Source organism: Corvus cornix, chromosome 2 (genome assembly GCF_000738735.6).
Source record: "Corvus cornix cornix isolate S_Up_H32 chromosome 2, ASM73873v5, whole genome shotgun sequence".
Lineage (NCBI taxonomy): Eukaryota > Metazoa > Chordata > Aves > Passeriformes > Corvidae > Corvus > Corvus cornix.
Window position 1 is genome coordinate 114,334,833 of NC_046333.1, and position 72,089 is coordinate 114,406,921.

Below are 72,089 nucleotides of genomic sequence, written 5' to 3' on the forward strand. Positions count from 1 at the left end.
CCTCTGTTTCAGTGAATCAGCACAACTCTGTCTTGCAGGTACTATGGGTTCCTTTTCCCAGGTTCAGGCTTCCTGGGAAGGACAGTCAACCTGCAAGCCCCACTCCATGCACTGGCACTCAGAATTTTCCTGTACCTCGAATCATTCAGTTCCAGGTATCTGTCAAAGGGACACAAAGATGACCAAGTGCAATGTAGAACTGCTTTTTCCCTCTACCATCATATTACAAATCAACATTTTTCCAGGTTCTTCCCCTCAGGTCCTCTTTTATGTGAGGTTGAAAAGCAGAGGAAAGGCAGTGACATGATCCAGGACTTCAGGACGGCTTTTGCTGCTATTCAGTCACCTTAAGACCAGCCTTTTTTTAAGTATCTTTGATCTTGTGCAGCTGTTAAAGTTGCTATAGCTTCGTGCTTATTTCTGACAAATAAGATACTGAATTTTGAACCAAAACATTCAAAAATATCTGCATATTCAATGAGGATTGAAGCCTTAAGAGAAAAAATTGCCCTGCAAATCACATATTTGAATGCCCAGAGAACCTGAAATCTTATTTTTCTGCTGGAATTTTCTGCTGGAATTTCCTTCTTACATCACATCACATCACATCACATCACATCACATCACATCACATCACATCATCATCACATCACATCATCACATCACATCACTGTGATCACATTGAAGCTGATAACACTTTGCACTTTCTCAGGCCTCAACCCAGGTGCCCAAACCTCCCACTTTAAGGAATGGAAAACTTTCCTCTGAGTTTCTGGGTCATGACACGGGGTTTTTTTGTATTTTATGTTGTTTGCTAACTTAGTCAGAATATAATGTAAATTCTGAAGCTGAGGTTTTCCAAATCTCATCAAAAACTAGAACATTTCTTAGTCATGTTGTAGAGTTTTAGTATTTAATTAATACTAAATAGTGATAATATAGCAGCTATATTATTTGGCTGAGGGACTTGAAATTTCAGTTGTTTGGAAGGAAGCGGAGAATTCCCATGCTTGTACTTTTCATCCGTAGAAAATAAGGAATTTCAGATGCATATAATTTTCACCAGATTTTAAACTATAATATAATCAAGAGTCTCTGCCACTACTGAATGTGCCACAAAATGCAGAGGTTAAGGAAGACCTTTTCTGCCACTAGTCCTGAGCTACATAAGTTGGGCAGAGACAGGCCTCATGTTTGTCTTCTCCTCTTTCTGGTATCCTGAAGAAAGGAATGCAACTTAAAATGCAAAGAGTTGGGGGGAAAAAAGAGATGGCATATGATGAGGGAGATCTTAATATTATCAGAGGGACAGAGAGTTACAAAAGCAGAAAGAGAATAAAAATGGCATTAAATTATTTAGAAGTAGAAAGCAAATATGTAGGTAGGAATTGTATGCTGTGTAAGTGAAAAGTCTATAGAGTAATCAGAAAAGTCTACAAGGTGCTTTCCAGAACCTGGAAATAAAGCCAGTGCTGCCAAAGTTACACATTGTGCCCACACATGGAAAGTTAATAATTTTTCCATTTACTTTGCTCTCCTTGCTTCCATCATAAGAGCCCACAAGAGGGCTTAGCAGCTTGGGCTTTCTGCTGGTGTGCCTGAACCTACTACTGGGCAGATGTGGAAGAGGCAGTGGTACTACAGGAAAATATGTGGCACAGATCACCACTGAAGTGTGTGTGGATGAGTAGGAGACAGCAGAGAGGCTGGGGTGATGGAGGAGCAGAAAAGTGCTAACAAGAGGAGGAAGCCCATGAAAACCTTGGGAACATGTAAAGGAAGATACAGTTGGGATCTTGGCATCCAGCTAAAAACAGTTTGAGGAATATTTTCAAAATTCATTTGATAAACTGCCTCTTGTTTGTAATCATAAAACATATTGAAGCTTTGGCTCCCAGCTTTGATCTGATCCCGTTCTGCCGTGTGCTTTTTGGGGTTATTTGTTCCTGAAGAAGTGCCATGTGATCTTTGTTACTTGCAGGTCTGAATATTGATTTCTGCTCATAGTGTGTTACTTCACGACAGTCTCGAATCCACCAACCCCTGCAAGACATTGATCACAAAATTCCTGGCCAACCACTTTGGTCTAAAGTTATCACTTAAGCTATCACGCCTGAACCCTGTGATGCTCTAACTTAGGCTTCTCTGGGTGAAAGGGCAGAGATGAAAGAATTCCAACTAACTTACTGTTCTAATCCTTCTTGAGCTCAGGACAAACATTTATTTTTACACCTCTCCTGTTACTTGACTGTGACTCCTTTTTATTAAGGAACCTTCCTTCTTTCACAATTCCAGCCTTCATCTGTTGGAAAACTACCAATTTTACTCAGAATTTTAAATTTTCTTTCTGCAAGCTTTGGAAAGCTCTTAGTAAAATCTGTAGAATGCAATAGAACAGAATCTGTCTGTATTTTAATTTATATACAAATATACTCTGCACCATCATTGTTACTATAAAATGCATTGTAATGAAATGGCTTTTGGGACTTGCTTCAGAAGAGATTGAAAATTTTCCAGAAGTGTCACAAATGTACTTGCATTTAGCCTGGGCTAAGTTCTGATTTTTTGTCAAAATATGAAAATCTTCATTTCACATCAATGAAATGGACAAGGAAAATAATAATATTTTATTTATCTCCCTCTAATAATAATAATAATTTTCCTTTAACTTTTATTTTAAATCAAGACTAACAGCTTTAAAACATTGATATTAAGATATTTAGGAAAGTGGGTCCTTGGTGAAAAGTGGTATAAGAGTAGATCAATATGAAAACACAGCCCAAAGTTCTCTAAGCCGGAGGCTGCAGAGGAGCTGACAAGGGTAACTCACTCATCAATTTGTTACTAAGGTTATTGCAAGACCTGGGTTTAACTCTTCCTGGTCTCAGGTTAGTTAGAAAGTATCTTGACTCTACAAAGACCATACCTTACTTAAGTTCTTGTGCAGAGCTACCTCCCTTCAGCAAAGTAATTCTTACTATTTGAATCACATATAATTTACTGTAACACAAGTTATTCTGCATTGGTTCAGAATGGATGGTAGAGCTATAAGGCAGAGCAGGAGCCTGAGCTGTTAGAGAAAGCACAGCCACTATTGTTGCTGGGCAGAAGAATACAAGCACGTGGTAAAATGCTGAATTCAGGTGACTCATTAAATTTTACTGCATTTTAATCTTTTCAGTGCCTAAGCTTACAGTGCCCCTTGCTGCCTAATTCCTTGGACTCCTACCTCTAATAGTAGCATGTCTGCAACTGTCAAGGTTTTCCTTGGATTGCAGGCTGAATTTTAGAGTTAGCACCTGGTTTTGAGATCAGCAGCTACAAAGGTATGTATACACAGACATATCATGGTCCTTCATGTTGTTTCTATCCTGCCTGCTTAAAGGAAGGAACACAGAGAGGAGGAGACCAGCGAGATTCCTAAAGGACCAGAGAGCCTGCGAGGCTACACCACAGGCAGCCAGCACTGTAGTGTCTGCTTTCACAATGCTGATCAAAGTGTGATAAAGTGTGTAGGTCACGGTCATGAGTACCTGAGAGCTGACTGTGGCATGAGAGTTGATGTTCTCCACTAGCAGCCACTGTTTGCTTTTCGCTGTTGACTCAGAGCTGAGATGTTGTCTCTTGTTACCAGCTCTACACGCGGAAAGTGCCAATGCCTTACGCTGATCATGCAAATATTTACTGGATCTTTGGACAACCAGCTGGATCAGTGCAAAGGAGACAATCAGAAAAGTGCATACAGACAGGTTACTATGGGGTCATGTCTAGGTTGCTACCAGCTTTTATATATTGTCACTGCATAAAAACAATAGGTGCCACAAGGAAGAGGTTAACCCTTTGGGATTTCATCTCTACTACAACTTCTGTAGGAATCAAGAGAAACCTGTGTTCTAGTTTCTCAATTGTTCAAAATAAGTGATGACTTTTTTGTATTAACTGAGCAATCATCTCCAAACATATGACTTTAAAGAATAATGAAGTTGTCATCCAGAATTATTCTTTTTTTATGTTGACGGATCACTGAGTATTTTAATATGATGGCATATGCAATAAAATAATTTATTAATGATTTTACCTCTTTTAAAATTGGTCAGTTTTTGATGACTGTATCAGCTTGGCTGAGAAACTTGAGATAATTTAATTGCTATTCTATTCTTTTAGAAGATATAAAAACTGTTTTAATCAAAACAAACTTTAAATAAGTTGCTATTTTGATTTCCTTTGAAACCTTTTCCTTCCGAATGCCACGTGACTTAAAAAATATGGTGTGACACTAAAGTATTCTTCACACTTTCTTGATTACAGAGCAGCTTGAAAATACCAATCCTAGAAATTCAAAATTAAAAAGAAAAGTAAACCTCCTATTTTTTAAACATTAAATGTAAGGCTAGTGACACTGTTTATTTTTGAGATCTGTCTCAGAATATGAATTGTCATTAAACTCAGGTGTAACAGTTTGAATTTTGGGGCTTTTGATACTTCACAGTATATGGACTATACCTCTTGTGGACAGGGTCATACTCAACACAGCCTTTCTGTAGATTCAGGTTAAGTGTAGAGCCTTAAATATAAAAGCACCTTTGCACTTACTCTTTAGAAAATGAAGCCTTGCTGCTATAGTGATTTTACTTAGTAAGGGCATAAAAATAACTTTACAAAAATAAAACAAAAATTAAAAAAAGTTGTGTTGCCAGTCAGAATTATTGCTGTATCAAATATTACTGCTATACCAATCAAATTAGTATTATTTAATAATAGGTTTTTGTAAAATATTTGTCTAAAATAAATACAGAAATGTAATTTGCCTATGAAATACTCATTATTTTATTATTAAAATTAAGCTATGAAGAAGTATTACATAGTATTCGAGAAATAATTTAGTGCTCACGTAAAAACAAGAATATATATATATTTAATGCTGGTATAGAAATCTGCTCCTAGTCTTACAGTAATTTCCATTGATATTGATAACTATCTCATATTTTTAAAAATGCAAATATCAGCATTTTTGCTATTTACCTGTAGCTACTGTTGTTCTATTTGCTACATTTCAAAAGAGCACTTAAGGACATACTTAATCCAGTATAGTGTGCATTTATGTATATGCCTAAGAGTATCTTAGAAGGTATAAGAGGTGTGCTCTTGGGGAAGTTGCTTGGGCTGTAAAATAAGGCTTCTCTGGAGCAAAGGTAGCAGATGTTGGTTGTGCTGTATTATATTTTCTGGTTGGTGAGGGGTTTTTTCACATAGATTTTATACAGGGAAATATTTTGTTAAACTTTTAATATCTTTGATTTGCCATTACTGAAATGCATAATTTAAAAATACATCCAGCACAATACTTGCTCTGGGACTTGCATGTTTTTTTCAAAGAATCTAACACCATCAGAGCAAATGGTGGGTGGGAACACACTGATGCCACATCCTTGAACTCCTTTGTGTGTTAAGAACAATGTCTGTTTCAAACAGAACATATATCTTAAATAAACCTGGTAGAATTAAAGGGGATAAAAATTAAGAAGACTGTAGAACTTGCCTGTTGAAATTAATCTTTTCTTCTGTGTGATGGGTGGCGGTGACAGTAATTTGCTGCTGTTTAAAAAGTGAGAGGAACGTAATGTGCGTTTTGGGGTACCAAAGTACGACTTTACCCAATAATCCTGTCATCAGCTCATTTATTGCTGGTGACTTTAAATAGTTCCCTGAGAGCCCAGCGCGAATACCAGAGCAAAGTGGAAAAAAAAAAAAAAAAAAAAAAAAAAAAAAAAAAAAAAAAAAAAAAAAGGAGAGAGGACTCGTAAAGAAGAAGTCATAAAGTCTGGAGCTCTCGCCAGATTTCCTTTGGAAGGTGAGGTGTGGCCGGGCTGTGCGCGGAGCTGCCGGAGGAGCGGCCGCCCTCCCCGCAGAGCCAGCCCCGGGCTGGCCGGGGGCCAGGCAGCCAGACGCCAGCTCCGGGCTCCCAGCGCTGGGAGAGGCCGCCCGGCCTCCCCATACAATGGCATTATCTGGGGCCAAGCAGCGCCGCAGAAACCCTCGGTGCTTCCTGTCCTCGGAGCCGCGGCACGGAGTGTCCGCTCGGCAGCGCTGGGTCGCCAGTCTCGCTGTATAAATGTCTAAAGCCACCTCTTTCCTGGGATTTACAGACACTGCATGCAGTAATGCATTGTATTTTTAGTCTCTGCTGTCATGATCGACAAGATCATGAGTCACGCAGGGAAAGAGAATAAATTTCTATTTCAGGTTCTAAAGCAGCAGCAGAATCTTCTAGTAAAAAGTATAGGAATTCTGTAATAATCTAACACTTCCTGGTAAAAAAAGTCAATTTTCATTAGGTCTAAAGGGACAATATTTAAAATCAATTCTTCTGTTTGGCTTAATTTTAATTACAGTAAGGATTTGAGAAATTTTAAGAATCGTTTAAAGTGAACTATCTTATGGGTTGGAAAGGCAGATGACCTACTGAAATATACCTCTTATTTTGCCTGTCATCTTTAAAAAAAAAAACCCTGAGAGCAAGTCCAATATTGTTTTTCATGCATGTTTCTGACTTGGTTTTGTCTTGTGCTCTTGAGATATATTATGTGCCCACTGGTGGTGAGAAATAATGTGATCCCAATTTCAGTAAGATGTTAATAAAGTATTAGCAACTGGGTTATTAATAGTTAATAAACATTTCCATTCATTTTAATGTAGAAAATTAGTATCTGTTCAGTATTAATGCATTTTAAAGACACAGTTGTTTCAGAAAATATAATTTATTATATATATACATGTGCGTGTGTGTCTGTGTCTGTACATGGCAAGAGTCTCCCAGTTTCATTTAAATTAGGTATGTGTCTGGCAAAGTATCTTCCTGATGGAATGAGGGAATAGGCACCATCAATAGTAGTTAAAAAGCTTAACTTGTTACTTTGATTTCTGTACAATAACTGAATCTCATGGTGGAAAGAAAGAAATATCTTTCGTGCTTACTAGTACTTAGTCTTAAATATTTCCTTACGTAAGCAAGGGCATGTCCATTATGTTAAGTGGAATATAGAAAGGGGATAATTCACGTCTCATGAAGTACAACAATTTTATTAAGACAGTAGCTGTAGTTTAGGTAAGGTCTATAATGTCGACACTGGGGTTGTGTAACTGTGAGATGATAAAGATATATAAGCTATAAGTTTTAAAATGTTTCCTTTTATTTCCGAAAAGAGGCCATTATATTCATCATTCTTACCAGTCAGGGTAGTGCATTCCTCATAAGATGACATGGTTTTGTCTACATAGTTTGACTCAGACGGCATTATTTGGAGGAGAGCAGTTTTGTGTTAACACAGGTAAGTTTACCAGATGACACCAAGGATCTCAGTTTGACATACCAAAGAAACAGAAAGGAATTTGTCATGTTTATACACTGCTTAATGGCCATTATATTTTTTATTTAATTCTTCTGTACTTTTCTTTGCACTTTTTATCTTAAAATGAATAAATTACTGTCTTTCTTCTATCTCAGGGAAGTTTTAATAGAATTTCAAGTGTAGAAGGTATCCTGATATCAGAAAAACAATTGCCATACAGTTAAATATATTTGCCATATAGTTATCACTTGATCACTGGCTAAATCCCTAATTCTGTTTACAGAAAAGAAGGTTGCAGTTGTTTTTCTATGCACTGGGGATATGCCAGTCCCTCCTTGTACTGATTCTGGTAGCTAAAACAATAGGATTCAGATTATTAATATCAACTTAATAGATATACAATAAAATGTGCACATAAGAGTTAAAGCAAGACCAAATTGAGGTACTGCTTGTTCTAAATTATGGTGAAAGTCCTGTGATGTTTTGTCAGTTATTTCAGTGTGACCTGCTAATGTGATCTTGCTCATTGCTTTCATGAATGGGGTTTTTTTACTAATTTTTCTACTGGACCCATAGTAAGACAAATATGATTTTTTTTTTTTAAGATTTTAAAAAGACAATTTGTCTTTAATTTTCCACAGTCCTGTTGGCTGAATTGGAATGAATAAAGTACAGAAAAATAGTTTCTTCATACATTTTAGTTTTGCAATTTCCTTGATATGGAAATGAAGCCCTTAAATTAATCAGGTGTCTTCACATGTATTACTTGTTTACTGAGAAGTCATTCTTGTGTCTGGATCTGCACATGTAACCCTCCCATCTGTACAAAGCTAACTGTACTTTTAGAGTCGTATGTGTGCCAATAAGATCAGGCCCTTCAGCTTGGTTTAAGTTAACTTTACTAACAAAAGGTAAAAAAAATGCCCACCATTTTCACACAAAAATTTTGTCAGGAACTTCTTTCACACACTGTTACTGATGGAATTGTAGCTTCTACACTATCTCCATCAGACCACTCAGTCCCCCATTGTCAAGTGCCAATTTGAATGTTAATTTTTTTGCAGGTTTCATTACAAAAATCAGAAGTGTTTATAGCTACCAGAATATTGGATATAAGTGAACATTTTCAGTAAAGAATTTGTCCATACCAAAATTCCATGTATTCTTATTTGTTTTCTGTAAAGTGTCTAAAATATAATCTGAATATCCACTGGAGAACAGTTCATGAAGTCACGTCTGTGGCTGCTTCTGGCTCACCAGGTAACACACAGCCCTTGTATGATTCTTTCCCTTATTTATGAAGTTTGGCATAATTTTGTTCTGATTTTCTTCAGTATGAAGACTTATGATGCTTCCTTTCTTATATGACGACTTAAAGAGAGCTTATTCACTGGTCAATGAAATTCTTCCCTCTTGCATTTCTGTCAGTGCACCCATCTCATCTATGCATAAACCCCAACTGTTGTTCTTTGGATCTTTGTTTTACTGTGTGATCACATGATATTTACAAGATCTATAGAAAAATACCTGTGTGGCATAAGGGGGAAATGGTACTTATCTGAATAATTAATGTACATTGATCAGATTACAGAAGCATGAATTTTAATTAAGGACAACTAGTTTTCTTTTGATCCATCTGCAGAGCCCATTTCAATACATGAATTTTATTTATGACTACATCTCTTTCTTCTGTCTATATATGTCTTTAGTCCTTTCTGAAGATGGCATGTTTTTTCATTTAAATGGACTGAAGCTTATTTTCATGTTGCTAGTTTGGGAACTGATAACACAGGATTCAGCCACTTCTTACCTGGAAGCTTAGTTAGTCCTAGTAGCTGATGTTGAAATTTGTGTTTTGGGATGTATTGATATCTGGCTTATGCTGTTTTAAACTGATCCTTGTCTGTCAACACAAGCCAAAATTACACTTTGATTGTCATGCAGATACATGTTGTGACTGCCTTTATCCCTGTATAATATTTACATACAATATTTTCTAATACATTTCAGTGCATTTTTTAGCTATTGGTTTAAAATATTTAGCTAGCAATAAAGGACAATCTGATCCATTAGATCTGACAGCTCCATATGATATGCTAAAACTGATCTGAGGTTTATGCAAGCTTAGTTTTTGCAGGATAAACAGATGTGGGGGAAAGGAATGGGGAGAAAAGGGTATGGAGGCATCAATGAAGACTTAAAACTCTGGACAGGGAAAATCATAATTTTGGATGGGAAGGATAAGGAATCAGCTCATATTTCAGAGAATGAGAATAAAGACATGCCTGAGAAAGTGGGTTTCAGGGGCTATTGAAGATATGGGTGGACTACAGACAGATATAAGTCTCTCTTGGTCTCATTCTGCTGAAACACAGGATCTTTACCTTTTTGACCACTTCATGACTTTTTGTTACAGTCTTCTATTGGCCCTGATTTCCTGGGCTGCTGGGAGGAATTAATAGAATAGATTCCTACTGTGAGGAAAAGGTAGTAATATTTTTGAATTATTACTTATATCTGCATTGCATGCACTTCAATAGCTGTTATAAAAGTGGTCAGACTTTGCATATCGCACCTGCATGTTGTCCTTGGTACAACAGCATACAGCATTGTGCTGTAAATTTTCACAAAGATTTCCACAGATGTGTTGAAATCACTGGTCATTAGAATCATAACTTCTGGTTTTAAAGGAAGAGCTTGTATAATACTGCTTGAGACCCTCCCTTGAAATATCAGATTTGTGTGATTGTCAGAACCTTTATAGACCTGAGAATTACTCACTCCTAAAGTAACATCAGGAAGGGATGACATCAGACATTACTATTTTCGGTCAGTTAGGAACTGAAAGATTTTAGTAAGAAATTGCAGGAATTAAAAATATATTTTTGGAAAAAATAGTTATGCAGTTCTTGTGAGATCCCATGACTACAAACAATTTAGTTTGTCAATTTTTGGGATGTTTTGATGTTTGTGAGGTCTCCTGTTTTCATGCTACTTCCCATATCCAGGTCAAGGACAAGAGTGAAAGGCAATCTTCATGTGACTGTTGAGATCACTTTGAGATGGTTCCTGTGCTTAACCAGTGTCTGACTAAGTTATTATCATAAACACATCACTATAAATTAAGATGAGAAAGAATGAGGGAATAAAGGGAAGAGGAAATGACTGAACTCAGATTTCTGAAAATGCTTCAATAAAACAAATCTCAGTGTATGGCGACAGAATTCTTGAAACTACTTTCAAATCTCTACTCCAAATTTATCTCTAGTGAAAATCTGAACTTGGTAGTGTCCTGTTATTTGTGAATTTGGCCACAAGCTTTAAACAAATCCATTTCATACCTCCACCCTTTCCTCTTAAATGTCCCTCCTTAAAATACACCACTTGCAAAAGGCTCATAATGTCCAGTTACCATGAAGGGATTTGTTTGTCAGTCTTGTAATTGATCTGTAAATACAGCACATGGTAAGATTAAAAATAAACCAGCATAGCACTTGACTATAATACTTAGTCATTTCCGATCAACTTTTCCGTAAACATATGTTTATTTTATGCTTTGCTTCTTGGACTGTGCATGCAAATACAATGTGTGTTGCAAAATTATTCTTAGAAGGATACTTAGATTATAAGATTTTGGGGACAGCAGTTTTGTCTCCATCTACTGCTTTATGAAGCACTAAATTGAAATTAATATTTACTGAAATTATTTGAAAGAATGGTAAAAAACTTTAAAAGCTACGCAAAAACTTTCAAAAATATTTGCTTTAAGAGAGTTTGGGTTTCTTGGTGGAAATATTGAAATGTGAGGCATTTTAGAGAGTCAGTTAAATGTGATACATTTGGGTACAACTGTCCTATGCCCATGCAAAGGACAGAACTGAGGTCCTTTAATGAAGGAACAGGGAATTTTCTTATCTGCCTAATGCTGTGCAGATTACATTAAAGAAAGGGTAACTGGGGTTTATGCCTGTGGTTGTATCACTGAAATACAACACACTGGGAATTATTCATGCCAAGGTTGTATAATAATTATATGGTTGTATAATTTAGGATATTTAAAGGTCTGGGAGTAGTTGTGGATACCACATCCCCTGGAAGTGTTCCAGTATAGGTTGCAGAGCTTTGGCCAACCTGGTCTAATGAAAGGTGTCCCTGCCTGTGGCAGGGAGCTAGGTGAGCTTTAAGGTCCCTTCCAACTTAAACCATTCTATGTTTCCCTGCTTCTTGGTACTTCCTAAATATGACTCCAGGCTGGTCTAGAAGTATGACAAATATGTTATTTAGCCAGGTGCTAAATGAAAATTAATCTCTTTTACTTTGAATGTATTCTGTCATTTTAAAAAGGACCTTCCAATTGTAATTGGTAAGCATACATTTTGAATTATTAAAGCTAGCTTTTCCTGTCTAGGTCTGCAAACCTGTAGAAGCTCAAGCTACTATCTGTTTGGACTGACAGTTGATACAGTTTTCAATATATTTTATCAATTGCTATTTTAAACTCTTTGTTTTGTAACTGAAAGCATTTCTGCAAACAATTGCAGAAAGTAAAAAAGTAACTCATAACTGCATATTTGGATAGAAAATTATACATTTGGGACTGTGCTGTACAAGGATTAATACATCACTCAAATGTGGAGAAGCATTATATGATTTGCATTGCAAATCTGTGCTTTGGCTGGATGATGAACATAGAGATTTGCTTCAATTTAATACAAGGAAAGTCTAGATAATCCAGTTACACTATACCAAGTTGGGGCCGTTTGTCCTGGAGAAGAGAAGGTTACGTGAAGGCCTCACAGCAACCTTCCAGTGTCTGAGGGGCCAGATAGGGACTCTTCATCAGGAGCTATACTGACAGGACGATGAGTGAGGGGTACAACCTGAAAGAAGGGAAATTTAGGTTAGATGCATGGAAAAAATATTTGCTGTGTGGGTGGTGAGAGACTGGAACAGGTTGCCCAGGAAGGTCGTGGATGCCCCATCCCAGGAAACACTTGAGATCAGGTTGGATAAGGCCCTGAGTACCCTGGTCTAGTGGAAGGTGTCCCTGCCCATGGCAGGGGGGGTGGGACTAGATGATCTTTAAGGTCCCTTCCAACCCCTTAACATTCTATGATTATGTCTTCAGTCTCACAGATATTTTCAGAACCTGAAATGGAGAGCAGGTGAGGAAAGGCAGTTCAGAGCTGAAGCTTCTAGGCCTCTGCTGTACATGCAAAACAGAGCATTTAAAATACTGCATTTCTGTGGGAAAGTATCTAAAAAGAGGGATATGTGTCATACTAGAGGGACATTTTATTCTTTAAGAATTACCACTTTCCACCTTTGTAAAATGTTAAATGTCAGATCTTGTTCAACTTTAGTGGAGTTTTTTATAAGGTAGCATTTTTTAATCAGTGTCAATAAGTGCTTGCTTCTGTAGCATTAGTGTAAGTAAATTACCAATGTTTACCCTAAAATTGGTTCTGTTAAGTGCCTTAAGAGTTTTAAATTAACAAACACTTATAAACACATTCAACTGCAGCTTTAGATTAGTAATGCCACAGATACATTTTCAGGTTCATTGTGTATGTTGTAACTACAACCCAAAAGCCTGTGTTTAGATAATGCTTACTACGCAATTGTTATCCCAGACTTCATTTTTCAAAATCAATAAATTAGTCACAAGCACAAAAGAATGAGTGCAAAACAGAAAAATTTGATAGAATTAAATGCACTGTTATTTTTTTAAAGGTCTAGATGGAAAAATAACATTTACATACTAATGGGAAATGTCTCTTGTTTCACACACAATGTCATGGATGCTTACAACCTGGAGGGAGAATAGTATTTTAATAAAACTTTTGCTATTAATAGTAAGTTAATCTCTTCTTACATTTCAGCTTTAAATAAGAATGCAGTAATAGGAAGCAATGAAAAATCCAACCAGCAAGTTTGAAGAGCTTGTAGAATTGAGGTGATGATGAGCCTTAGACAGATAAGAAAATTCAGCACAAGATCGAGACAGAGATGGACAAATGCCAAGATAAACCAGTAACATTATACAGAGATAATATATCACTTTTTTCGTAGATCTACACTTATTCACCTTGGGATACTCCCAATTATTTTTAGGACCTTACTCATTTCCTGGATGACAGATTAGAGATGTTACATTGTCGAGTCCTTGTGAAAGTTATGGAAAACCCCTGTGTCCTTCTGCTTTCTTTAATCTCCTAGAAAATAGCTCATGTCTGCAGACTTCTAGTCTGAGGTCAAGAATTGTCCAGCATTTGAAATCAAATTAAGTAGGTTTGTCCACCTAAGAGTCATAGTAAATGTACTAAAGACCTTGCACGAGAATAGGATTTCGAAAAGGCCATGCAGATACTCTTTGCTATTCTTAGTAAGCAAGGTGGTTGCATGTTTCAACTTTCACCTTTAAACCAGAAATTGTAATAGCTGACCTTGAGCAAGATAATGTCATTACCAAAAATACGTTATTGTACAACACCTTTATCTTTAACGTTGTTATTTACAGCTAGATTTGAAAAGGCAATTTCACTTTTAAACATGTTGCATCGTCTGCACCTCTATTTCTTCTCCGGAGCTAAAGGAAGTTTGACAAAGGAATTGAAATTTCTTTGTTTATATTTGGAAAGTAGATTTCTGTAAAAATATGAGTAAGAATCCAAAAGCAAAATGTCTTATTTTATTGAATAGATATGCAGCTTGAAACAATGATTTTGGAAGAAGAGTAGTGTTGATTAAGGAATATCTACTGAAAACATCAGTGCATTCTTAAAAGAAAAATCTCAGTCTGAATACAAAGTTTAGCCTTTTTATATGGAGACTCAGATGCCTACAGCACTGAACTGACAATTATTTTTTATAGCATTCATGCAAATCACTCAACAGCTTTTCAGAAGGATTTTGCTCAGTACCATTGAATGAAACAGCCTTCAGCACATCTATCCTGCATAGGTCAGATGCTGTTATTTTCTGTGGTTTGTAAAGTGCTAAGTATTTTATAGAAACTTACAGAGCTGGCAGTCTCACTCACTTTAGATGTGACAAAAAAGAAAGCAGTAAACAAAAGATGTTATGGGGAAGGAAAGTCAGAGGATGTGATTAAAAGATGTAGTAATGCAGGAATGCTTGACCTTGGCAGTGAAGTAATAAAAAAGTGCAAATCAAAACTCACATGTGCATGAAGATAATTTTATGTTTAAATTAGAAAGTGTCTTTAGACGAAGTCACAGGGAGTCTTTAGGGTTTATTTTAAAATAAAAGTCCTCACCTTGACCTTTTAATTGATTACTCTCCTGTATGAAAAATGGCATTTAAAAAAAAAAATCAAAAAGCTGCTTGACAGATGGAAGTCACTTATGTTCTTTGTGAAATAACAGACTGCAAAAGGGAGTGACAAACAGAGATATGTAGTACAATAAGGGAAAAGAAGATACTCCTACTTTACCTTTCCAGTAGCCTGCTGTAATTTGTCCCATAAAAACCAGATCTTACAGGACCTTTCTGCTCAGAAGTCACATTATAGTCACATGTACAGTTATTTTTAATAATTTTCAAAGCTCTCTCCCAGGGAAGGCTTTGGTTCTCCCCTGTGAATGGATAGTTGGAACAGAACTTTTCCCACTCATTATACAATGCCCCCAAGAAATTGACCTGTATCAACAGTGATGCAGATAAAAGATACTAGCATTTTATTATTTTAATGCTTATAGATAGCCTTCCTTTCATATGACACACTGAAAGTTTTTCTCTATGACATTCCTGTCAAAACATTTTACACTGTCAGAATGTTGCAAGCACTTCAGGGGTATGAAGGTTTTCTACTTATTCAGAAAGACTTTTGCTTGATTTTGTGAAAAATTCCCTTTTATATAATTTGCATTTTAGACTAACTTGTGGTCTGTTAAAGGTTAAGAAAAATGCAGTTCCTAAGAGTATTATTTTCCCCTTTTATGGATGAGCACCAGGCTTTAAGACATCAGTGTAAATAGAGTTTCCTGTTCCAGGGAAGTTTGGCTACTGCAGGAGCCCAAAGGTCCTCTGGGAAAAGCTTGATAGGAACTATGAGTTGAATGTGACCTGAGGCTCCAGGAACCAAAGAGCCAGAACTGAGGGAAACACATTTCACAGCCCTTTTGTGCAATCTTAAGTCCCACAAGCACTTCTGGGAAAGTAAACCCTTCATCATACACACAGCATTTTTTTCTAGATGAGTACTTATGCTAATGGCTTTTAGAAATCATTCTGTTATCTGTTACTTCTTTCCTTGAAGCTCCCTGCAACTTCAAAAAAAATCTGCAAATTTGCAGAAATGCTGAGAAGGAATAGGAATGCTAAAGGTTTCTCCATGGCTGGTAGGCATTGTTCAGGATCCAGTCCAAATGCAGTTTTGCATTCAACATTTTTAGTAATTTTCCGAAGAAATTAGGCTTGAATTCCTATATGAATTCTTTTCCATTAGAAATGCTAATTTATCAGAACTATGTGTTTGTTTATTCAGAACTCAGTGTGGCATTTTTTCCTTCTTCTTTGCTCACCTTCTCCCATTTACAGCAGAATTCGTGCATGTGAAGAAGGAAGGAGCAAAGCAAGCAGGGTGGGGGAGATGACTTACTGTGATGCAGAGCAACCAGCACACTTCTATGTTAACAAGGCTGCTTGTGTGAATATCACTTGACTGCATTTCTTTCTTCATCTGACTGAGTTTTAATTGGAACTCTGCCACAGATTTTCCAATATGACATGAAATGAATCATATGACCTTTAACCCTATATAATTTCAAAATGAGTAATAATAGTTGGTGGGTTTTTTTCTGTTTTGTTTTGTTTTGTTTCATTTTACTGGATGTGCTTTGGAAAACAAAGGCAATATCCCCTGTCTCTGAAAGTACTGCTGTAATGCAAATAATTGAAACATTAAAATAATTTGGAATACTTGATCACTCAATTGTTTATTTAATGTTTCCATTAATTTTCTTAGTACTGGTTTCTTTCATTTAGCACTATCGAAAATAATAGTTAAAAAATTAATTAACATTATTGAAAAACTCAGTATATATTTTGAAAAAATAAAAGCAGATAAATTACATTAATTGAAGGGATTGGAGTGAAGTAATATGTTCCAACTTTTCTTCATAACTGCTCTTTGTGTTGCAAGAAGCTGTCCTTTGTAAGTCTGGAGAATAACTTCAATAACTAGATATTAATTCTGTTAGATTACCTCAATTTTGTAATGCTGATATTAAACAATTCTCCTTTTTTGTGAAATTTAATTTAAAAAGGAGTGTTCTCTCTCGTTCTCCAAACTTTGCATATATTAGGCAGTTTGTCTATAGGGGTTATTCATGTGAAGAAAAACATTGGGTGTGTGCTTTCTGAAGACCTCAGTAAATCAACAAAGCTATACATAGTACAGTCTGATGTAGTTACCAGCTGATATTTCTGCAAAGACACTCCAAATGAGAGAGGAAATTCTGAACTTCCTTATTATTCCAACATGCTGAGCTTGCTAGTCAATAAAAGATTTCCAAGTTTTATTTAGTATATTGGTGGCATTTGGCTGGTTCCAGTGGCAGGTATCCTTTGTTTCCTAGTTTTTTTTAACTATTAACTTTTCGTTAGTGTTGCATTTCTGAAACACTCCATTTTTATTACATGAGGTATAGCAATCAGGCTATTTCCATTTAAGCATCCCAACTACATCCTCTTTTGCCTGTTAGCAGAAAGCAGTATTTTACATTATAGTTTCATGGAGAGTGTGTCTGTTTTGTGTATGGAATTTGGAGAACTCTGCTTTCAGGATCTTGTTTCATAAAAGAATATTGAATGTAGAAAGGGGCGTTAATCATAAATATCGCATAGCTTTGGATTTCTCTTTTCAAGCTTTCATTCATGTCATTCATGTCATCATAGTCAGCCAACTTCTGCAAACCTAGGCAATCCAAGGTGACAAATAATGAAAAAAAAAAGAAACAAACCAGGTTGATGGGAAAGAAATGTGGTTAGTAATTTAACAAAAAACTCTGTTGTATAACAGGGAATAAAACAGAAGCAAAATCAGAATACTCATGTTAATGGTTAGGAGGATCATACGATTAAATTTATCACCTTTGACTAGAATGGACATATATTTAAACAAAATAAATGTATCAGCCTATTTCTAACACAGAAGAAAGACACAATTGAGAAAAATAATGCACATGGATGTGGCTAAGATGTCATAGGAAAGCAACGGGCACAGAGTGATTAATAGATAGTGGAACAGACACTCAAAGAGACAGATCTAGTGGAAGACTGTCTCTTACCTGGAAGGAAGAGAATTGTTCTAAATCTGGTATTTAGCTCCCACCTCTGCTCTCTGGGGTGCAATTTTCAGCTCTGTGCTGGGGCAGGGTATCAGCAAATTCCCAGCTGTGTAACTGTCAGCCAAGCACATGTACATTTTTGCATCCTTTTTTTTCCTGCTTAGTAGATGTGACTCCATTTAAAAAGCAACCTTGTTTTGTTTAGGGCATAAAGGTGTTAACAACATCTTGAACTCAAATTAAGATTTTGAGATGACAGAGTCAGGATATATGAGAAGACATGGAATGGTATTCACGGAACTTTCCCTTCAAAAGTGCAAAGACAGTTTAGTTTTTCAGGCATGAAAACATCCTAGAATTGTTGTCATGGCAAAAATTAAAGCTCACTCTGTAAGTTAACTGTTAGATTCTTCTTGTTAACTTATCCAGTGAATAGTTCATTTTCATTTCCTTTTATTTTATTCCTTCTCAAATTTAAAAGCAAAACACTCCTTTTCAATTTTGTCAGACAGAAGAGCAGTTAGTACCTTTGTGGTATGTTTTGATGTTATTGATATAGGTGCTCCAAAACAAACAGCAAATTTCTGAAGTTGGAAGCTTTTCAGGATTCTGTGTATGCATTGCAATCCTGGATAAAGGCATGTTTGGCTAAATCTGCTTATCTTTTACACAGATAGCCTGGTTGGAATTGCTATACAGCATTGTTGCCAGGTATTTCTGAAGCAAGAATGTACATACATTGTTCATAAACTGTTTGGATTAAAATTCAGTAATCTTTCTCCTAAACAGTCCTAGAAAAAGTTCTTTATCAGAAAATCATACCAAACAATAAAGCTTGTCAGAGTTCAAGAAGGTAGCATTTGATCATGGGGGTCCAATTTAAAAGCTGTTTTTCATAACAATGTGTGTGTTAGAGTATAACATTTATTGAAGCAGAGCTGAAAGACTTCTGCAGAAGTGAGTCTTGACCTGTCAGGTTCCATGATACCTGCAGAAAATATATTCTGTTTGCATAACTCTGTGATTTCTACTCCTTAAACACAATTTTCTATGAACTTCTCCTGTATTAATGCCTAGTAGAAAATAAATCCTGTGGATTTTTTACTGTTCCATTTTCACACTATTTTTTATAAATCTGGTACCAAATATTTCATGTTGTTCTTGGTCATATACAGATTCTCCAGGGAAGGGGTGTTCGAGCAAAACAGACTATAAAATGAAACTGTCTGTACCCTACTCTGGGCCACCATGGTAATCCTACAGCTTGAGAGAAATTAGCCATGTCTTTTAAGAACTATCACTTAGAATTAATCTTCTACGTTTCATCATCTGGGACACTGAGCTCCCTTCACTCCTTCAAAGATGCAGTGTGTGTTTTCTTATTCCCATACTGGTGTAAAATAAACAAAATTCCATAAATGTACTATTTCAATGTCAATTTCATCTGTTTCAACAATAGCTGTTGTGTGCTTCAGATGTTCTTTGCAGTTAAAATCATCACTGGCTTGATTCCAAATATCTGAGGGTGGTAGGCTGAAATAAAATTCAAACATAGAGCCATAGGATTCGGCCAAAGCCATGTTTTTATGTGGCATTGATCTCTCTAGCAAGTGGAAAAAGCAATGATTGATGCTGTGAATGTATCTGAGTGTACCTGCCTAAGTACAACAGTGAGTTCTTAAAACTGTGACTATTACCAGAACTTTTTTTTTAGTTACTGCACTCACAAATTCTTGGAAGCATTCTTGGTGTGCTCTGGGTAAAAAAACAGACAAACAAAACACTTTATTTTTAGGAGAACTAAAAATTCTCCCTAGAAATTTCTATGCAGTAAATCAAGCTGGTATCCTTTCTAAATAGTCAACATCATCCTGAATGCCAATGTATTCTTCCATCATACTTACTCCTATTCATCCATCTTCTGCAATATATGACTTTTTCTAATTCACAATTATATCATCACAGGCCATTTTCTTTTCTTTGATTCCTCCAATTATGGGAAGCATGAGAAAGCTGACCTTCCCTTTCCTCACCCTCTTCATTGTACATCAGAAGCTGATATTTTTGTCTGCTGCAGTTCAGACAATGTCAAAGTGGAGGGGATCAAAAAAAAGAGAAAAAGAAAAACAATAACTAGGGCTGTCTGCCCATCCTTCCACTGTGAGAACAGGGAGGGCCTGAGGCAGTACTTTTCGTGGGACAGGATTTCACCAACACTTAGCAAATTTAAAAACTATTATTTTGATACCTCAGTAAATGGAGTGGTTTTGTGGGGGAGACTTTTAGAAGCACTTCTCAGTTATGCATTACTGTACAAAGAACTGGTGCCAGTGAAAGAAACCTTTTTGTTTTAAGTACAGATATGAATGCAAACAAGGCTTTGGCTACTAATACTCAGATTCACAAGCACAGTTTTAGAGTCCTATATTGAAAGGTTGGCTGATACATCTGGGCATATATTTTAGTGCTGTGAATTTCTCATTAATTGGGTTTCTGTAGTGTTATTTACTTTGTTAGATAGTGCTCTCTATTTGATGTCTGTGGTTGTTCATCTTGGAAAGAGGGATGAACTACTTGAGTAGAAAAATGGTACCAATTTCCCAAAATTTTCAATAACATGAAAACCAGTTTTACTGTTATTTTACCATTTGATGATAATTAGGCTTTTTGGGAGGTGTTGTGCCTGGAATGCTATATAATTGCATCTTTCATTGCTTTGCTGAGAATTTTTTTTAACTGTTCTAAAATGTGTGTCTAAAATGGTAGTTATACATTAAGGTATAAGGTAACTTCAAAGACAGTTTTAAGAAACACAGGGTTAAATTTTCTTTATCTCTGTCACAAAGTTTATTTCTTGATTCTGAAGGAATTAAATTGATAAATGCAGTGCTCAGGTAGCACCCTGTGACTTTTTAACCCGGGTTCAAAGCTTCTCTTGTGGTTCAGCTCCCTCAAAGAACCTTTGATGTTCTTACATTCGTTCACCCCTCATTTGCTATTGTCTTAAGTATTTACCTTCTGGAGTTTATTTAGGAAAGGTATTCTAAAATGCAGCAGTGTATCTTAAAGCAAAACTGTGGTAGGATAGAGATGCTTAGAGAGATGTTAATTGCCTGTGATCTGTCATGTACTTACATACGAATTGCAAGGTTTGTACTAAACATATATGATTCTAGATTATTAAATGGGAGGAAGAAAGCGTATGTTTCCTTGAAAGATATTTCTGTAATTTTCTCTTTGGGATGGTTTTCAAATTTTAATTTGAAAATTTGATTTTCAAATGATTTGATTTTAACTTTTTTAACTCCAACATTTGGGTTAGAAAGAAATCCCTGAAACTCATTTGAAAAAAAGGCTTTTCAGAATATATTTACTTTGTGTAGCCCTTATAATTTTAAATATTAGTTTTTCACAGCTTTCTGTGAGCAATTAGTGATATGTGTGTGCAAAAGATTTATTATGTTCCATTCACTGGAAATGCTAAATACCTCATGAGGCATTTGATATCAAAGCTGACTGGAACATCTCCCTTATCTTCATCACAAGGCTGACCAATGCGACTAATGTACGTTATGCATGAGGTGGAAAATTAAACTAGGAAGAAATAGCATGATCTGAGTGTGCAATGCAAAATCAGAATTGCACAGTTACGATGTTTTCTCAAGGGGAATACTGCCAAGAAGTTATTTGTTTGCATAATTCCTGGGTATAAGATCTACTTATTCTATTTTATTTTAGAAATGCTTTTTTACAACCCCTAAACAAACTAGGCTGTATTATTGAATTGAAATGCTAAAATGAAGATTTAAATATAAAATTAAGACAAAATATCAAGTTTTAATGTCAAAGATAAATATTAGAATAATTTTTCATTCCATTCAGAAAACTTAAGGCCAGAAGGAACTTCAGGGACTGACTAGTCTTCCCCTCACAGGTTGTCCAGGCAGGCTGTGGAGTCTTCATCCCGAACAACTGGCTCTAGGTGGCTCTACTTGAGCAGGAGAGTTGGACCAGATGACCTCCAGAGGTCCCATCCAGCCTCAACCATTCTGTGATTCTCTGACCTGAAGGAAAATCAGCTGTAGGTGTGCCATTTTTAACAGATTTGCCAACCTGATTTTAAAATGTATTTGATCTCTATTTATAAAAACTGGAATGCTTTATCCATAGGCAGCATATTGCAACACTTCCCTGTCTTCAGCTTCTTTGGAGCATTTTACTTATCATGGTAACTAAATTTTACTTATCATTGTAGCTAAATTTACTTATCATTGTAGCTAAATTTTTATTATTGCGGATTAAGTAATGATTTTCTGTCCTATCCTCAGTGGATATTAATCTCTACTGCATCAACTGTCTAGGGAGGTAAAAGCTCTTATTTTGTCTTTTTGAAGGTTGCTCACAGGCTGGAGAGAACATGCATAGCTACATAGCCCAGTGTGGTGGGTTTTTCACTTCCTTTCAGCAGCACAACATTCTTGACTGGTGTTTACCTGTCATCTACAATTACCCCTCAGGACTTTTTTCTTTATTACTGCTTCTTACTTTTATGTTCTTGATCTTTAATGTAGATTATTCCAGCCTTACTAAAACACCTTGCATTTGTTCATGTTGAGTTTCATCTTACTATGTTTGGGCCATTCATGTAAATTTCAAGATAATTTTAATTAGTCATGTTCTTGAAATTTCTTGAAGCCTCTCCTCACTTTCTAGAAGTTTGTAACTGTAATAAATAAATGCCCTCTTCAGTCAGCTTGGGAAAAAGTTTATTTTTACAACTGGTTGATCCAAATAAAAATTTAGTCTAGAAATCCTTCCATTTGATAGTGAACCACTGATAAAGAATCTCCGATTTTCGTTTTGCAAAAAAAATATGTATAAAAAATTTACTGTTGAAATTCTTCTCTGTGTGAGTTCTGCTACAGAGGAAAAAAGATATCTGTGAAACTTAGTGCAAACAATGTGTATCTCTAATGACTATACATATTTATAGAGGAGGGATTCAAAATTTCTATGCAAATTATATATAAAGGAACTTTTATATGTAGTTGTATGTAGTTGTTGCTTGGAGGGGGTATATCTGTAGTTTAGTAATTCACAACTGGAGTTACTTAAAAATACAAAATAAAAAAAAGCACCTTTTTTTTTCTCTTGGGGGTTCTTCCTATTTCTCTTTAACAAACTATTTCAAATCCCTTAGTTAAGAGCCTGAAATAAGGTAATATGAAGTCACTGTGTAAGCAAAACTGTAAAGAGCCAAAAGAAGTTATCTAAATTGGAATTTTACCCATACTTAGTCAACAGTACTTAGACAGCAGTAGAGTAACTATAAAAAGTTAGCTGACTATTCATTATTTGCTAGTTTGCTTTTCTTGTAATCAGAGATGTTGGTAGGCTTTTAAAATCAGTCTTCAGCTTGCCATTGTGCTTTTGTAGTGAAAATAATGGGAAAAAATAGCTACACTAGTACTGGTTATGGAGTCAAATGTAGTATAAAATAAATACTGGTTTATATCCTATAGTGTATATATGTAATATAATGCCAATTTTGTTTCATGTGCATTGTTTGCCACTTTGCAGTTTTCTAGCATCAATATGAAAAAAGGTGATTAAGCTTAAAAGAAAGGAGAGTTAAGCTGCAGTTCCAGAACAGCTCACAGGATGCACAGTAGAAGGGAAGGTTTGAGTTCCTCATGACTCAGTTTCTTTTGGACTATTGGTTGACCCTTTTCCCGAATGTAATCAACCTGTTACTGCTAATCCCTGACTAGGCACCCTACCAAAGACAAATCTGCCATGGACTCTGATTCTGCCAGAGTTTTAACAGGAATGTGGGAGAAAGGTAGCCTAAAACCAGTGTCTAAGTTCAGCATGGAACTGTGCTTAAAACTGGAGAAGGGAAAGGGAGGAGCACATGATCCATGGCCTCCTTCTGCTCTGTTGTGACTCTGGACAAGTTAGGTAGAGCATTTGTTTCTCCTGAATTCCCAAGGTCTGGAAAAGTGTTGACAATGCTGACATATCTTTGTAAAGCATTTGTTGGATGAAAAATAGTATTTAAATGCCCTTTGGAGTAAGATGATATTAAAAAAAAAAAAAAACTGGGTTAGAAATAAAAGGCATGAATTTTTTTTCAGAATGTCCTTAGTTACAAGGTAAGAGCAGTAGGCAGAGGACTGATAAACATCACTTTTAGCAGATCATCTAGTGTTTCAGCCACATAGGAATTCTCGAGGAGAGTTGTATCTCCTTAGTGTCTTGCCTTAGTTCTTAATACAATGACCATTTAAAATAATGTCCCATTTAACTTGTGACATAGAGTTGAAGCTGCAGCTGCTTCTGTGGTCTTGGTCTGCACAGTTCTAGACCCTTGAAAATCTTCTGAAATGGTAGCAGTCAGCTTCTTCCTTCCTGGATCATTCTTCTGTTATACGTGCAGTTATTCCATGGAACTAGGGTCTGGCCAGAGCTCCTCCTCTTAGGTTTACAAAAAAAAAAAGCATTTAAACATTTGGAATCAAGAACTTTAGGGTTTTAATAGTCTGTTGTTGTGGAATTTATAGAATTGATTTTGATTTGTTACTTTCTGGAGAACTGTCTTAATACTACTAACCTCAAAACCAGCCCTTCTTCTAAGATTCAAGCTGGTTATCCATTTTTTAATTACTTTACCAGACCAGTGGATAATAATTAGTTCTTGAAAGCAAATTTTCCCTAGTGAATGTAAAGCACCTGTAAAGCAGCTAGGAGAGATATATTGATTCTGGCTGGAAATTTAAAATGCAACCTTGAACACTTTGTGATCTTCCCAGTGATATGTCCAAATTACTTCTGGTGCCAAGCATTGTATTTAATCCACATTATTATTTAAATTCTTTCTGTTAAAATATATATAATTAATTATTTATTAAGTTCTATCACTAGTATTTGCAGAGCTGGTATCTCTATGAAATTTTGTCATACAGCTGTCTTTCTATTCACCTCTTTTTTCAGTATTGTAAGGTAGATTCTGACCTACAACTATATAAATAATGATTTTAATGCATGACTATTCTGTGCATGAAATCACAATACATGTATGTGAACCTATAAACTCTTGTTGTGTGGGTAAAATGAGCAATAATCTGTGCTTTGTGAAAGCAGCCAATAATCAGCAGTCTGTGTCCTTGTCTGTATAACAGAGGGGTTTGTTTTAATCCTAATTACGTATACATCTTGGACATCTGGATACTTCAGCATTACATTTGAAGTTTTTGTAAACTGTGCCATTGTAGCTATCTAAACACCCACTGCTTAGAGAACTATATTAAAATCCTCTTAGTGTTTTACTATAGCACTGTAAGAAAAAATACATGTCCTATACCTCTTCTCATCACTATGATTTTAATCCAATCAATTCAACATGTGAAAGTACAGGGAAAGCTGGGAAAGTATTTCTGCAAAGCCTGTGCAAGTAATCTTCTGCTTCTGTTTGAGACAGCATCTGAACATATATCACAATCCACCAGTTTTCAAATACAGATGTCTTAAATTTCTATTTTATTGAAAATCACTAGCAAAGGAAGAATGGTTTTGAGTACTTTTTCTCTTTGAATAATAATGCATGCTTACTAATCACTTACAGGTAGCTATGAGCAGTAGTATTTGGTTTTGCTTAAGGAAATTTTGAAACAGGAAATTTGAAATTTCTCATTGAGCCAATGAAACAAAAGGCTGTGGTTTACAAAGACATGCATAAAATCAGTAATCATACCACCAAAAGATCTGTAACTTAACTCTTTATTGTAAAAATTGCCTGTTGAATATATTTTCTTTTTGTGTGTGCTTAACAGTAAGAGCTTTCTTTTGAGACATAAACCCTGTATGCACCTGTCAAAGGGATTTCCCAGATTCCATACTCATTCCTGTATGTAACCGAGTAAGTGAATATCTTTATTTTATCTTCTTGTTTCAGTTTCAGATTAATTTGGTGCTGATGCAAAGTGAAATTCTGATAGGCTGGTGTCTAGCCAGTGCTGTGTTGGGGTTCAGTATCTATGAAGGACCAGTGAGTACTCATTAACATGGAACCCTTCCAAAGACAGGTGATAGAGCCAGCCTTAGTTCTGTAATCACATCTTTAAATAAAAATCAGTTGACCGTATTTCAGGATGTTTCTGAAGATACAGGCTGCAAAGAAAATTCTAAGAATTGGTTTTAAAAAAATTGGACAGCTGTTAATTAGCAGCATATGTACTACTATTACTTACCCAGATTAAATTTTTGTTGCTTAGATTTTGTTATTGAATTCATCTGACAAGTAGCAAAAAATGTGTGGCTGCACTATTGCAAAACTGAAAAGGAAATTTTAAAAGTGATTGCACTCACAGATATGCCTTCTATGGAAGGGAAATAGTCAATAGGTCTTGATTTTTACTTGTCAGTAGTTCGGGTCTGTGCTGTGGCATCTACTGACTGCTGGTTCACAGTATCTGAAAAGTGCTGAGGAAATGTATTAATCAGTGATTAAGAAACAAACATGAAGAACACAGAAGATACTAGAAGCAAAAGTAGTAACTTAATAATATTTCATTATATTGAAGGAAAAAAAAGGACAGATACCAGAAGGTATGAAACTGTAGGTAATCTTCTAGTGCCAGAAGCACATGCTTGCTGATGTAACTATGTCTTCACTAGCAAGATTTTCCTGTTTAGATCGGCAGCAGGGGAGTTATGCTGTTGAACAGATCCTGTGTTTCCAGGGCCAAAGATTAAAAAAAAATCAAAAACAAAAACCCAAAACAAAAAAACCAAACCACCTAGCTACACAAAACCCCCACTTTTACAACTCTGTCAGGTTCTGAAAGCTGCCAAGGGACCTCTGTATCATGCCCTGTTCCAAACATTGTGTGCACACACAGTCTGACCCTGGAAGGAGCTGCAGGTCCTTCCTGAGCAGGACATGTTCCAGTGTTAGCTATGAGCTCAGACTTAATTCTGTGCTTAGTTGAAATGCAAATTATATTACTTAAGTTTTTCCATTGGACTTTAAAGAATGTATGAGATACGCTAACATATTAGAAGGCTGGTTCTCCCCTTGAGGAAAGGTAAAGTGAGAAGGGTCTTTCTTTGAAATAATTTTATTTTTCTATTGAAAAAGCAATAGTTTTCTTGCAAGAATCTGTGTATTGATTTGTTTCTTAATCACTGATTAATACATTTTTCTCAGACACATCCCATTTGAAAGTCTAATGCAGTAACTTCTTCAATAAATAACATTTTGTGCTGCAGAAAGTACTAATCGAGCAGCTACAAAAACCCTTTACACTCTGTCCTTTCCTGCTCACAGTGTGTCAGTGTGGCTCCCTTACCTGGCAGCTACTCCTCCCAGCAGCTGAAGAGTTTTTAGCGGGGTAGTCCTGAGGTCCCAGCAGATCGACTGTACTACAAATGTTGGCTTTTGGGGAAAATGGGCTCCCTCTGGTGATTGGTGAGTGATTGTCAACTGAACTACCTTCGTGGTTTGGGTTGTCTTAGTTCAGATTTTATTTTCAAACGGTGCTCTCACGGTACTTGAGCACTCATGTGTGCTGACATATAATGTGTTCCTAGCAACTGTCAACACTAGTCATCCTTATTTCCTGGAGTGGCAGAGGGCTTGCAACATAAATCTTGCAACTTTTCACCAGCTGGGAGGGAAGGCTAGAAGATTGCTGCAAAGAGATGGCCATGGAAAGTTAGGTATTTCTGTTGTGTCAGACAATTTTGGTGTGCTTCAGTTCCAACTCTGGCCTTTGTGGTTGGTTAATATTTCTTAGGCATTTTTCCTTTTATCCTGTGCTGAGTGACTTACTACCTTTACTTTTTGCAGGACACTGATGTGAAGCAAAGAAGCATGAATGTGCTGTCCTTTTGTGGCAAGTGTATTTACACACATGTAAACCCAGAAATTAAAGCTTTACAGTAATCCACCTTGCTTCTTCAAACCTCTCCAGGCTTTAATGGTAGAGGTCTGTTGACACTGTGCACCTAGCTCTACACAAACTGTCTCCTAAACAAGACTTGACTAAATTTTAAAAACCTGAAAAGGCCGTTAAAGCAAGGTTTCTAAATTAAATGTTCATGCAACATTTACATATAGAACTCAGTTAAACAGGCATCCTATCTTAATGGAACAGGTAAACTGGAGATAGCTGGGTAGAAATCGTCTTAGATCTTGCAGGTTGTTTGCAGTAGGAGTGAGGATCTCTAGTCCTTGATCTAGCTACAGAGAAAGTTTATTGAAATTCCTGGTCTTCTTTTTTTAAGTTTTCCATTCTGTGTGATAACCGCTCTCTCATCCTTTCAGTAAATACCCTTCAAAGGGTGTTGTGAAGATAAAAAGGTGATGTTAAGGGGACAAAGCAGGAGGAAAGGGGACTTTCAGCCTTGGGTTTTATTCAAACAGAAATAGGCCAAGCAAGTGAAATAGGTGTGACTGCTGAACTGCAGCTAGGCAATTCTGGACATACTTCAAGCCCAGGTAATAATGACTGGATCAAAAAAACCACCCACCTGCATTGTTCAGCTTAGCTTGGAGGTTTGTGGAGCTTAGCTGCCATTTTTATGTTGTTATTCTTTGTGCCAGGCATGATCCCATGAGGAGCTGTTTCATTCTCTCTCACAGCTCAGTGGCAGTCAAAGGTGTTCAGAACTCTAAATATTAATTGTTCTAGGCAGAGAAATTGTAGATTTCATTGTGCCCAGTAGAGCAAGCATATGTGTGTCAGTGAAAGTACTGTGAGTGTGGTAGTGTTAGAAACATCATCAGATTGACTGCTTTGGATTTGGAAGATGTATAGATGTCTTTTTATTATAATCTGCAACTTCAAATTATATTTAAATGGAAACTAATCGGTATTTGAATTAATATTAATGAACTAATGTAAAAACAATGAACATGAAAATTAAAATTCACTTTATGCACAGGTACTCAAAGAAAACAAATATAAAACAAAACAGCTGTAGCTATCAAGAAATTAAACTAAACAATTTCTCAAACCTTCCAACTGCCTGATGAGGCTTTTTTTCTTTTTGTAGTTTATTTGATTAAATAAATGTCAAGTGTCATCTGTGCACTTCGCCACTGGATGTAATTGCAAAGATATGATGAAAATCCAGAGCATTTCCACTGAGCACATTTTAAAATTAAAACCTTAAACAATATCAAATTTTGTATTCCTATGTTTTATTTATAGAGAATACCCTTTCTGGTCAGGTAACAGAACAGCTATTTTAAAACAACATTAACATTGTTTCTAATTTCAGGGATTATTCATTTATTTTAAAATAAATGTATCATAATGTCCATTTTGGAAAAAGGTTTTATTCATCTTTAGTGTTGTTTCTTTCTGATCTAACCTGTTCATCACTGCTGATTTATCAGAACTGCAGATGGCAAGCTGTTGATGTTTGGATTTAGTCTTCATTTAGTATTTTTATTAGTACTTCTAACTTACTTCTGCAAAACAGCTAGCATAGGACTCTTTCCATATGCTAAAATCACAGATTATCTCTTCTGTGACCATGAGTAACTGGCATGTTGGAAGCAACTGCCCAGTCCCAAGCCCAGCTACTTTCTCATTTGTATAATAAAACACTTTTATTCTGGCTAACAACAACAAACTTCACCCTTTGAAATGACTGTAAAATATTGCTGCCTACTAAATACAGCAATGTATAGATATGTATTACAAGACTGCAATAGCATTATATACAGTGTAAAACCCACCTTCTAGAGAATATCTCTGACATTCATTCTTCTGGCCTTATTAAGGTATTCTAGGAGCTGAGTGATACCAGTGAAGCAATTATTTTCACTTCAGTGTAACTGGGGTCAGCTTTTTAATTCTACAGTTACATGACTTGTCTTTGACTAGTCCATCACTTTGATATCTAGTGTGTCAGAATAAATCTTACAGTAGAACAAGTTAGCAGTAGCTCCACTGACATAAAAGCAGCATAAATACAAACAGAGGCTGGGCCAAATTGCCTTGGCCAGATCAGATCCCTGAACTTTTGGAGTGGCTCCAGCATTGTATAAAGCATTCTTTTTTTTTTTTTTCCTTTTTTCCCCCCTTTTATTTAATAACTTGTATATACTTATCTATTAAAAGTAACAGGACTTCTGTTCTTGGAAATTCAGGTGTAGGGGAGTTCTAACTGACCCCAGCTACTGTACTGCTTCGTGGTCTTATGCAACTCGTTCTCAAACCAAAGGGCACTGAAACCAGAACGAAGTTGGGAACCCATGTAACCAAACTATTGAAATTTTGTTTTACAAAGGAATATGCAACAGGTCTGTAATATTAGTCTCATAATTGTTCTTTATATTAAAGGAGTATGTAAATTTATTAATATAAAGGGTGATGAGACTTAGGTCTAGATTATGCTGTTACCAGTTTGAGAAAAGTGTCCCTTCTATGCTTTCCTCATGAAAATAATGTTATTTCAGTGTCATTCAAACTTTGCTTGTGCCCACATATTGTCTATCTGGAAGAGGTACTACAGAAGTACCTAGCACTCGTGTCAGTTAAACATGCCGCTTCCCCGTGGCTCCCATACATTCGGGTTCTGCCTTCAGGCGGGGGCAGGGAAGGTGTTACAGTCGCGTTAGAGCCATGCCCAAGCAGTCCCGTCGGCGAGAGTTAACCCCTTCCTGGGAGAAGGCATGGTCCAGGCTCTCTCCTGCTCCGCAGGTCCTCCAGGACGTGTACCGTCAGAATTCAACATTAACGCTCGATAACTTCATTGAAGAGCCATTTCCTTCCGACTAGGAAGTTTTCCGACCGTCCTTCACTGCAGTGACATGGGCATGGTACATGGCACTACGTAGCTGAAAGAACGATGGATAGCAAGATGTGTGGATATGTGTAAAGGACGTATTTCTTAGCACCGAGAAGAAAGGATGAGAGAAATAGGGCGGTAGTCCACGGCTCTCCTTTCTCCTGTGCGTTCGCTAGATCCAGGGCTGAGTCTGCCCAAGGGGAAACACCGCAATCCCTGCACGATCCCGTAGGGGGTGTTTGGCCGCTGCAGAGCCCGGGGCCCCCGTGTAGATAAATGCATGACATTTCTCTCTAGCCGCTTTCAGACTTTCCCCTTCAACTCGGCATCCAGGGGCTGCGGAGGAGCGGCCCGTCCCGAGGGGGAGCCAGCGGGATCGCCGGGGAAAGGGCCGAGCGCGGCAGCAGCGGGTCCCAGCCTCGCCCCCGGCCGGCCGGGGCACATCGCCTGGCGGGGGGACCCCGCTCGTGTCCGCCGGGAGGCGAAAGCGCTCTTACCTCGGAATGGGAGTAGCGCACGTCCCGCTCCCCCCGCCGGACGCCCTTCAGTCCTAAATTGCGGGTACACCGTTGCTTAACACCCCCCAAAGCAGCCGCGCACAGATGCAGGGAGCTCCTTGTGCGAGGCCGCGCAGTCCCATAACCAATTTCCTGTCCCCAGGCCCGCGGCGATGGGACGTGATTCCAGCGAAGGGGCTCCGCTTCGGATACTGAGGGCAGTTGTGAGCCGCAAGCTTTCCGCAGGTCTGTGTGCATTTGCTGGAAAGCAGCTTGCAGATTAAAGTGAGGCAGGCGAAGCAGTAACTTTCTAGATGCTGGGGACCATTACTTTGCTGTAAAGTAATTAATGGTGTTTCCATAGTTAGAGTTTCTGAAAGGGACATTTTTCATTTTTGGGGTTTTGATTTTTTCCATTCGATAGTGGGTCCTTCCTGACCAGGGCTTTTGCAATACACTCAATTCCCTAACAGAAAGTCCCGAAAAATTTTCATTTGGGGAGATTTCTTGCACTATGCAGCGCTGTCGGGCTGGGCTGCTTTCATTTAGTGGTTTTGAACTGCTTTAAAGAGACAAAGTGTGCTGCCTTTAAATACACGTTTTTTAAAAAGGCTCTTGTCTTGGGAAACTGCTCGATTTGCAGGAAACCCTCCGGATGTTTGCTGCTTTTCATGTGGCATTTGTGGTCGGCTCTGATAACGCTGGGAGCACCACTTCCAACACCGCATTCTGTAATGGACCTGAAATAGAAACACATCTCTCGCCGGAGGATCCCCACTCCGCGCCCCCGCGCTGTGTACCGGCGGGTTTAAAAGGTCAATAAATCAGAAGGATGAACTCTCGGTGGCATTGTTAGGTTGGGAAAGTTAACGAATGACCCCAGGAGTCGTGCGACCACGAAGGTTTCAGGAATGTCAGAAGAAGCTCCCTATTAAACGCTGCGGGGAAGTGAGGTCTAAGCACAGAGCGCGACTGGACTGAGGAGCAGCGCCGTGCTGTGTGTTTTAAAGTTACAATTCGAAAATGCCTACACAGTCAAAACAAAAAGCTAGAAAAGAAGTGAGACAATCTGTCTATGACGCCAGGGGCACAGGAAGGGTCACAAACTGCCAACATTTTCTGTACAAACCAGGGAGCTTTTACTTTCTCGGCTTAGATTCAAAACACACCTTTCTTTCTTTGATCCCAGATCAGTGAGCTGTAGAAACGGTTTCAACAAATCTCCCGAATAAAGTCAACTACAGTTGCTTAGTTTATTACCTCATGTTCATTATATAGAAAAACATTTTCTTTTCTGCTGAAAGTGGCAGCCCTAAAAAATTGCTGTAAGCTTCATTTGCAAGCAATCCCTCTACTCGCTGAACTTTTTCAGTACAAGCCCCTGCGGGATTTGTTCCCTTGGCTCACGAAAATGTTTCTGCTAACTAGAGTGAAAGGGAAACTTTGGCGTTTTAACAAGATCAACTGGTTAAAAAAAAGGTAATACTCTCTCCTACGGCTTAAACTCCTTAGTTGGTTAGGCTTGCCCGAGCCAGTAATGAGGCGCGAGCTGGGATCTGCTCTGGGAACCACTGGAAAAGGACCCGCTCCCTCAGAGCAGAGCGTTGTTACCTACTTGGGTTTTGTTTTGCTTGGAAGTCATGTTGCTTATTCCCTCAGTTGAGTATTCTGTTATCTGCAGGGGAAAATACACACGCTTTCCTCCTGCATGAGTTTTCTTTAAACACTATTCGGATTCTGCTTAATTCAGAATTTTCTCTGGGTATCGGCCGTGCGTCGGTGCGTGACCCTTCTCAGCACAGCTGGCCTGGGATTGAGAGCTCTGAGTCCCGGCACGTCGGGTCGGCAAGTGTCACAACCTCAGCCATAAAACTAAAGTCATTAGTACACCAGCCTTAGCCAGGTACGGCCTAAGGTAGTGTCCCAAATGCGCTGGACTAAAAACGAATGAAAAAGCACTTTATTCCTGACTAGTGTTGCTGGTTATCGCCGGTTCTGGGCTGACGGTCGGCTTTGCAAGCGCAGTGTCCCAGTTAATTTATTTTACAATCAATTCTACGTGCATAATACTTTTGCAAGAATGGTGTTATTATATACTAGTATGAGATTAATTTAAACATACATATGTGTGGGAATCACTGTTTTCACCTCTGCTGCTTTTTACGGCATGTAATATATGGAGAAAAAACAGGGCTGTTTGAATCGCTGCCTCTCTTTTTGTTCTAGAGCGAGTGTTTGAACGGGGGAAAAGAAAATTAAAACTTTCTGATTTGTTTTAGGCAGGTATCAGTCTTTTGGTAACAGTTTAGACTCCTTGCAATAGGGATAAATACGCTATACCATAGTGCTGGAAACATACAGCTTGTTTATAATCTCTAAAAAACAGAAGGGAGCAGAAAGCTAAATGTAAAAATGACTCGAAAATGTCTTCGCCGGTGTTAGTGCCTGGCAGCTCCTGTCCGCTTCTGCGATCTTCTTCTTTTTAGGATATCTGGCTGTCAAGTGTAAAGGAGCAGGCTTTACGTTGTGCGAAACAGGAAATTCAGTATCAGAATATGCTAATGGTGATTCTGGCTCCATTCATTTAATTTCAGCGAGAATTCTTACAATATTGGTTTATTTGATCAAAGTGGCTACCGAAACAACGGTGTCGTTAACAAAATAAACCCCTTTGATCCTCAGTTTAAAGCTGAGCAGTTTCTCAAATAGGCATTGATGCATTTAATAGCACACCACATAACAATGCAAATATTAACCAAAGCGTCCGTGAAAATGCCGTATTCTACATTAGTTTGCATGCCAAAGGAGACCATAAATGGTACTGAGATAGAATATCTGATTATTCTGAAGTAATGGACATTTTTCAAACCTCTGTTTGTATTTACAGTTTATTCATTTGGGCAAATCAGAGAAACCCTGATAACGCAATGCAATAAGCAATACGTACTGCAAAATTCAACTTAATAACAACTACATACAATAAGTATTTACTCTTTTTGACAGGCACTGTCTGCTTTATTAGGAAGTATGAAAAAGTGGGATACGTTATATATCATAGGCTTTACTCCGGGTTCAGTATCCTACTGTCTCACGAGGTTCGAACCATCTCTCATGGGTTTACAAGGGGAAATATGCTCAGGGAGCACTACAGGGTAAGAAGCTGAAGTGTAAGGCACGTATGACTTGTCTTGTTATATAGCCAAGCTACATCCCAGATCTGCCTGCAGAAGAAGTCGCTTGTGCCTCTCAGAGTATTACAGGGTATCTCGGCACAACTCTAAATACTCTGTCCCTTTCCGCTCTTTCGTATCTGCTTCCGCTCAAGGATGTCCATCAGCGCACGGCCTCGGTGGGCCGGTCGGTCTGTGCTGCCCTTGCGGAGGGCAGGGCTGAAGGGCAGTCGGTCCCCCGGGCCACACCCGGCACGGGTCCCGCGGGGGCGGGGGCAGCGCTGGCCGCGGCGGAGCCCGCGATGCGCTCAGGTGCCGGGCCCCGCCGCGCCGGGAGGAGCCGCGGGGGCCGCCCCGCAGGGCAGCGCCGCGGGAGCCACGGCCGCCGTCCGACTGCGCGCCCGCCCCCGCCGCCCCATTGGCCGCGCCGCGGCTCAAATAGGGTCGGGCCGGGCGCCGGCTCCGGCAGCAGCGAGCGGGGTCCGAGCGCCGAGTGTGTGCCGTGGGCTGGCCGCAGCTGCCGGCTTTGGCGGCGGTCGGCAGCGCGTCCCGAGCGGACCCGACGCGAGATGAGCAGCCCCGATGCGGGCTACGCCAGCAGCGACGACCAGGTGCAGGGGCGGTGCTCGCTGCCCATCATGATGCCGGCCATGTGCCCGTGGGCAGAGTCGCTGAGCCCGCTGGGCGAGGCGAAGGCGAAGGGCGGCGCGGCGGCGTCGGGGCCGTCGGGCGGCCGGAGCAAGGGCGAGGCGCGGATCCGGCGTCCCATGAACGCCTTCATGGTGTGGGCGAAGGACGAGCGCAAGCGGCTGGCGCAGCAGAACCCGGACCTGCACAACGCCGAGCTCAGCAAGATGCTGGGTGAGCGCGGGCGGGCGGGCGAGCGCGGGGTCCCGGCGAGCGGCGTGTCCCGTCGGGCGGATCCGCGAGAGCGAGGAGCCCGGCCGGGCGTCAGGGTGCGGGGCGGGGAGCGGGGGGATCCGTGGTCTGTCGGGCCGGGGGTTCGGGCGGTCGCGTCTGAGGGCGAGCGAGGATCGCGCACACGCGGGCGGGGCCGGGGAGTCCGGGCCGCGGGCGGGGGCGGCGTCGGTGTTGTGGGGAGCGGGCGCGGGTGCGCATCGGCGAGCGGGCGGTCTGACGATGTCGGTGGGTGCAGGTAAATCGTGGAAGGCGCTGTCGCTGGCGGAGAAGCGTCCGTTCGTGGAGGAGGCGGAGCGGCTGCGGGTACAGCACATGCAGGACCACCCGAACTACAAGTACCGGCCGCGGCGGCGGAAGCAGGTGAAGCGCCTGAAGCGGGTGGAGAGCGGCTTCCTGCAGCACGGCCTGGCGGAGGCGGCGGCGGGGCCCGGGCTGGGCAGCGAAGTCGCCGGCGGCGGCGGCGGCGGTGGCGGCGGCAGGATGTGCGTGGAGGGCCTGGGACTGCCGTACGGCGAGCAGGGCTACGCGGCGGCGGGCGCGGGCCACTACCGGGACTGTCCGCCGCTGGGCGCGGCGTTCGACGGCTACAGCCTGCCGACGCCGGACCCGTCGCCGCTGGACGCGGCGGAGAGCGAGGCGCCCTTCTTTGCGGCGGGGCTGCACGAGGAGTGCGCGCTGGTGCCCTACGGCTACGGCCCGCACCCGGCGGCTGCCGAGTACCCGGCGGCTGCCGAGTACCCGGCGGCGTCCGAGAGCCCGTCGGGCGCGTCGCTGCGGCGGCACCTGCCGCCCGGGGAGGCGCTGGGCGCGGGCGGGTCGCTGCAGGCGCTGCTGGGCTGCCCGGCGCCGCTGCACGCGTACTACGGGCAGGTGTGCCAGCCGCCGGGCCCGGGGCGCGGCCCGCTGCCGCCGCCGGGGGCCGTGGGGCAGCCGTCACCGCCGCCCGAGACGGCGCCGTGCCGGGAGCAGCTGGAGCGGCTGCCGCCGGAGGAGCTGCTGGGCGAGGTGGACCGCACGGAGTTCGAACAGTACCTGCGCTTCGCCTGCAAGCCCGAGCTGGGGCTGCCCTTCGGCGGCCACGACGCCGCGGCCGCGCTGTCGTCGCCCGAGGGCGCGGGTCCCATCTCGTCGGCCGTGTCGGACGCCAGCAGCGCCGTCTACTACTGTGGCTACCCCGACTTGTGAGGGGCTCGCTGGGGCCCGGCACGGACACTGGCAGGGAGGCGCCCGGCCCCGCTCCTATTTATGTAATTTATTTGGATCTTGAGAACTGACAGGGTATCCGTGACCTGCTCGAGGTTTAAAAGGTGATGTGCCCTCTCGCTGTCTAGGTGGGGCCGGTCTTACCATCACTGTCCGACAGTGACATGTAAAACTGTTCCTGCTGTGGAATCATGATACTAGTGGCACATGGAGAATATAATTTCTGAGATCTTGTTAGAGATCCGTATGCTTTTGTATGTTTTACAGAGTGCTGGGTTTTATATGATGGATTTGTACAGAATAATTTTGCACTTTTACAATAAAGGGAAAATAATAAAACTGGTCTCTGATAACTCCTCCAAGAGGTCTTATTGTCCTTTGATTGTTACTGCCTTTTAAACTACTTTTGCAAGTGTCCCTTGTACTAAGCCTTGAGTCCTCTCACACTTTCGGTAGTCATAGTCTTCCTATGTCTCTCCTGCTCCAATTTTAAAGCAAAGCCTTCAGTAAATTCAGAAAATTTTAAGCCTTCTATAACTGCCTACTCTAGGCTCCTGGTTTATTTTTTTTGTTCACTTTACTCCTTTACTGGTGCTTTCTTATAGAGTTGATTAATATGACTAAATTAAAAAAAAAAAAAACACATTTTATGTTTGAAGTGTAAAAAGTCTATACGAAAGCGCCTGCTGAAACACGTTGGGGTTTGTTCTGTTTTTAATGGAAGCATGGACACACTGATGCCATTTAGAACAGCGCCTGTTTGGAATGGCCGGATGAGCGCTGGTTCAAGCACCTCCTGGGAGAGAACATCTTTCGTGCCCTGTAGCTGCTCTGCTGTGCGGGGCGGGGGTGGCGGTGGGAGTGTATATCAGACCTCCTCTGCCGAGAACGAGAGCTGTAAATCAGGATTTAAAGTAGGTGAAAAATTACGACACGAGCCTCCAACGGGAGAGGCCGGCCGGGAGCGGCCCACTCGGCATCCTGTCACGGCGGCACCTTCATCCCTGCTTCCCAGAATCTTACCTCCTCTCTCCTAAAGAAGTCCCTTGGTCTAAGTCATCGTGTCTGTAGGTAGAAATATCTTTGTGCTTGAGAAATGTGCACCCTGCAATTAAACTTGGGAGGGGAAAAGCCATTTTCATTTAGATTTTAGTACTAAGTCCGGCTGTGGGATGGGACTGATAAATTAATTACGTCTATCGTTTACATCGGGGGGAGGAGGTAACAGTCATCTGGGTCGTTTGCTTCCTAAGATAAAGCTGTGAAGCTGAGTCCCGGGGAGGAGGGAACAGGGGCCGAAGTGGCAGACTTGCCCACTGATTAACCTGTCTTCCACGAGGACGGGAAATTAAATTGGGTCCGTTTTCAAATTACAATTAAAGAGACTTACGTTTGTACCTGTGAAAGATAAAATAGATGCAAACTGCCTCAATCAGTGAGATTTGAGCACAGCTTCGCTGGCAAAAAATTGACTTAGTAATTGTGTACTATTAGTGAGTCTTGAATTAAGAGGCATCCAGACCCTTAATATTTCATAAAATAGTCTACCCTCTAGCTTCTTAATCTTCCCATTTTACTTTTCAAACAGTCTTCAGTTGTCAGAAATATACCTAAAATATCCATCCTGTCACTCTTTTCACTCCTCTCCAAAACGTACACGACAAAAATGATGTAATTCTGAAAGAGGGATACTTCAGAGCAAGGGCATAATATGTTTCCTTGATACCTTAATTTGGAAAGAAATAGTACATGTTCAAAACAGAGATACATAAATGTAGTAAATAAATGTGCAAGAGAGGTGGTTTCATATTTGACTGAGTTTTCCTTTTATTATGATATTTAAACCTACAGGATTAAAATAATGTTGTCCTTTTCTCACATGTTAGCAGCTTTCTGTGGGAAAATCACTTTGGCTGGTTTTCTAAATAAATCATCAATAAGCTTTTCTTAACTGCAGTCACATTTTCCATTTTCTTTTAGATGCAGGTTTTGGTCCCCACCTCTGTCCTTCAGCCCAACTTGTCAGACAGCTGAAGCCTGAAGCAGACTTGAAACTGTAAGTGGCTCATAATGAAGGTTGAAAACATTCTACTTTTTTTTTTTTTTAATATATATATATATATATATGATACCGGAAGTGAATTACACTAAATTGAAATAAATATACCAGTTTTGGTAAGAGGGTTGGCTAGCACAACAGTCCAACACACCACAAGAGTGTGCCAACCTGTGTGTGGTGAAGATGTGGCAGATCTTCCAGCAACCCTTTTCACAGAACTTTTGCAGACTCAGATCTAAGAAGCGGTAATCGCCTGCATTTAGTCAGATGTGTAGCTCTTTTTGTAGCCCTTCCCTACGAGAAGAACTGTCTAAAACTTCTTTAAAATGTCTGAAACACGGCAGATTTATGCACTGACAATATACATGAAGCAAAATTTTCTGAAGCTCGCTCCAAGACCTAGTTTCCTTAAAGCGTCTTGACTTTCTGATTCTAAATGGCAGACACCCAAATCTGTCCTGTAGCCCTTTTGAAAGCATTAAACCTTCCTCACATTCCATGACTGCCTATGACAATAGGCACATTAAAAGAAGAACCCCAAACTGATTAATTTTTTTTTCGCAAGTGGTTTCCGCGCCAAGGTTCTCGCTGTCAGGCGGTGAAGGCAGTTGCTACGTGCACCGGGGAGCTGAGGAGAAAGAAGGCTGCAACTGTGTGCCACAGACCGAGGTGCCTCCTGGATCCCTCGCTCTCCCGCACTCTTCGGTCAGAGTCGGGGTCTGCCACTGCCACTCCGATCCCGGCACTGCACCCACGGCAATACGCTCCCTGGAAACCGCGGTTCTGGTTTACTCCAAAAAGTAAACCACAAAGATAGGGTGGCACCTGCAAACCCTCTCTAACCTTACCAAAACTCATTCTCCAGTTAAACAACGGCATTACCCGGGCAGCGCCTTCCGGCCCCTTCCTACAGGATTGGTGAGTGCTCTCTGAAGTTCACGGAGATCACCTATGCCCCAAAGCCCTAAAGATATTCAGCTCTTTGTCTTTTGTTTGGTTTTGGGGGTTTTTTGTCCCTCTGTTATTACTTCGCAATAAATCTGTAGTTACGTTTCGATTTTTCTTAACACAGTCAAGTCCCTTACGTTGGTGTCACGCTGCAGCTGGTAGAGCTTGGTTTGTCGTTTTTGTTTTCGGGTTTTTTTTCGGGGTGGGTTTGTTTGTTTGTGCGGAGTTTTTTTGGTTGGTGGTTTGGTTGTTTTTTCTATTTTTTTTTTTTTTGTTTGTTTCGGTTGGTTGGGGGTTTTTTGTGGGTTTTTTTGTTGTTGTTTTGGTGGTCTGTCTGTGCATGTGTGTATTTATGTATGTGTGTTCTCTCTCTTGCTTGAGTATATGGATAGAAAAGTAAGTGGGCCTAATGTGGAAAAAAGAGATTTCAGGACAAGGTACTGAATTAAAGCCAGCTCAAGGTTTGTCCATACAGAGCAGGTGGCAGGAAAGCCAGGAAGTGAGAATAACAACACACTGGGTAATGCAGAGGAGATGGAAATGTCACAAAGCAGTGGTTTTGTGCTCTGAAACCCTCAACATTAACTTAGCAGATTTCTGCCCATTTCTGTAGCTGTGTGCTTTTTCAGCTACAAAGACAGTAATCGCTAGAAGACATTAGCAGCAATATTGCTGAAGAATTTCTCCTTGTATACAAATTTAGCTTATGTGGCAACCCTATTCTTGTTCTGTAATAAATCCTCTCCCAGTGGCCCCTGAGAAGGACGGCAGAAGCCGCTGACAACTGTTAGCATGCCAGCACGGGATCAGGAGCTGGCCATCCACAGCCCGGGCACAGCTGGCACGGGCGGCAGGGACAGGCCGTTCGCACCTTGTGACAAGCGACATTAATGTGCATCGGGTGGCTGACTGCACTTACTGCTGCACCGAGTGACCAGCGCGATGGACAGAACTGTGAAACCCAGTAATTACACACCCACGTTTCCTTAACGTTAAGCAGTCGAGTAATGTGTTGACTAATTAAATTCCTGCGAGATCAGAGTTCAGTCGCTCTCTTCAGATTTCCGTCTACAAAAGTAGGAATTTCTTTCACCTTCTCTGTGTTTGGACAGAGGCTCTTAAATACGGCAGCTGTCTGTGTGTCTAAGAGAGTACGCTGATCAGCAAGGTTTCTCTCAGACTGCTATATTTTAGTGTTTTAAGTGTATGATTTTACCCTGAATAATTTACTCAGAAGGTCTGCCACATAAGGAGATTTCATCTAAGATATGAATCTTGTCCCAGAGCAAATGCTACGTAATTCCCTTTGTTCCTGCTGACACCAGACTTCTCTTTACTTTGGATGCTGCAAAATCTATCCTCGGTTTTGTCCGTTGCGCTAGGAAAAACCTCAACATGCAAACCTTCTAAAGAAAAAAAAGAAAATGATTGCACTTTTTACACTGTAAAATGACAGGTTACGAACGCGTTTGCAGATAAAGGGGTAGGTTATTTGTTTCCCTTCCCTGCTTCGAGCGTTGCAAACCCACCCAGACGTCGCTGCTGTTAACACTAACCCATGATCTGTTTGGATTCTGGATTACAGGGTCCCATAGATGCTTGTGGCGTCCCAAGGCTGAAGATCGGGTGGCATTACATGCTTGTGTTTATTTCTGGAACTCGTTTCAAAGCCGCTTTTTTTTTTTTGCTACTCGGAAGTCACTCGTACTAGGGGGAGCTGCTGATGGCTATGGGTCGGTAGAGCTGCTTTAGGGGACGAGCCCGACAAACTCACGCTGTCAGGTTGTTACGTGGTGTGACTGAATGAATTAGGTGATGCAGTTCTTGTTGCTGCGTGATTCTGCTCGTCGGCCGGTGCTTTGACCTGGTCAGCTGTGAATTGCCCCGTTTCGTGTCTGCTGAAGAAAACCTACGGCAAACTCGGGAGGTCGGGTGTCTCCTGCCCCAACGTTCGGTACTCATCTCCCCAGCGTGCTCCGGGCAGGGACAGCGGGCACCAGTCACCGGGTTAACCGGGCTGGTACAGGAGGCGCAGCCCGCGGGTGGAGCATCCCAACCCGCCGCCCTTAGCGCCCGCCTGGCAGCCTCTGGAATGGGAAAGTCCGTGGTGGTCCCTCTGTAGCGCTGCCAAACAACGAGAACGGACAGTGCAGCGCGGGGCACGGAGGGCTGAAACAACGGGAGGGGGCCACCGTGCAGGCGGCCGGGAAGGGCAGCAGTGCGGCTCGAGGCCTGAAGACAGCCCGCTAAAAGCAATGCACACTAGTAAGACAGGTCCAGTCGCCCCTGTCCTTGAGGATGCCAACATGTTCTAAAATAAACCTACTCCAAGTTAACTAGCTGCCTAGTTTTTATCCTAGGGAAATTTAAAATACGTGTCCAAGGAATACAAGTGATCTTTTATATTGTGTGTATGTTTGCGTGTCAAAAAACAGAGCAGAGAAGCTATTCTGTGCTGCGATAGGACACCGGAAAAGAGCTTTAAACTAAAAGAGGGTCCTTTTATATCAGATAGAGGGAAGCAGGGTTACAATGAGGATGGTAAAACGCTGGAACAGGTTGCCCGGAGAAGTTGTGGACGCCCTATCCTTGGAAGTGTTCAAGGCCAGGTTGGAGAGGGCTGTGAGCAACCTGGTCTAGTGGAAGGTCTCCCCGTCCATGGCAGGGGGGTTGGAATTAGATGATCTTTAAGGTCCCTTCCAACCCAAACTAGCCTGTGATTACTTCCTGCAGTTTAAAGGGTTTATATATATATTCATTAACTTCTGTCCGAAAGAAATTATTTCAGACTTAGTCTGACATCATTACCATTACCAATGGATTGTTTGCCAAATAAGTATTCTGCCCCCCGAAACTTTCCCAGCTTGCAGGCATTTACATTCTCTTTTCCGGGTTTCAGACCTGTGTGAATAAGAAGGACTCAAACTAACTCGCGTTAGTGTTGCTCTCTGCAAAGAACTAACACAGAATTATATAGTCTCGACTTCAAGCAAAACATGAACACGGAGGTACCAGGAAAGAAACTGTACGATGACTTAAATAATTCCTATGTCCGTCGCTGGAGAGAAAACGGAGGTTCTCCGACGGCAGGAATCTATCGAGAGTGCTCCGGCTCCTGCTCCCCACCCGGGAGTTATCGCAATGCCTGGAGGGAGCCCAGCCCGGCCGCCCCACATACCTGGCGGAGATAGGCTGTCGTGGAAAAGCGCGCCTTATTGGAGGGGGAAAAAAGGGCGTTAATGACCAGCAAACTTAATTAATGAGGGCAGGATTTATTCAGAGGTGGTTTTTTTTCGCCTGCAACTTCACGCCTTTTCTATTCAAATGAGATGTGATCTCATGTATCAAGGTACAGATGTGCCTTTCAGCTTGTCCAGTTACGCTGGAGCATAAAAATGCGCCAAGAAACACATCCCAGGTCATGCCAAGGTTTGCAAATCGCGCGACTACTCGTTTATGGGCAAACTTTCTCTGCATTCATCCTGCATGAAATATGGCATTGATAACACATCTTCCGAGGTACGCGCTGAAAAATAGGGTTGGTGGTACTATCGAAAATATGATCGAATATTAAAAAGCCGAAATTGAAAGAATTATTACAGTTGATGAGAACGTCCCATTTTTCATGCCATCATACGATGGCAGTAGGACAGTTGTAAAAATATTAAAACCACCTCAAACCAAACACCTATTTTGAAAAAAACCCAAACAGTGTTGTCTTTACAGCTTTTCTGTATATTCCGATAAACTGAGGGTGGGCTTAATTTTGAACGCGCCGTGATTTAACGAAACCAACTTGCCACGTGGCAAAGCACAGAGAGCTGACGGCAAGAAGATCCTGCGAGACAGCGACACTGACAGCCAGACGGGAAAAAAATCTCTCTCTGTATGCGGTGCTGGCCCACCATAGCTAGGAGCGCGAATACAGCGAGGATTCCCGAGCCGTTCCCTCGGGGTAGTCGGTTACGGAGGGAAGGGGGCAGAGCAGGAGCATCAGGGGCTCGGACCTGCTCAGTTAGCACGACAGGGTAAGAAGCTGAAGTGGGAAGCACAGATGATGACTTGTCTTGTTATATAGCCAAGCTACATCCCAGATCTGCCTGCAGAAGAAGTCGCTTGTGCCTCTCAGAGTATTACAGGGTATCTCGGCACAACTCTAAATACTCTGTCCCTTTCCGCTCTTTCGTATCTGCTCCGCTCAAGGATGTCCATCAGCGCACGGCCTCGGTGGGCCGGTCGGTCTGTGCTGCCCTTGCGGAGGGCAGGGCTGAAGGGCAGTCGGTCCCCCGGGCCACACCCGGCACGGGTCCCGCGGGGGCGGGGGCAGCGCTGGCCGCGGCGGAGCCCGCGATGCGCTCAGGTGCCGGGCCCCGCCGCGCCGGGAGGAGCCGCGGGGGCCGCCCCGCAGGGCAGCGCCGCGGGAGCCACGGCCGCCGTCCGACTGCGCGCCCGCCCCCGCCGCCCCATTGGCCGCGCCGCGGCTCAAATAGGGTCGGGCCGGGCGCCGGCTCCGGCAGCAGCGAGCGGGGTCCGAGCGCCGAGTGTGTGCCGTGGGCTGGCCGCAGCTGCCGGCTTTGGCGGCGGTCGGCAGCGCGTCCCGAGCGGACCCGACGCGAGATGAGCAGCCCCGATGCGGGCTACGCCAGCAGCGACGACCAGGTGCAGGGGCGGTGCTCGCTGCCCATCATGATGCCGGCCATGTGCCCGTGGGCAGAGTCGCTGAGCCCGCTGGGCGAGGCGAAGGCGAAGGGCGGCGCGGCGGCGTCGGGGCCGTCGGGCGGCCAGAGCAAGGGCGAGGCGCGGATCCGGCGTCCCATGAACGCCTTCATGGTGTGGGCGAAGGACGAGCGCAAGCGGCTGGCGCAGCAGAACCCGGACCTGCACAACGCCGAGCTCAGCAAGATGCTGGGTGAGCGCGGGCGGGCGGGCGAGCGCGGGGTCCCGGCGAGCGGCGTGTCCCGTCGGGCGGATCCGCGAGAGCGAGGAGCCCGGCCGGGCGTCAGGGTGCGGGGCGGGGAGCGGGGGGATCCGTGGTCTGTCGGGCCGGGGGTTCGGGCGGTCGCGTCTGAGGGCGAGCGAGGATCGCGCACACGCGGGCGGGGCCGGGGAGTCCGGGCCGCGGGCGGGGGCGGCGTCGGTGTTGTGGGGAGCGGGCGCGGGTGCGCATCGGCGAGCGGGCGGTCTGACGATGTCGGTGGGTGCAGGTAAATCGTGGAAGGCGCTGTCGCTGGCGGAGAAGCGTCCGTTCGTGGAGGAGGCGGAGCGGCTGCGGGTACAGCACATGCAGGACCACCCGAACTACAAGTACCGGCCGCGGCGGCGGAAGCAGGTGAAGCGCCTGAAGCGGGTGGAGAGCGGCTTCCTGCAGCACGGCCTGGCGGAGGCGGCGCGGGGCCCGGGCTGGGCAGCGAAGTCGCCGGCGACGGCGGCGGCGGTGGCGGCGGCAGGATGTGCGTGGAGGGCCTGGGACTGCCGTACGGCGAGCAGGGCTACGCGGCGGCGGGCGCGGGCCACTACCGGGACTGTCCGCCGCTGGGCGCGGCGTCGACGGCTACAGCCTGCCGACGCCGGACCCGTCGCCGCTGGACGCGGCGGAGAGCGAGGCGCCCTTCTTTGCGGCGGGGCTGCACGAGGAGTGCGCGCTGGTGCCCTACGGCTACGGCCCGCACCCGGCGGCTGCCGAGTACCCGGCGGCTGCCGAGTACCCGGCGGCGTCCGAGAGCCCGTCGGGCGCGTCGCTGCGGCGGCACCTGCCGCCCGGGGAGGCGCTGGCGCGGGCGGGTCGCTGCAGGCGCTGCTGGGCTGCCCGGCGCCGCTGCACGCGTACTACGGGCAGGTGTGCCAGCCGCCGGGCCCGGGGCGCGGCCCGCTGCCGCCGCCGGGGGCCGTGGGGCAGCCGTCACCGCCGCCCGAGACGGCGCCGTGCCGGGAGCAGCTGGAGCGGCTGCCGCCGGAGGAGCTGCTGGGCGAGGTGGACCGCACGGAGTTCGAACAGTACCTGCGCTTCGCCTGCAAGCCCGAGCTGGGGCTGCCCTTCGGCGGCCACGACGCCGCGGCCGCGCTGTCGTCGCCCGAGGGCGCGGGTCCCATCTCGTCGGCCGTGTCGGACGCCAGCAGCGCCGTCTACTACTGCGGCTACCCCGACTTGTGAGGGGCTCGCTGGGGCCCGGCACGGACACTGGCAGGGAGGCGCCCGGCCCCGCTCCTATTTATGTAATTTATTTGGATCTTCTCGGGACAGTTTCACAAACTTTGTCTGGGCGGAAATATGCTACTATCCTGATTATCCTGCAGGCTCCAGGTCTGGTTCGAACTGTTTTTCTGCTGGTGTTAACGGAATGTTTACATTTTTTTTCTTACCTTCATGCGTGTCATTACTGTTATTTTTGCAACATCAGCCCTCTTACTCGTTTGCCCAGAACCTGTTTCTTATGTGTTTTTAACTAGATCTGGGGTTTTTTTTTTGTATTTCCAGAAAATAAATGAATGTACAGCTGTTTCTGTCATTCTTCTTTGCCACGTGGCCCTTGGGGCTAACTAATCTGCAGTTAAATCTGTCATGCCCTAGGTCGATGCTTCCCGAATGCAAATACGATATGATTCTTTCACCATCGCAATGGCTCTAAAACGGCCTCCAGGACCAAAGATGTTTTTTCCCAGGTGTGGCTGTATTCTTGTCACATAGCTGAATGGCCAGATCTCTGCTGTTGGTTTATCTCTTGGAGTACAGAACATTTGACTGTACTTGTGTGTGATTTGTAGGTTTTTTTCCTTCTGATTTGAATGCCAACTGCATTTGCATTAATGCATTGGGGAAAAAACTCCAGTCTCTGCAGCAAAGGAAGCTAGGTAAGTTTGAGATACTAATTTTAAAGTGTGCCTGGAAATCCATTGGTTTTGGAAAGTTGAAGATGAGAAGGTGACTTTGTACATCGTGATTTCTGTCTGAACCAAAGGATTCACAGAAAGGATTGAAGCTGTATGTAGGAATTATATTATTTTCTGCCACCTACCTTCAAGTCTATCCATGCCATTTAGTACCGTGGGGTTCATGCTCAAGTTTATATTAGTGAGGAGAAAAAACAGTGCAGTCCAAGTGCTCATCTCGGTTACTATCAATCAACTGCTGGAATTAATTGACCATTAAAATGGGGGGTTTTAGCATGTTCACCTCTACTGCTCTGTTGTGACATTTCTGCCACTGCAAGAGTGCAACTACATCATGACTCTTCTGATGTTTGGAAGATGCTGGCTCGAGTCAACTTACAGTAATTTTAGTAGAGATTTTCAGATATTTTAATTTGCAAGCAGCAGTTCACAAGTGATTAGCAATAACAAATATTTTTGGGTAAGTGTACTTTATCCTGCATTGGTTTATTAGACTACTAATTAGTTGTGGGTGGAGAAATCTTGCAAAAAATCCGTTTGTGCAATTTATGCTTGGTTTTATAAAAATGAGTGACCATTTTTTAAACACATTATGGACACAGAGATAGCTGTATTTTCAAACGACTCTGGTCAAAACATGGGATCAGACAATGTTTTATTTATTAATTCAGAAAGTTAGTTTTATGTAGGTGACAAGAAAGACTGATTATGTTCACTGCCTCCAGTTTTTTAACAGCAAGTAAATGAAATACTGAAAAAATCACTTGAAATTGCATTGTCTCAGTGTTGTAACATCTTTTTTCCCCTCTCAACTTTACAATGAGAAAAGTCTGAAAGCCAGTGTCTGATATTAAGGGTGTTGGGTGCGGGGTGGGAAATAAGACTGCATATATATCACTGTTTTAAAAAGTCACTTTATTATAATATGTTGGTCTGGATAGAAATATTTGACATGTTGTAGGCTAGTAGAGGTCTAACAACAGTAAAAATTGTCTCCAGATGTCTCCTAGATGACCTGCCCTGCTGATCACCATCATGATAATCATACTCCTTCAGTTATGGACTGCTAAAACTGTAGGAGGGGCTCTTTCTCATACTGTTGCAGAAATGTTCAGAAAAACCCCCTCAGAATAATAGCAAAGACAAACTAGGTCCTTTGAATAGGTGTTTAGATATTTTGAAAAAGTATTAATTTTGTTTTATTACCTTTTTTTTTGCATATTGATTCACTAGATATATCCTAAGACACTTTTTTTTCTTATAGTACAGTGGTATAGCCTTAGTACCTATCTGAATTCCCTTATAAAGTCCTCCAGTAAAAGAAAACTAAGGAAGGGAAGTAAGCTTAATTTAAGAAGTTCCAAAGTAAGGTTAAACGAATTCCAGGCTTGAGGTTACCAGTGCATCTCTAATTAACCTCTAGTGAATAATGTTATGATATCAGTATTAATTATAAATGATACATGCATTTCCTATGGCACTCCAATGCAGTCAACCCATATCTTACACAAAAGTCATACACGAAGTTTGAAACCAAAATGCTCCCTAGTTATAGCAGTTACACCACTTTGTCCTTCCCAGCTTCTAATTCCCAAATCAAATTCCCCTTGGCTTGTGGCTGACTATCTAATACTGACTTCTACTTAGAACTTTGTCCATCATCTGCATGAAATGAAGCAGCAAAGGGGGAATCCCTCACCAAATAACAGCATCTAATCCTCATCTGCTGTGTGAGCCTGTAGTCTAATCTGCTGCAAGGTGAAGGAACAAACATTCAGTGTTTTTTGAGATGATAGTGTAGGAAAACAAAATGATTCTGGGGCTGTGGAATAATTGGTTCTATTCCCAGAATGACATCTGTTACTTTGCCTCTGTATTTTCTGTACCTTTCCTTTGGCTATAGTCTCCTTCTATTGCGCTCTGTCTGGTTTGATCCTTTTATTACTCACATAAGCCTTTTTCCTTTTCTGTAACAGGCTAACCACTCCCACCTGGTTTGTCTATTCTTTCCATTCTCAAAATACCAAGCTTTTCCACTTTGCCTGAAATCTACCTCTATTCTCTCCCTTTCCTTGGTGGCTTGTTGTTTTTTTTTTTTTTTTTTTTGACCCCCGTTTCTTTCATGTTCTTAGTTGCTCACTTTCTTTGTCCTTATCTGTGCTTCTCAGTGTGTCCTGATTGTTTCAGTCCCAGATGTACCCTTTTTTCTACCTCCTTGCAACCTTCCATCTTTTTTCTTTTTTTCTTCTTTCCTCCCTGCGTTGGCTCCTGCTGTTAGCCTGTGATGTAGCTTCATCTTTCTAAGCTGTTTCTCCTGCCTTCCTGCTTCACATTTCATGGTTTAGTGCCCCTCATGGTTTTTAGAGTTCCTAGCCTCTTAGAGTTCTGACTGTAGACCTTGGGCAGCTTTCCATGGAGGACGATGGCAATCACAACTCTGATACTGAGGGAATGCTAAATAGCAAAATTAAAACTGCAAAAGGGTCCCAAAATTTATTTAATATGATTGAAAGAACATATTTTCTCTACCTTTGTTTTCAGGAATATCTGACCAGTTTTAGCTGAAACTCATGTACTCTGCTGGAGCCAGCTGGGATGAAAAATTTGTGGTCCAAACGTTGCTAAAGCTGTAGAAAGCTGACTTCATGTTCTTGAAATGGGAAGTCTGAGATGATTTTAGTTGCAGGCACCTGTATCATGTTCAGAATTATCTAATTATCTTCAGAATTATAGTTCTCAAATGCATTTCAGTACTAATTTAGAAATTGGAAAAATCATTTAAATTATGTATTGGTTCAAGCATAAACCAAGTATTTTTCAGAAAATCCTACACAGGAATGTTCAAATTTGTCTTATATTCTAGGGCCACACTAAGCACTTTCTCAGCTGTGCGAAAGGTTTTTGGCAGCTTCCCTTGTGTGCAGTGGGTACCAGGCTGGTTTGTGTGGCTCCCTGGCTCCTTGTGTCTGGGGCTTGTCTGTGCAGCTCCTGGTTTGATGCTGATGTGGAAGTGTGGGCGGTGCAGGCTGCAGTATTCCTCACTCTGATTCACTGTTGTTTTCCTGGAGCTGCTGCATGAGGAGTTTATGGGCTGATAAATGGTGCACATGTTAATCGCTGGTGGATCTCGGCTATCCCAATCCACTCAGGTTATCAGAGCAGTTTCTGGAACTCTTAAAGGGACTGGTTTCTTCTGCCATGATAAATCAAGGGTCATCATGTAGCCAAGGCCACCAGTCTGGTAAGATGGAAATCAGGGTGTGGAGACTCTTAGGTATTTTAATAATATTAATATAAAATATTTTTCTTCAGTTCCTTAGAGCTGTTCTGCAGAGACTACATTTCTTTGATTAGTTTTCCAAATTAATATGGTGAAAGCAATAATGTTCCCTTTGCAGATATTATTAAAACTATTGATTGGTTTATTAAAATTCTTAGTTTTTCTTAAATGAATATGGATTTAGAAGAGGAATATATTAAATATTTTAGCAATCATTACATTTATGGCTGTATATGCGGTGATTACCACATTAATATAAATTGATATATAGATTTTAAATTTTGTGTTATTGCAGTGTAAAATGGAGAAGACTAGGATAGTTAATGGAGCAGAAAAAAATGTAACTATGGCACCATAGTCCTAAATAATGTCTAATTTATATTTCATGTTAGGTAAATTAAAAGTAAGCACTTTTTCTTACCCCAATGATTTAAAAATGTATTTAATTAAATGGGCACATGGTCATATGGAGATGAGATTTCTCATGAGGTTTCTAAATGTCCAGGTAGTATGTTGTGTTTTGTATAGTTTGAGATTAAATGTAGTTCTAAGGTGTCTCTCTTAGATTTAATTCAAGCATTAATATAATTTATGTATCTCTACAAATTGAAATTGCCACAGCTCTTAAAATATACTAATGATATAAGTTTTGAACTTTTGAGGTAAAGAAACTGAAACACCCAAAGGTCATTGTATATGTCACCTGACACCTGATAAAACTGAAACATTACTCATGATGTCATGATCCCTTCAAAAGAATCTCAAAATGAAGAGAATGAGGAAAAATACACAACATTTTGAAGCAAATGTAGAAATGCCATTTGAGATATCAGTAAATATCTGAGACTTGGTGCAGTCTCCAGAAATTTCATAATTAAATAAATTGCAAATTTGTTTCCAGCTGTTCTCAGACTCTTTCAGAGCATTTGTTTCAGGTATGTTTTTCACCTACAGTGGAGCAGTAACAAGCAAAGTAAAAATGCTTGAGCTACTGAGGCTCTTTTATTATGGCTGTGTTTTCTCACTATTAAATAATTCATTTTTACATCATAGCTGTATTGTGATACAAATTAATTCCAGGTACCTGACATTGAAAAATGCTGAAGTAAGGTTTTAGAAATAAAGTTCTTCATTGAAATAAATCTTTACTTTGTTTAAAGAAGGATACCAGCATCTTCTGCATTTTCATAAGCAACAGTTCAGAGAAAGTAAATTTCCATCCTTTTCCTTATCAGAGAGAACTAATTTCATGGAGTATTCCATAGAGTTATCAGGGGAATATAGTTATTGTTCACATTGAGGGTGGCCTCTCCATTTACCCACAGAGAATATATTTAGGTACCAGCAAGACTTGGGTTCTTTCCAAGGCATTGTGGGATTACTTTATGGTGTCTGATTTACTTTAAAGCTTCTTGTTATTGCCATTTAGAGACAAAATTTATCCTGCACACATCCTGTTTAAAACAAAAATTTGTTCCCTGTTGAACAAAGATAAAGAATATTTGAATGTTTTTCTGGGTAAAGGTTGTGTTCAAATTAACTGGAAAGGTGACCCAATATTTGTGAATTCATGGACCTGAATGCTTTGATACCATACAAATTCTGGTTTCAAATGCACAGACTAGTGTTACTGGGGAATAGCTAAGGTACAGTCAGGTTATGTAGTCTTGGTTTTTTTTGTTTTATGCTTTCAATATTTTAATGAGAAGTACCACTCCTCTAAGTTACTGTGATCTAGACTACATGTGATTCCTTGATTTACATATCTTGTCTTTCTATATGTCAGCCTATGATAATTTTTTCTGTCCAAAATCAACAATGAAAACGGCTTTCCCTGAGCAAGGTGAAGCAGATTTGCCTTCAGAAGACTGCAATATGTATAAATTTCTCATACTTTTGAATTGGGTATGATGACTGAAAGTGTATTACTGCAAAAACACTCACTAGTACTGATACGAGAACCTTGAGTCACAGTATCCTGGGTTTCCTTTAAGAAGAATGGGCTCAATTCACCACTGATTTGGAGTTACAGCTTAAACCTGTAGTGTGCTATTTAATGCATGGAAAACTTGCTAGAATTTGCCAAGATACAAGTGCTGTTGCTTCTGTTCTCAGACAGAATGACCTAAGTTATTTCACTACAATTATTATTGCAGAGCAGAATATTAGAGAAGGTCAAACCTGAGGCAAAAAAAAAACCAAACAAAAAAAGAAAAGATCTATTTTGCTATTCCTGATTAGTCAGAGTAATGTCTCAGGGAATAACCCACTGGTTTGTACCTACTCATATATAGTCTGGAAATCCCCACAGGAGATATGAAAAATAACAAGGCTGTTATTTTGTTGCTGCATATTAAAATGACTGCAAGAGAACATCTTCTCCTTCAACCAGTTCTTAACATCCTGCAAGGAATCTTAGAGAGACAGGTGTTTCATTCATGAGTCTGATTTCCAGTTTCAGCCCTTAAAGCCTGCTTTACTAACTTCCCAGCAAGTGTAGCATCATTTATACTCTGTATCATTAATGTGGGGGATAGCTACCTGGATCCGGATGGGTTTATTGTACTCAGGGGTGGGTGTATTTATGTAAGTAAGCTTAGGTAATCACTTGTCTGTTCAGTATAGTCTGTTCTGTAGTCATTTACAGGCTGTTCTAGCTGGGAGAGGCAGAAAACCAGGCTTTGTCTTTCAAAACTTACAAAAAACCTCATCCAGATGAATTTAGTCTCAGGACAGACATTTTCCCAAAACAGTCTGTCACTCAGTGAACCACTTTCTTTAGAAATTTGAGAACCTTCACAAGATGTCAAGCAAAAGATCTAAATAAATTTTTTTTTCAATGAAATCAAACTCAGAGCAACACTTCTAAAAGCAGAAAACAGTTGCTTTGAAAATCCTGTGTCAGGGTAAAGCCCTGACTGACAAATCTGAGGTTTTTACTCCATCGTCTTCCAAGGTGCCAAAGGCAGCAACACTGATTTTTTTGGTTTTAGTCCAGTTTGCTCTGACAGTAATGTTCATGGAACCCTCTGGTTAAAGTACCAGAACAGCAACATGGCAGCACCTTATAACTTTTCTAGAGTGAAAATTGCTGTTACTAATTTGGCTTCATACTTTGCTCATTTTAAACATGTGGAGTAGAGTTCACAATTATCTATTCTATTTTTTCATAAAAAAAAAAAAAACCAAAGGTGCGCAATGAAGCCTGAATAGCTGCTTTCCCTCAGGAAGCTTCATGCTGAGAAGTGTAGTTAGGTTGATGCAAAGAACAGCCATGCTGCCTACCTTCAGGGGAAGTCTCACCAGGGAACATGACCACTAGATGGCTGAGAAAGTATAAATAACACTTGACAACAATTTGTAGTAGCATAATCTTAATTTATGTAGAAGAAGATTATGATTTAAGTTAGATTTTATAATTAAGATTATGATTTATTAGATTTCTTTATGGAAAAAATTGTAATGCGTTTTATACAGTCTCTATTCAGGATCAAAGAGAAAATTGCTTGCTTGTATTTATAGATAATTATTTAGTTTTAGCAGAATTTTAAAAAATTGGTGTCACAGATACCTGAAACCTTTTAGGGGTAAGCTGGAAATTAATTCTCTTGCGTTCCTAGCAACCTTAATGCTTCTGCCAGACAGGATGAGGTGTTTAGATTGACCTGGAATACATGAAGTAATTCGAAGTGACTACTTATAGCTATCAAAATATATATACTCATATATTATATGAGTAATTCAGTCAATAAGAACTTACTGCTGTAGAGAAGCCACCCACAGCAGCAGCACAACATAACATGTTCAGGCTTGTTCTGTTGCCTGACAACCTTGACATAATTGTGCTATTTCCTCTATTTGTCTAACAGTCCCTGGCTACAACTCACATCCTTGGGCAAGATTTTTCATTTCACTGTTCCCAAATGGCCTTCATGTAATTTGCTGTGCACACATGACTGCAGTATTGCAGAAATAACTACACAAATTCTCAGTTTCAGCAGGACAGTTAGCTGCCCTTCATCATCCATAATCCATTTGTTTATTGTTCTTTAGTTTTCTGTAATACTTAGCTTTTCACTTTACACTGCTAAGAATTTATTGTATGTAGGAGAAATATTGGTTGCTTGTATTCTCCTTTGGTTGTAATCTGCTAAGGGCAAGTGTGGCTGGAAGTGCACATAAGATTAGAATTTTCCCCAAATTGAAATGTTAGAAATTCTTGTGATTCCTTCTGCTGTGTAACCTGCACTGTTCCTCACCTCTGCAACCTGGAAACTAAGCAGTCCCCTCTTCCTCAGCGAAAGATTGGTTTTCTTCACTGCTGTGTTTCCTGTATTAGTCACTTTTCCCTTCAGAACCTCCAGAACACTTTGCCAGTTGCAGTTGGCAGTGACAAGTAAGTCCCCTTTCATTTTTGTTTGCAGCTTTGACAAGTTTACCACTCGGGTCTGTAGCAGTGGTGCTGCCATTACAGCACTCCTTTGTGGGTTAGAGTCTGGAACACGATGTGGATGATCTGTAACCATAACTTATGCATTTCCCAAAGTTATTAGGGAACCTTTTTAATATTCTGGATCTTTTTCTCTCAATATGAATGTTTTTATATTTTATTGAGGTTAGAGGTCTGAAAGAAAACCCAACCGACTTTTCCTATGGTCTCCTATCTCACGTAAGTTTGTAATCCCATAGAGAAAACCTTATCAAGCAGTCTTTATAGGCAAGTATGTATTGTGGTATGTACTAATCTTTTCAGATATTTTTTCAGACTTTCTATTAATATTTATTCATGGTTTAGAGAATCCTTACCTCTGGTAGGGATAAAATAACTGTAAATCTCAAAATAAGAGGCAGAATTTTTAAACATTTTATAGCTAGCTGACAATAAGATTGTCTTTAAGTTTGTTGTTGAATTTACATCAGCAATAAGGCCACAGCATATTCCTGACTTTTGGAAAAGTTTGTAATCATTCTGGTGTTCTATGTTCTCATCTGCAGCCTGAGAAATAATCTCTCAAGGTTTACAATATATTTTTAATCAGTGGATTTTATGACTCCAATACCTTCCAGATAATGCTATACTTCTCTAAACTTGAGGGCCTGACACAATCTGAAATGTCCTAGGGGCATTCAGGACAATAACACAAGGCTGGCAGACATCACACAGGACATGCTGAAGACCTGCATCATTGTGGAGGAGCACCCTGGCTGGAATATGCAATTGCTCCTGCATCATAAGTAGCTCCTTTTGGAGCTAAATTTATCACAGATCTGAAGTGTTCCTGAGTTAAAACCTGGGAGTGAATCCCAGTGTCTGAGCAAGATAAAACTCCGTTTCTGATGTTGCCTCTTCAGCTGTCTCAAGTATTTTGTGAAATTCCTCCAGTTTGAAGATTGCCTGGAAATCCAAGTTCCCCTTTGTGCCAAGTGATGAATAACAATAACAGTGTTGTGACGTCCCATATAAACAAACCACATTGACTCTTCATACTTCCTAAATTTGAACTACAGTAATATCCAGGAATTACAGATATTTTCCAGTATCTGTAACCTCCATGAGTTCTCATGACTTACTTTAAAGCAAGAGAAACCAACTGATTTCCAAAGTTTACCTCTGTTATCCTTGATGACAGGAAGGCAAACAGTGTCAGTTTTAACTATGAGTGTGTCAGCTTGGAAGGCTCATTTGTCAAACAAGTTTTTCCTCCTCTTACAGCAGGAGCAAGGAGACCATCCTCTGAAGCATTGCACTGTTATTTATAGCATCTTAAATACAAAGCACTGAGGAAGGTCAACTAATGGAAAAAACAACAGTAGTCAAGAGGCGAGGAGAAAAATGATCCAAGTGGGAATGTAACTAGGCAATTAGATTTGTCTGTATTAGGCCTTTAAATCAGTAGTTTTATACTGCTAGCTGCTGTTAAAATTTTCAAAAGTAAGAGTTATGCAATCTCTAATTTTCTAAAAATAATGATATTGATACTGGTGGAAACTGATGGTGGCAAATCTAAAAATTGGAGATAACTTAATGAGAATAGTCATGACATTCTCTTTCACAACTCTGAAGAAGATTCCCTGGGTTAAAAAAAGACATAGTATTTTTCTTAAGGAAAGCTTGACATTTGCAAATCCATTGGCCTAACTCTGATAATCAGAAAGATATTAAGCCAGACAAATAACATTACAAGTAGTGAAAGGATAAAGAAACTAAACAAAAACAAACAGATCTTTCAAGAACAAATTTTTTCAATTCAACAGATTTTCTGTGTTTGCAGAGTAAGTGATTGAGTGTTTAAGGGAGAAACACTATATGTAGCTTGATGATATTAGGAGTTTTAATGTTGTTAATGTTACTTTCTCCTAAACTGGGGAGACATGGACCAGATTAAATCACAGTTAAGAACAGTTATCAGTGCCTTTACCTATAAAAGTTCTTTCCAATGGAATAATTATACAGGCCCATTTCTTTATTTTTTGCATTTAATAATGGGTCAGGAGAAGAGACTATAGACTATATACTATACTTAACAAAATTTCTGGATTTTGCCAGCCTGGGTAGGGCTGAAAACATTTTAAATGATAAAATTAGAAGCTAAAATTATCCTGGTAATTTGGAGAAATAGCTTGATGTCAGCAAGAACAACTGCAATTAAGGAAAGCAGAAATAATAAATGCACAAATATAAATAGAAGAATAACTGACTTTGTGAATGCTGTTACATAAGAGAAGGGGGAGAATCTTAAGGCAACAGTTGCATGTGAATCAAGCCATTTATTCAGCAGAATACTGTGAGTTATGAACAGTTCATTTGGAATAGTTTGAGTAGTTGCTGTTTCTTGGTGGGGAAGTATGCACCCCATCTGAGACATAATAACTGACTGCAGTTACATTCCCAGTCCCCTGCAGTGTAAAATAAAATATATTATCTTAATCTCTTTCTTTTTTCATCACATTCCTAATGATCTGAGTCAACAAAGCTGCTGTGAAAAAAAAAAAGCAGAGGTCATCTTGGCAAGCATGAGGAAGAACGTGTGACACCCAGGAGTTAATTATTTCCCTATAAGAGACCTCAGGTGAGCACTGCATCTATGTATGCACACCACACTTGAAGAAAGAGATAACCTAAGGATGGGGGCAGAGCTTTGAAAACATCATTGTGAGTAGAGAGTGAAGGCTCAATTTCTGCTTACAAATGAAAAGATGGTGATCATTTGTTCTCTTTGGTCACAAAGCAAAATTATTTATTTAAACTTGTTTCCCCCCCTAACAGAAATAAAATACCCATTAGTGTTTTCAATGCAAATGGAATTGTTCTAGATTTAAACAATTGCTTACACAATGTAAAAATATGGTGTGATCAAATAATATTTCAGAGACTGCCATGACATGCATTTTGGTGTTTTGCTTTATCTACAAAACAGCATGAAGCTCTTCAGCTGTGTTAACAGGGTGTGACAGTAGGGCTGCTCCCTTGTTTCTTGAGTGGGATCCCAGAAGTGAGAGAATGGTGTGCAACAGACTGCAGGCAAAAGAACTGAACTAGGTACAACTAAATACCACAGGGAATTCCTGTCTAGTGGCTCCTCAGGGCATTCCCCTCACCCAGCTGTACACTAAAGGACTCCACCACCTCCCTTTTCACTTGCTCCTCTAAATTAATCCCAGGTTCTCAGCCCCCTCAGATGTCTTCCTCATTTCACCATCAGTAACCTCACACACTCTTCCCCATCTTGAGAGCACCTGTACAGGGGCAGCCACCTCCTCGTGGCAGTGGTAGGGAATATAATGTATTGTTCATGAGATAACATGTAATTTTACAGAAATTAGTTTATTAAATATTTCACACAGTGAAGTTTCACAGGGAGCACCACATGCTGCTGAATATCCATCATCAGTTCCTGCAATATATGCACTGTGTGACTCCATTTTATAATTTGCATGAATATTTTTATATTAATATTTTCATTAACATGAAGAGTCATCATGCAGGGCCACATCTTGTCCTCAGGGTATACCTGACCTCACTAATCTCTGTAAGAAAGTTAAAGCCATCTACTGCATGGCTGTTTCTGCAAATTTAAAGTGAAAATTTTTCTAAAGCAAAGATCGGACTCTGAATTTATATTTAATCTCATAGAGCAAGTGGGAAATTTTCAGAAGAAAATTGGCTTGAATTTTATATTTTTACTCCTATAACATCACATTATTTTAGGATTATCATTTGCATCATGGAAGAGGACAACCAGAAAAGAGCCCCACACTAAATACTGTATAATTAAGTACTATAGAAAAGCTCCCCAGTGCAGAAAGATTGCAATTACGAGACTACCCATAACAAATGACTGGAAAAAGCTGACTGATGAAAGTCAGAGGTTTGAGTAAAGGAAGAATAATACTCAGTTCCTTCCTATTTAAGAGAAGTTATGATTTTTGGAAGCATATAGGGAGCAAAACTAAGTATCACAAGAGTACAGTTTTCTGTATGCATTACAGTGGAAAGAATTGTGTATATATGTGCATAAAAATATAAAAAATTATCACCTTCCATTTTTTTAGTGCCTGTTAAATAAAGTACTTGATACCTCTGTTTGCTGACAGTCTCCTGCAGAGAGTTCCTTAATAGCAAACTTCTAGCTGTTGGACAGAGAAGGGCACGTCCTTAGAATCATAGAAACATTTGGGTTGGAAAAGACTTTTTTTATCGAGTCCGGCTGCTAACCCAGCACTGCCAAGTCCACCACTAAACCATGTCCCTGAGGGCCACATCTGCATGTCTTTTAAACACCTCCAGGGATGGTGAATCCACCGCTTCCCTGAGCAGCCTGTTCCAATGCTTAACAACCCCTTCTGTGATTTTTTTCTTAATATCCAATCTAAATCTCCCCTGGCACAACTTGAGGCCATTTCCTCTCATTCTGTCACTTGTTATCTGGGAGAAGACAATGAAGCCTGCCTCTCTACAGCCTCCTTTCAGGTAGTTCGAGAGAGTGATAAGGTCCCCCCTGAGCCTCCTTTTCTCCAGACTGAACAACCCCAGCTCCCTCAGCTGCTCCTCATGAGACTCATGCTCCAGGCCATCCACCAGCTCTGTTACCCTTCTTTGGATATGTTCTAGCACCTCAATGTTTTTGTAGTAGCAAGGGGCCCAAAACTGAACACAAGATTTGATGTGCAGCCACAGCAGTGCTGAGTACAAGATCACTGCTGTAGCAGTTCTTTTTAGAAAAAAATAGTAAGTGAATTGCGGGGAAAATATCATAGCCCTAGAACTCTTTTCCACTGTTTATAAAGCCTGTTGGTGTTTTTCTTGACTCAATCCCCATGTATCTGTGAATTTTTCCACAGTCATGCCTTCTGAAGAGATTGAGAAACAGAGATGACTTATGGTAAGTCATTTAATTTAGTATCTATTAGAGCCAAAGACACTGACCTTGTCTTATACACTCTAATCATGATTCATAATTAGTGCTGTAGTTGAATGTTTAAGCAGCAATCAGTAGAAGTGAAATGACTGTGTAGTATTTTGTGACATGAGAGATGGAGCATGGAAAAGCTGGACTTGGACAGTGTAAACTCTTCCCAGTTCCTCAGGCTAATTGTATTGCCATGGACATGACTAATCCTAAAAGCACACACACACCTGGTAACCTACATGCACGTCAGACTAGGAAAGAGGACCTCACTTAATTGGTGAGAAAACAGAAGAAAATGGTATTGGCTTGCCTCAAGATTTACTGGTTGTTTTCACAACTAAAAGCTTTGTAATTGTTGACTTTAACCTTTTACATGGCCAGGTTATCATGTTATGCTCCTTGTAGCCAAATTTATTTAAATGCATTGCAGTAGGGAGCAAATCTCTAAATCAAACATGGTAGCTGAATCATATTAGAAAAAAACCCCAACAATATAAACAAGTATCTAACATAGCCAGTCACAATGAAGTATTTAAGTCTTCAGGCAATGTAAATTAGGAGTAAATTTTCTTTAGATTAATCTAAACATTTTAGACTGAATTAAATTATTTGTTTTCATCATACGTGCATTTGCAGAAAAGGTGATAATATTATGTAAAGTTTTACTTAATGCAGATTTCTTTAGTTGGAAATTTGACTTTATAATACTTGACTGGCTCTTTCATTTACAAAACAAAGCTATATTCTGATTTTTTAAATTTTTTTTTCCTTTAGAAACAGCATTAAAGTATTTTCTGGAAATACATTTAAAATTTTTTTTTCCATAATTAATGCATAACATTTCTTGATTCTTCCTAGCAAAAATATTCACCAAAAACCAACCTTAGGGGTAAAGATTATTAATAACAAACCTGAAAATAAAATTCCTATTAATTTTAAAATACTCTAACATGCATTTATGCCATATATATTTGCAAATGGTTTTGTTTGATTTGCGTTTCTCAAAAACTGAACATGTGACTCTTGAAAATAAGACATTAAATTGATACAAATAGGCTAACAGCTGCTAGTCAGTTTTGAAAGCTTTGGTCTGCGTGTAACTGCTCTCTCATACACACACATCACTGCAGTACCTTGTCTTTAAAGACCTTTATAATGCTGATGGAAGTGTAACACTGAATTTAACAAAATCAGTGTTGCATTGTTTGAAATACAGTAAATGCAAATGCTTGTCTTGCAGTATACCTTCATTCATTTTCTTTTATCTGTACAGCCAACTTTCTGCAATGTTTTTCACTTGGAGAGTGGCCACCTATGGTGGCTGTTTATCCCAATGTGTATGCCCATGGGTAGGCAGCCTCTGTCTGTAATCCAAACAGAAATTTTCATTTAAACAAACCCAAGTCTGCTGATCCTATCTCAGCAGGTGTAAATTAAGAAACTTGTGAAATTGATGATAGCTTAGGGGCTTGCAAACTCCAGAGCTAAAACTTGGCAAGATTGCATTAGGGGACTACTCTAATTAACAAAGGACATGCTAAACCAAAATAAGAGTAATTGCTGACAAATTATATTTAACTGGTGTAAAAACATGTTTCAAGATAACATAAAATGGTGTGCCCTGAATTCAGCAAATAGAAAAATCTATAATCACTGTAGAACCTTTCAATTAGTAGAACTGTCACTTCTACCTTAAAAAAGAGGTGGCAAATTTTGTGCATAAAATGAGTATAGGGCGACCGTGAGACACAATCAAGAAGCCCATTAGTTTGGCATTTATGGATCAAGTATCACGATTCTTGAGTTTATAAAATTTGTCTTCCATTTGTCTGACATGCTATTCTTGTATTCAAAGACCTCCCAAGTTAAAATCAGAAGTGTTAAAAAACTATTAAGAAGATATGTTTTCAGAAAGCTGCAGCATTTGTTGATAGATACACAAATTACTTCATTTGGTGTTACTTGCAGAAGTCCAAATTAGAAACAATACTTCTACAAATAAAATACACTTCTGTGAGAAACTGTTAATGAGTGAGATAGTGTAGAAAAATGCAGAGGGGAAAACCTTTTTTTTTGTTTCATTCTTGATATCTTGTCTCAGTGCATGCAGGTTTTGGCAGATTTTGGGACTGAGGGCTATAAACCATAAAATGCTGAAGTCAGTCTAGCTATGTTTATCTTACATGTCTGGGAAGACAGAGAAATTGTCAGCAATAGAAAGTCAGGAATTTTCTCAAAATGTACATCCTATCTTGCTTTTCTGTGCTTTGTCTGCAGTGTGTATCCTTTTTAGTAAAATAGTTTATATGTGCTAGATAATAAATGGAAACAATGTAATACAGATGAACAGTTATTTTGTGTCATGGCAATTATTTTTACTAACACAGTTACTTCCATCCCATTTGCAGACATACACATAAACACAGACATTTCTATTTTCTTTCTATGTTTTGCAAGCCCCTTCCCCAGATACTAGATTGGTGTCTGCCTTTAACATGATAATGGTATAAAACAGTGTTACTTGTGTTCAAAATGGGAAACTTTTCCAGTAAGTTAACTACTCCAGGTTGTATCTTTAGCAGGATCTCTGCATTTGAGTTCAGCACTGTTGTTAAGGAAGTTTGAACCTGCTGCTTTTCTGCAAAGTGCTGCCTTCAGGAGGAATTTTTCTGAAAACTTGCTGACTGATGCCATCAAAGTCAGTTTATGTGCCCAAATAAAAACCCTCAACATAATGGAAGGCTGATGTGAAAGAGATGTGAAAGCAAACATGCTGTTGGAGCATATTTGGGTGTTCCATACTGTTTGGATATGTTGTGGGGAAACCTACCTTCTAGTTGAGCTGGTGTTTGGTGCTATGGGTGATGTAAGTGTTGAGCTGAATGTAGCATCTCAAGTCCAAAGCAGGACTTGCTGCTGCTCCACAAATTTTTTTGGGAGCAAGAGAAGATTTTTACTGCATAATTTGGGTGATACCTGGTGATATAATTTGGTGGGGCACAGTGGAAATCCCATTTCCTGATTACTGCCTAAATGCACCAGCACAGGGAGTTAAGTACAATCTTGGCACGGTAGCTCTGTGTGATCCAATGCAACCCATTTCTCTCTGCTGCTGTCTTCGATGAAAGATTGCTTCTACAGACTTAGGTCCTGTATATCCAACCTATCTTGTCTGAACAAGGACAAAATATGCTTTGTCTGCAGAACCACTTGGTCTTACAAGGATGTAAGATCTGTGGAAAAACACATTACGTGTGCCTCCTAGAGTCTGCTGATGGACCACAGAAAGGGAGGAGTCAAAGACCTTCAGGCTGTGGCTGCTTTGGTGACAACGTGGCCATGCTGTGTATTTACACGGGGTTAGATGGCAAGTACAAAACTAGTAATTTTTAGTGATTGAAAAGTGATATTGAACAATAATTTCATTCCATTACATTGTCAATAATAATAGAATGAGGGGAGATTGACATCACTTGCTGACTAGGTAAGTGTGGTTTTTTAAAAGTGTGTTGTAAACATAGAAACACAAGTGTGTGTTTGCCGGGCTTAGGGGAAGCCTGAACAAACCTGGATTCTTCATTTCCTGGCATAACTTCTTGGGAAAAGATCTGTAGGAAACAGGGAATTTGCTGTCCATCTTTATTTGGGTGGAAGAACTGTTCTGCAAGAAGGTTCTTCTGCTCAGGGTTTGCCTGTTCTGTTACAGAGCTGAGATTTTTTTAGTGTTAATAAAACACAGTACAGTGAGAAAACACTCAGATTCCTTGCAATGTAACTAGGCACAAAATGCAAAAAAAGTTTAGATTTCAGGCTGCTGCTGGGCCACCTGTCTTGGTTTCCTAACCTTCTGGCCTCTGTCTGCCCTTTAGATGACAGATTAGCTGTGAACATCCTCTATAAAAGGAAATAGTGTTCTATAAAATTCACACCAGGGTTTCCAATTTAGTATCAGAGTCAGGACATCCTAAAATAAAATTTGTTTCAAAAATAGGTTGGAGGGGGGATGTCAGGGTTAAAAGCAAACAATCTACTAATGTCAGTTAATTCTGTGAGAAAACATGCATGGAAAAGGGGTTTAGAGTCTTGTTCAGGTGCAGTAGTTTTTTTGCTGATGGGGAGTAAAGCAAAGCAAAACAATAATAGCATGTTCCGTGAATCGAGTGTGATAAAGAAGAGTTCCTATATAGCAAAACAGGAAGTTTAAAAAAGGCCAAACAACTGATCTTTGAGGACAGGAATGATATTTTAATTTTAACCTTTTTTGTTTTGCCTTTAATTTAGAATTTACAAAGTGATGCAAATAATTTCTGATAAATAGCATTTTAGTGTATTCAATGCGCATATGTTCATACATTAAGAGATATGAAAATATTTTGGATACTTAATTTTCTTTCTGCAAATGAAATACTGAGCTTTAGATACCTGAGGTGTGTAAATCAGGATGTTTATTTGCTTATACTATTTGTTATCTTCCTAGTATATTTTTTTCCCCCAGAGTTGTACTGCAAAACCTTTGTCTAAGCTTTTCCAAGAATTTTATTCTAAGGACTTTTTTTCCTTTCCATTGTTAAAATTTATCCCTTGGAAATATTATTTTCCAGATCTCCTCTATAGCTGAGGATTGTTTTTTGGAAGTCTATGAAAAAACAATCAATTGTCTTACATTGCTAGTAGTCTTTGGTGAACTGTACCTTGACATACAGCTTATCTACGCATTTGTGTCTTGAACACATTTATTTTTACAATATTATTACCATTTGTCTATTTTAATAAAATGAGACATCTTTATGTAATTCATGATTAGATCTAATACAATCTGATACTGTTTATCTATTTGTCATTTTAAAACTGTGTCCTGTAGAGTGAAAATTACAGTAATATATAATTGAATAATACGCCATACAATATATTCTGTAAGTCCGTCAATTAAAAAAGATACCTATTACTTCAACATTCAATATTCGGAGTAATCTCAGAGTCTTAGATATTTACTCTTCAATATTGGGAAAAAATGGTTTAACCAACAGGTAATTACTGTCATTGTTAATATTTGTCTTCTAGCTCTTCTGAATATTTGGCTTCAACTTTCAGCCTTTGGGTCTTACTATGTCTTAGTTGCTAGCTTGAAAATTGTTGCAGTGCCACTGTTCTCCATCCAGGTTCTTAAAGAACGTGATCAAATCACTGCTTCAGTGATTTATCCCTTAAGCTGAAAATATCAAGTCTCTGAGTCCTGCACCATCAAACCTCTGAATCATCCCTGTACACATTTTTGATGTAATTGTAGCTGATCAATGTTCTTTTAACATATTAGCTTGAAAAGAGGTCATGCTTTTAAAAAAAAAAAAAAAAAAAGATACAACACTGCCAAACACAGAGCTAAAGGAGCTACTGTGCTCCCATTTTCTGCTCCTGCTTCGTATTCTTAATTTTAAACATCTCAGAATCACAGTAGTCCCTCTGGGCACAGGATTCACTAAAACTCCATGCTAATCTGAAGACTCTTTTCAGCGTTTCTGATCACCAGAGCGGAAGTCATTGTCTTTGTTCCTATGCATGACTTTCATTTGCTTATCTTCAAGTGAGTTGGGGTTGCTTGTGTCCATGTTACCGTGTGATCTTGATTGCTCTGTGTCAGTGAACTCTACCCTTTCTGTTATTTGCTTTTTCCCAGTCTTCATGTCTTCTCTAGTGACTTATTTCTTCCAGAAGTGTTAAGTTGGAGATGATAAGAACTGATCCAATGGACTCCCATTGAAAATGGTTTATGTCCTTATACCTTGTGGTTATGTCAGTCCAGTGCTGAGCATAGCCTGCTTGTAAGCACATGGCAGTGCTTTTGGATGGGAATTACACAGCCAGCCTGGCCTTTGGCTTCCATCACAGTACGAGTGATGAGAGCATGGGTGGAGCAAGTATGAAACTGCTTTAATTTGGTGATCTGAACATGCTGCACTGACACTGTTATTATCAGCTGGACTTGTAATGACATCAAGAAATCTATCAAACCAGTTCCCATGATCTAATGTAAACACACATAAATTAGCATGTAATTACTGTTCTTGGCTTTCTCATTGACTTAGTGCTGCTGCTGATACTGTTTTATTTTATCCAGGATTTTTTAGACGTTGGCAGGTCCTCTAGCATTGAAGATATCTCAGTTACATTTGCTATTAATGACAGAGACTGACTTTCTTTAATTCTTCTGAGTATCCTCTGACCTGAAAGTTGTGAAGCATTCCTCTGCCACTTGCTTTCCTGTGGTCCCAGCCTGTTGAACAAATAATATCCAACCTTAAAGCTTTATTTAGAAGCCTCCTTAAATATTTCTGAAAAAAGGTAGAATTTCATCAGCCTTATGGTATGACTGCATCTGATTTATCATGCATAAAACAGGCTAGTGAACTATTAATTGTAAATTTCTTCTGTTTCCAAATGATCACAGAAAATTTATGATAACACCATTATATTGTCTTTATTCTTGGTTTACTTAAAAATAATTCTTAATCTTTTCTCATCACATTTCCTTTATGATTATCTTATGGTTTTAATGATTTTTTTACGACTGTAATTAGTTTCCTTTTATTTACTTTTGAAACTATTTGTCTCTCAGATTTAGGCTTCTTGAGGAACTGTGTCATTTAGAAATTATAATGCATTAAAAAAACTATTTTCTTGCAACTGCTGTCACTAAACCATGCTTAACTTTGTGACACTGACCCTTTAAGATAGCTGATACAGATACGAATCTCTGTATGCCCTTGTGTGTACATGTGTACAGATATATGGAGAGGACTCTTTTGTGATGCCTTTGGCAACATAAAATATGAGGTCTCCTACATGCTTCATCTGCACCTTTTTTTTGGTCTTTGATTTCTGACGATTAATTCTGAAACACTGAGACCTGTTTTTGCTCGCAACCATTAAGGGCGTAATATACCATTAATGAGTATAATTTTCTATGCCAAAAAACCCCCAAAAAACAACCAACCAAAGAAACCCAAACCCCAAAACCTTTTATTATCAAGATCTAGAAACGATAAAGCTCATGTTATGGCTCAGCTTTTATTATTAGTAATGTCTGCTAATCCCATTTAAGATTTCTGAATGCTCCCACAAGACTCTGTAACCCATCTTTTCCTGACTTTGGTTACAGTTTCACAACCTTCCCCATCTTGTTGATGTGTGCGTTTTAGAGGAGAGTGAATAACACCAAAGGAGACATGCAGCCTCTCCTTTTGCATCCTTGATTGGCTCAAGGGTTAGGCAATACCTCAGGGAAAAATGCTGCTGGGGGGTCTGAAAGCGAGCTACATAATAAAAAAGGTAGCTGAGCTTTGAAAGATCTAAGTGAACTTTTGTTAAGACCATGTTCCTGTTTTTTTAAATGAGTAGATAACACCCTGTTTGATAGTTTGATACAGAGCTGCACGCTGCTGAAAGCCTTTTCCAAGTCTTACTGAGATGCAGGTTGCGCAGGAAGCAGCATCTCCCCCTTCCCCACCCTCGGGCACAGCACCATCGCTCCTCTCCCCGGGAGCGCAGGGAACAGTCCTCCCGGGAGTGCAAAGCCTCCAGCGCTTAGCCTGGCATCGAGTCTAAATCTGCTCCAGGGCATGGGAATCTGGCAAATGCCCAGCTGGTTTAGGATCACAGAATACATGATGTTCTGCTTTAGCCAGCCACCTGAGCTAGGCAAAGAACACAGAGAGGGACATTTCTCTACTTGCTTGATTAGGGCAGTTACCAATCCAGAACACCTCAAAAGGCAGAAAGCCAGTAGTTATTTCTATTTCAAGTAATGCGGGTCCTTTGTAAAAGCACAAATTAAGAGACCTTGTAGAAACAGTTTGTAAAACGAGGAATATGGGGGAAGTGGAACAGCCTCGGCCACAGATGCTTGACCTCTGTCTCCCTATATTCTGATGGCTTTATTTTCACCTTTATTTACTTACTGCACTTAAACAAGAACAACGGCACCTCGATGCTGCCTTTTAAATTTTTTTTTTTCTTCTGTCATTGTGTTGCTCTCAGCTATTTGTTGCATCTGTTTCCTGTTACGGAAGCTTAGTGCTGCCTTTTGTCCAGCAGGTGGAAGACTTGCCGCAGTATGTATAGCTCAGCAGCCAGGCTATATATAAACATTTTTAAAAGAGTACAAATGATTTAAGCCATTGGGGCAAGGAGATGTTATTGAATAGACAGTTTTCAATAACTATGGGATTTTTTTTCAATCACTGAGGAGATATAATGGTAGAGTTAAAAGACAGGCAATCTCTGCACCAAAATTTGAAAACCTAAATTCAGTAGCTGAGCCCAGGAGATGCCACTAGGGTAAATCCCAGGACTACAAATAGCTGTGCAACGCCCGCTGGGTTTTGTTCTGTACTCGTAGTGTCATCACAGCTGTAGAATGTAACTCTCCCTGAGTTCATGGAATACACTTCCCCTAAGCACTTGCAGTTGGCAGATTTAGAAAGACTTTCTTGAAGTTCCGTGGGACAGTACCTAATGTTCATCATATTTTCTGATCAGGGAAAACACATTTGAAAACACTGGAGGTATCTCAGTCCAGGGAATGTAGGGAAGGCCGCAGGACTGACTATGACTGATGTGCAACTGAGCAGCCAAGATACTGCTTATGAACATGTGAATATTACCCAAACTATTGTGTTGAGTTGATCATCTTAAAAATGCTCTAGAATGTGCCTAAAGACATCTGATACAGGCAGAAAGAGATGTTTATAGTTGCTTTGGAGAAGTAATTATCTGTGTGAAGAAATTTATTTTTATGAAGTAGCTAAGGGTTACTTTAATTTATTTGTGATCTATATTGTACATAATAAAATGAAGGAATTTATGAAGAGATGAAGTAAGATCTATAGTGATTTTTTTGGTTATGAAACTATTAAACATCTTTATGTGATTGGTATGAACTAAAGGAAAAATTGAAAAGGGATGTTTTATGGATAAGGTAAGGTCTTGGTGTTGTGCAGAGACCTGGAATGAGAACCAAGAACTAATGGATTTAACAGACTTAATAATATAGATATACTTTCGAGTACCTGGAATATGCTAAAAGTTGTGATCTTGGGTTTCAGATCTCAATAACTTCCAGTATTTCAATGACTCCATGGCTTAGAATTAATAATTAGAGACAGCAATACTGTTTTCATCTGACAGAGTGCAGTTGTTTGGGAGATGAGAATGGATGCACTGATTTCAAGTGGATGAACAAATGCTACAGAAGAATAGGATTTGGGGTAACAATGCCATGTTGAGTGTTTTGAGAGGCCCTTTTAGAGAAAGAGGGAGACAAAGATGATGTGTTTCTGTTAGACTGATGGGCTTGGCTGAAATTGTAGGAATCTGGGAAAGGGTAGGGTGTGAAATTCTGTCACGACTCAAGCAAATACATATACGTATTTGCCAAGCCTGACTGTTTTTAATCAAAGGTCTGCAGCCTTTACTCCTGAGGAAATTCAAGATGGAAGATGAATGAGTTCCCCTACTGAATGTCATGGCTGCAAGGTAGGTTTTTTCCTTTTTTTTTCTAGTTTTACAAAATGTGATCTAACTCTTCCAAAGTTTTGTATATAAAACTCTTACCACTGTTATGCTACTGTTTGCTCAACAAAATTTTAATAATTTGGTCCTTTAGAATTCGGTGTCCTGGGGTAGCAAAAATGCCGAAACTGTGTGTGTAATAGAAAAAGAAGCATGTTAAGAGTAGACTACTAGAGAGATACTCCTACCACTGATTACAATTCCTGATGTAAATACTGTGATAGATACAAAGCATTCTTTCTTCAGGTGAATTATTACATATTTTAAGCTCTGTTTGACTTGAAAATCTAGTTCTTTGTTAGTCTCAATTTACAATGTGATGACATTCTATAGCTGAGCAGGATGTCGTGCCTGGGCAGCCCCTCTGCTACTCGGGTCTCACAGCTGTGAGGCTGAGCTCACAAGAAGGCTGAATGGCTCACAAGGGATTAGACTAGTGCCTCTGCTAGTTTTGTTGCAAAGAATGAGAATATAAGGCCTAATGAAAGGCATTAGTGGATGAAACTTTCTGCTTGCTACATCTGATTGAAGGAATTCAAGTGTGTTTTACATGATTTATAACGTTTGCATACAGAGAGAAGTGTGCAACCATTGGAGATAATAGTACTGAAGTGATAGGTATGCTTTTCTTCTCTTAATAACAAAATATTGTGAAACTCTTAGCCATTTCATTTAACTTACCCCAGATGAACCTATCTGTGAGGTGAAAAAACACTGTTCAGGCAAAACCCCAAAGAACTTGTTTGTGGAAGTTCTGTGGACTTATCTATAGGCATGAAAGATGATCTGTGTTTTAGGTAAAATGTTTCTCTTCAGTGGCAGTGAGCTGGGATCCCAGCTCTGGCCTTTCTTAGATCAATAAACCTCATCTTGTGCCAGACTCATGGAAATCACTTGGTAAGATTCTAGAGCCAGAACATATTTTTTCCTTTGCTTGCCTTGGCATAAAGCTTTAAGGATGTGTGATTGATAGCTGCTGATTTTTTTAAGCAAAAGAGGACGAAGAAATAATTCAGATCAGCATTTTTGTCCAGATACATATTTTCTCTGAAGCAAAGAATAATTTATGAAGGAGAAGCACTTATTCTGACAACAGGGATGTCGTTTCTTAAGATGCTGGTAGTATAGTAGTGTCTTGTTCCCCCAATAATGAAGTCAGATGCTTTCTCTGTGCCTGCTCTATGCTCTTGCCATCGGTTAGATTGAAGAGTGGCATCAACAGAGGAATTCTGTGTTGTTTTAAGCACTGCGTTGCACTGTGGCGCCAAGTCAAGTACCCTGATGGAGTTTAGTGTCTTCCAGACTATTTGACCAGTTTTAAAAATTGATGTGAGAGGATAAAACAGCCCTAATTTAGGGAGCCACAGAGTGTTTGACAGCAAATTCATGTGAGTTTGGTATTCTGCCTTCTCTCTTAGCTATTCTTCAACTACTCCAGTATTTTCTGCTGCTTATATCTTCAATATATCGTTAATAAGGAGAAAGAAGAGGAACACTGGGAATTGTGTTGCTTATGCTTGTTTTGCTGCTGGACATATGCCTGTAACTGGAAGTTTGTATGGAATCTTATTGATTCCACTGCTTACTCAAGAAAGAAGGTGATGTGTAGGATCTTTATTACTTAGAGCACAGAAACTCAGCATATCATAGAGGCAATGCTAACATTAATTTTAAAGCCTTTATAAATATGCATATAACTTTTTAGTGGCACAGACTTTGTTCTAAAGATGTATAAAACATGTCTGGTTTTATGCAACTTGAAATTGTGCATCTAAATATTTTTGATTTGGGTGTAATTCTCTTTTAGAAACAGATTTTCTTCCCTTTTTGAGAAGTCTGTGCCGTATGGGCCTGTCTTAATCTTTCTCTTCTTTATACTTTCATTGTGGTGTAGCAGAACCTTTGGAGTATAATTAACACATTTATTTTTGGTAGAGTACTTTTACAGGACTGTAGAAACAGTCTGTCCTGTATAGCTGCCTACACTGCCGAGTGAGCCAGAAAACTTTTTAAATAAACAGAAAAAACCCAACTGCACAGTTTAACAGGGCATATGTAAAGATTAACCATAATTGTAATCAAATAGCCTTCCTTCTCATGTTCTTCTGCCTTCATCTTTCTCACATTTGAAATACTTGAAGTGGCAAAGATTTGAGGTGTAGTGTCTGGCAGGCAATAATGTCACTGTGCTTGTGTACGTCTGTGTTGGCTTTTACAGGAATTGCACAACTGAGACTATTATGCCATGCATTGATTTTAAGTAGCAAAACAGTGCTGTAGCTACCTCAGTAGATTGAACAGGTTAGCTGTTTAGTTACTTGTGAATGGCAGGGTGTGACACACAGGCAGCCGGCTTCCTGAGGCCCTGACCTCTGGAGCTGCACAGTGTCCCCAGGAAGTCCCTGTCCCACCAGCCTGGCCAGGAGTGAGGCAGCTGGGAGAGCCAGGGCAGCCCCAGGCATCAGGCCACCTCCCTGGGGATGGAGTGCAGCCCTGCTGCAGCCTCACGGGGGGCAGGCTCTGACAGCCCAGGGAGCTGCCCATGTGTGGGGTCCCTCCCTGCCGTGGTAGCCCGGGAGAGGGGCCCTGAGGGCACGACACGGGGGTTTCCCTGCCCCTGCTCAGCCTCGTTCCCATTGGTTGGTTTGTGTTCCCCTGCACAGGCGGAAGGACCCTTGGGCCGGTGACTGGAACAGTTCCTCGGCAGAGCTCCGGCCATGCGGCTGGAGAAATAAACATCTCTGAAACAGCTATCAAGAATCTGTCTGTCCATATATATTTCCTTTCCACAGGACTCCTAGTTTGGTATATGCATGTTGCAGGATCCCCACTGCAACATAATGGTGGAGAATTGTGAGCAGAATGATCCCCGATCCCTAAGCGACTGATTTGTGTGAGTAAACCCTGGAAACTTTGGATTCCTCTTCTTGGTTTTGCTTTGCTATTCCATATCTAAACTATGGAGGAACCGTGGGAAGACTCTTGGCTCTCAGAGCCGCATATGGACATTTATCTTAAAATGGTTCTTGAACAACGATTTATAAATTTTAGCTTGATTCAAGCTCAAAAAGAACTGAAACACTTCCTGGCATGGTTGTTTAAGAACTTTTTCTATGTTTCTTGGGATTTAATACTTACCAAGGGCTTTTGGAAAACCGTTTGGACACAGTTAATACTGGAGTCAAAATATATGCCGATGGAAGAATATTTTCGTGAATATTATTTAGTTACTGAGACTGTTGAGCAATGTCAGCTGTGTCTTGGTGAAGGGAAGCCTGGCGCAGGGACCGTGCGGCCCAGGCCACGTGCGCCGAGCGCTCTGCGAGCAGCAGCGAGGCAGTTCCCGCGCGCGGGCGGAGCCAAGTGAGCCGCAGTGTCGGTGGCGGAGCGAGGAGCGGCGGGACTCGGCGGTGCCTGCCCGGCCGCGCGCAGCGCGTGGTGGAGCGAGCCCCGTGAACACCCGACCGAGAGGGGCGGCGCGCAGGCGGTGGCTGGTGGCGGTGGCGGTGGAACTGAGCCGCGCCCAGCCGAGACACGCGCTGGAGCAGGGCATGGGGGAGTCGTCGCTCGGGGCCCGGCCGAGATGTGGGTGCAGCGCCCGGCAGCGGCAGCGAAGCTGCGACCAGAGGAGGCGACGCACGGAGAACTGAGCGGCACGGCCCGGCCCGGCCTGTGCAGCC

General features: G+C 40.7%; 2 protein-coding genes and 1 long non-coding RNA gene across 3 annotated transcripts; 2 read left to right on the forward strand and 1 right to left on the reverse strand.

Annotated features, from left to right (window-relative positions):
- Positions 1–28,846: 28,846 nt before the first annotated feature.
- Positions 28,847–31,466, reverse strand: LOC120411844. The gene is made up of 2 exons (XR_005604397.1): positions 30,964–31,466; positions 28,847–30,515 (listed from the first exon to the last, which is right to left on the reverse strand). It is a non-coding gene; the product is annotated as an uncharacterized LOC120411844 (long non-coding RNA).
- A 3,112-nt stretch (positions 31,467–34,578) lies between these two features.
- Positions 34,579–36,619, forward strand: SOX17 (SRY-box transcription factor 17). Its single transcript, XM_039549199.1, has 2 exons — positions 34,579–34,994; positions 35,290–36,619. Exons 1-2 carry the CDS (start codon positions 34,703–34,705, stop codon positions 36,237–36,239), a joined length of 1,242 nt encoding a protein of 413 aa, XP_039405133.1. The 5' UTR covers positions 34,579–34,702; the 3' UTR covers positions 36,240–36,619.
- Positions 36,620–43,757: 7,138 nt separating this feature from the next.
- LOC120409825 (transcription factor SOX-17-like) lies at positions 43,758–46,915 on the forward strand. Its single transcript, XM_039550183.1, is given in 5 exon segments — positions 43,758–44,173; positions 44,469–44,650; positions 44,653–44,806; positions 44,809–45,012; positions 45,015–46,915. Coding segments are annotated over 5 exon segments (1,233 nt in total). The 5' UTR covers positions 43,758–43,881; the 3' UTR covers positions 45,416–46,915.
- Positions 46,916–72,089: the final 25,174 nt, after the last annotated feature.

Excerpts from the sequence above, each read along its gene's own strand:
- SOX17 (XM_039549199.1), top strand. The coding sequence starts at position 34,703 with ATGAGCAGCCCCGATGCGGGCTACGCCAGCAGCGACGACCAGGTGCAG. Across the intron at positions 34,995-35,289 it reads CGAGCTCAGCAAGATGCTGG|GTAAATCGTGGAAGGCGCTG; the intron begins GTGAGCGCGGGC and ends CGGTGGGTGCAG.